This window comes from Genypterus blacodes, unplaced genomic scaffold (assembly GCF_046128005.1).
Source record: "Genypterus blacodes isolate CSIRO-AG114 ecotype Tasmania unplaced genomic scaffold, CSIRO-AGI_Gbla_v1 ptg000112l_1, whole genome shotgun sequence".
Lineage (NCBI taxonomy): Eukaryota > Metazoa > Chordata > Actinopteri > Ophidiiformes > Ophidiidae > Genypterus > Genypterus blacodes.
Genome location: NW_027466916.1, coordinates 2,243,193 through 2,304,140, shown reverse-complemented (window position 1 = coordinate 2,304,140; position 60,948 = coordinate 2,243,193). Strand labels below are relative to the sequence as shown.

Genomic DNA, 60,948 nt, shown 5'->3' with positions numbered 1-60,948 from the left:
GCCGACCTCTTCTCCTTACACTTTGAGCAAACAGCAGGCGCTCTGGTTCCCACCGCACAGCCAAAACAATAATCGGCCTTAAAAAGCCCAAACTCCCTTTTCGGATGCAAAATCAACACAGCTGGACATCCTAAGGTTTGTGTTTATGTCTGTACGCTACCTTCCCGACTTGGGACTAAAAATAGTGGGACAGCATCCTGCTGTGATGCTAAAGGTGCAGTCATCTTTCCCTCTGAAGGACATAACACTGTCTGAAGTTTGGTAGCAAGGAGGGGGAGGAGGAGGAGGAGGAGGGAGGGAGGAAGCTGTGACTACCGTGTGACAAGCGGCCTGTTCCTTCCTCCCGGGCCTGAGAAACAGGAAGTGCTGCTCATAAGGCATTATTGTGACGGACAGGAAATGCAAGGTCCTCTAAAATAAGAGCCGCGATCTGGTTGTCAATGACAGGAGCCTGTCCTCCATGGCCCCACAGAGACCTGCGTCCCCTTCCCACACAGACACACACACACACACACACACACTCCGCCTATACATCTTTATATTGGAGTGACGCAGATCTAAAACCCTGGAGAGGCACTAAAGCTGTATTTCAGCACTCATTCATGCTTACATAACTGAATCCTATAATAACGTACATAAAAGCTAAAATAAATAAATCAAGTACCGCCACAGAAAGTCACAGCATCAGACTGAATCCCAGCACACACAGTTTGAGCTGGAGGTGTTTCAAAGGGTTAACAGAGGCATATGGGTGGGATCCACCCCGCTTGTCTTCAGCAGAAGCTGAGGAGGAGCCGGTTGCTAAGAGAGATGCTAAGGCTTTGTGCCGCGCTGCCTCCCAGTTAATTAAAATCCTACTTTATCTGTTTCATGCTTTCAATTAGAAAGCTTTGGAAAGGGCCCAAGCCTCTGCATGTAGATAACCATGGCAATGAGATGTGATTAATGCCGGGGGCCCAATTGCGGCGCGGGCTGCGGCGACGGCCTGCTGTCGCGTCCATGTCTTGTTTTGATCCCAGGCACCAGCACGCAGACGATCCGGGCGGAATCAAGATCAGCACGGACGGCACCTCAACCAGCAAATGAGACGGATCAGATCTGCTTTATGCACGCGTGTAGAAGGCGGAAGGTGTCGGCCACCTGCGATCACGCCGGTCTGAGCCGCAGCAGTGACTGGAGCTGCAGCCAGTCAATATCAGGGTGCAGCCCGTGCCAAGAGTAATGGAGGCTCTAGTCATCAGTAATCAAGAGAAGTGTCAGCTAACAGTGTTTTTGCTCAATTAACAGCAGATCCATCAATGTCTGCCTCGGCTTTTCACAATCAATTAACTGCCAACGCAGGAGCCAAGAGGCACAGGCAATCAATCATGCTAAAGCAAATTCTGGCTCAGAGGGCACGAGGCGCCGGTTCTGACTGCAGCTTGTGTTCCAACAGCTTTGAGGCGCACAAGGCCAAGCAGAGAACAGAATACAATTTCTGTTATAGAAGAAGAATCATGACAATTATTCTTTATTGTCCATGAACAGAAACTCAGTGACAACTTTACACTGTAGAGAGAAGAATGAAATGTCACTCAGAATAAGAGTGAGTGGGATTCAGTAGAGAAGGATTTGTGTACTTGTGAGACAATAACGCAACAACGGCCTTCCTGTCGTCACGACAACAACACAAATGTATTCACGTAAGCTTTCCATCAAAAGAGAAACAGAAACAGTAACTTCAAATCATTTCCCTGCAAACACCTGGCCTCAAACACAACCTCTGCACAAAACAGAATATTTACTGCCATCTGCTGGGCATGAAGGGAAGTACAAGACTCTGAAGAAGAAACTTGTAGAGGCCACAACACAACAGGCTCTACATGACTGAAGGAGCTGAAAGTGACATGAATGAAGATGAAAAGAGCAGACAGGGCGTCAACATGAGGCTCAGGCAGGAGATTTTGTTTCTTAGGACCCAGACCTCTTCGTCCTCTCAGGAGCGTTCACGTCTCCAGGGGCCCGAGCTGGAGGCATCTGGAGTAAGAAGCCTCTTCCTATAGAGGGGAAAGCCGGGAAGGATGACTGTCGGTCTTTCCCGAGGCCTCTCCCCCGACCCATTGTGTCCGCCGCTATCCGAGCGAGTCCTCGTCCTGCGGCTGCAGACTGGAGACCGCTGAGAGACGCTTGCTTCCTGAAGCCTGACGCGGCGGCCGTCAATGGTGCTTGAGCCGCCGGGACAAGGGGGGGAGGCAGATCCAGGGGGAGGGAAGAGGAAACGCTGGAGACAAGTGGGGGCCCTGTGGGTGGTCGGGGAGGGAGAAGGTCCACTTTTGCTGATGGAGGAGATTGCTGGCCTGCAGGTTGAAGGGAGTGTCTGGTGGTGGTCTGGGTGGAGGGCTGAGCTCGGGGTTTGGAGCGATCCAGCAGGCCTCCCTCTGTCACCGGGTACTGCTTCAGGGCCAACACCCGGCGCTCCTGAACCGTGCGCTCCAGCTCCCTCAGCTCCTGGGGCAGGTCCAGCACCGAGCCCTGACAAGCAACATTAGAACATCTGCACTACTGTGTGTGATCACAGGAAAGAGGGGTCGGATGTGGATGGATCTGACATTTTTGGGCACTTACACAAAATCCACAACCAGTGAACAGATGTTGATTACGGATGTAGATAACTGACCAAAATCTTCTAACATCATGATAGGCGATAAAGCTTTAAGCAGAAAAGCAAAGCCTCCTCCCTCGTGCCTTACCCACCATGTTTACATGCTGCAGCTCATCAGGTTTGTAGTGGCTGCTGCTGAGGTAGGAGTCCACCAAAGCCATGTAGTCGCTCATGAGTGCGTCCATCAGCAGCAGTCTGAGAGGCTGCAGGTGGATGACGGACAGGGCCATCACCTTCAGCAGCGGCACAGGACACGGACGCTTGGACCACATCTTCCTTTCCTCCTGAAACACAGCACGGATACGATTACAGCCTCGTGCAGAATGTGTGCAAACGTGAGCTCTGTGATGAGGAGAAGAGAAGAGGCCCTGCACCTCGCTGAGCTGTGACTTCATCTGAAGAGAGAGGAGTCGGGAGGGGGGCACCTTCAGATGGAGGCTCAGCACCTCCTGCAGAGAACACACTCTGTCAGGGAGGAAACCACCCGACTCTGAGTGGAAGCACATGACATCTGCCACCTTAATGAAGAAGACAGAGGAAGAATGAGCACCCAGGGAAACACCAGAGCCATTTGTGGTTAATTACTGAAAGTGTTTGATCGCAGATTGGGGTGTGTTTGTTACCTGTGTGTCAAAGACGTTGGCAAGCTTTACTCCAAATTGAGCAATCAAACATCCTGAGACGGCTCTGCAGTCATGAATCACCTGTGTGTGTGTGTGTATGTGTGTGTGGGGGGAACAAGGCCACATTATTAATGGATGTTCGAATGGTAACAATGATCGCTCTGACTGAAGTGACTTTCTCCTCTCATTGTTGACGTCGCTCACCTTCAGAATGTGTTGATCTTCCAGGATCATAGAGAGGCCGTTCTTAAAGGCCCGGGATCCAAGTGCCAGGATGTCAAATAGATACACTTTGATTTTAGTGGCAATCTGCGAGAATGAAGATCAGTTAGGTTCACATTCTAGGAGGTGAAGTGACTCGGATCCATGTCACAGCCCAGAGAGAACAAACAAGAGCTGATACACTTGCATATAAGCTCCTCCATCTCACCTGCAGCCAGCAGAGTCTCCCGTGCTGGAAAACCTCGACTCCATCAGCTCCTATGGAAATCACGCGGTGCTTCTTGATGTGTATCACCTAAAGGACAGTTTCAGTGTTTTTACAGTTTAGAAACAGCTCTCTAAAGAAACAACAATCTGTGAAGAAGAAGGAGCTAAAGATCGACTCACTGCTGGTGTGAAGGTCGTCAGATAATCATCGATGACCACGTAGCTGATGTGCTCCTTATCTTCATCATCTACAAAGAAAGACTGATGAGTGACTGGTAGAATATGTGTGTTAGGTGAACTTTAGGGAAGAAAACTCTGGAAACATCGTTTTTATGAAACTTACCCGATGTGATTACATTTCTGTTTGGCCAAAACTCTTCCTCGGTTAAGTGGTCTTCAGGTTTGTCCTCGTGAATCTGTCTGTGGAACAGATTGAATCCTGTAGTTTATGAGCAAATAAGATCCAATACTCGCACGCTGATTGTTAATTACTTACCCGCTGTCAGCCGTTGCTTCACCAATAAATTCCACTGTAATTTAAGTTGGACAAGCGATTACTTACCATACCAAAACTTTTACGAGGAGGATTTATTGATAACTTCATAGAGCGTCGCTACAACGTGAGGATGACTCACCGTTCAAGATCTCTCGACCAAAGAAGAGCTTGGACCCGGGGATTCTACTGCCATCACTGCCATTGACCACTGCAACACAACAGGAAGTCAAATAAGCTGTAGGAATAAAGCTAAATACTTCATCGGCCCTAAACAAACCAAATTGAATAAATTAATACATAATTAATTGTGAATAATAATTGACAAAGCAACCGAAATTTCGAAAAAAAATCATGTTTTATCACTAAATATTATATACAACATGGATGCACTTCCGGTACCACCAGTGGTGCACGTGCCACCGTTTGAGAACCACTGACAGATTTAACAAAGTAGTCAAAACTTTTATTCACCTACAACGACCAATTAAAGTAGTTTAGAATGAATGTTTCTCAAACCGTCTGCTAAAACCACAGTTTTGTTGGGGTTTACGTGCTGGAGGACGCCACAGAACGATGAAGACTTCAGGGTCAGTTTGACGCGTTTTCCCTTCAGGATATCCATGAATTCGAGGTTGCCCATTTTAACTTTTCACTCTGCAAGTAGTTGTTCAGTCAGTGTAACTAATTGGCCGCACACATGCGTTTAATAGCCGTAGAATTGACGAATTAACCACTGGCTAACCAGGCTACAACTAGTTATTTACAGCTAACTTATGCTAACGATATAGACAACGTGCCACTGAATTACATGCTGCCTTCAGGTGCTCCTCGTTAATTCCACTGCCACACACCTAAATCTTAAATCAGACTCGCATCCTGTAACAAACCAAACAAAGTGTTTTCTGCGTTGTGTACTTTGTATTAGTTGGCGATTTTTCTGAAGGAACAGATAGATTATGCAGATACAAAAATGGGGCCCCATTCTCGCACCATTCACCTAAACAGATACTAATACATGATAAGACAGAAAGATCAGCTCCATGGCGCCCTCTTGTATGGATTATTCTCTATAGAAGATAAAAAAAATAAAATAAAAAGGCTGCACCATCTCAGGATGTAAGTGCTGCCTTTTTGTTCTGATGTCATAACACAATATATCCACTAGGGGGACACAACAGCATGAATCGTTGTAATAGTCATTCACTTCATGGTCATTGATGTGTGTCCTTGTTTTACAGCTGATAACAAGACACTGCATCAAGATAAGACCTTTGATTGTCTGTCACCCATTTCTGTCGCAGATTGAAGAGTCAGTGACATATTGATCAAGCAATGTTTGGGCACACTCTGGAAAGCTGGTATCAGATGACTGTATGTGCTGTATTTTTTAGAGGAGTACATTTATAGTAAGGGTTTCTTCAGCACTTCTACATAGTCCATACTTTAGAAATACAGACACACACACACACACACACACACACACACACACACACACACACACACACACACACACACACACACATGTCCAAAAGTCTCTTTGTCTTATCAGTGTTGTGTTTGCAAATCAGGTTGGTCAAACTGGAATTGTTGGTTTAAGGTCTGGAGGCAGAGGAAAGCACCAGGCGTCATATAACACTGATTCACTCTGTGAAAATGTCAACATTATGTTGTCATTTTGACCTTATGTCAGCAGGATTGAGCTCAGCATAGACAAAAGATGAATTCATGGATCCTGTAGATGTGCCATCCTCTGTGTCGCCACATGGGGGCAGGCTTCTCCTCTGGAAGGCCTGATAACCACAACAACACAGACAAGTTGCAGGATATCTTATCAGTTATGGGCAGCTGCTAAAACACAAGCTCTCATGACTTCAATCTGGTGGTGGAAACCTTTGAAGTGATTTCCTTTTTGTCAACTTGGAGTCTGTTGTGTCGTGTGTGTCGCTTCAGTTGAGATTCACTTGATCATGAATGACTGATTGAACAACACTCCTTTATTAGCTAAAGTTTCTTGAACGTAACAAGAAGATGCTTTGGAGACAGTACAAATAATCTTTAAAATTATGTTAAGCTCTTTATACAAGACAGAAGAATGTGTTTAGAAGTTGACAACAGATTTGGATGGTATCAGAATTAAAAAAACCCAAAATAATTGATTTGAAACATTGAACTTCTTGGTCTTCAGGGTCTAACCCTCAAACCATATTCAATGTAAACAACATGCACATCTCACCAGAAACACTTTATAATGTCTGTGTTGTCTTAACAGTGGATGAATTACAGAAACATCCTCTCTGGACCCCCTGTGGTGCCGTAACTGTGTCTCCTGTAGAAGCTTTAATGGAAACTCCAACAACTGTGAGCTTCAGAGGAAGAACCACCCTTTTCCTGTCCCACACACACATAACACATACATGCTGCAGATTGAGAGAAGGGGGGGCGGGGGGGAATATTATCTCAGAGAGTTTCTGAAACCTCCACATGTCAAAGAAGTTTCCAAAACACCAAAATCTAAGAATACAGCATTTAGACTTTAAACGAGAGGAGGAATGACAGGAAAGCAACGCTGCTGCTTTTCACTGAATCACCCAGAGAGCCCCTGAGGCTCCCAGGGATCCACCAGCACGACCTCGCCATCAGAGCACAGAGGGCACACGTCCATCTGTCTCTTTCTGACATTCTGTCTCTCCATTCTTGCATATTTCTAACAACCCGTCCCTCCTTATTTAGCTCCTTATTTCTATTTTCTCTCCTTTACTTCATTTCATCTTTCTTAACCAGCCTATAAGCAAGAAACCCCCCTTAAACAATATCACAATGTTTTCACCAGACTGTTAAACATAACTCATCCTCTTGACTGAGTACTTTTGATGTTTAATATTACTGCAAATACTTCTAACTTCTGCTTTTCCTTTGAGTATATATGCAATCCTATATGTACCTTCCTCCAGCACTGAAGTACTTCCCTTTCCATATAATCGCACACAATCAATCCCTGCCACAGTGAGATCACTACTTATGAAACGCGTAACACACGCAGTCTGTGTGCGACAGCAGCGGCAGCGGCAGCAGCAGCAACGTTGCCGCCGCCCACTCGGATCCACGCTGCGTGAATCTCCAGTGTGTGTCATTCATCCCTACAGAGGAGTCACAGTCAGAATGCAGGAGGAGCGGCCACAAACATGAGATGCTCCCATCGAGGAGGACACAGATGGACAGCTTAGTGCAGCCGCTGGTGGCTCAGTACCTCGCCATGGGGTGCCAGGCGAAGGACAAGAACGTCCATAACGAGAGCGTAACGCCGGAGGAAAAGGGGAAAGACGACGCGTAAGTCACATTATCCAAACTTGTTCAACAACTTGGGTGTGAATGTCATGAAGGCTGATGATTAGTCGAGCTCGGCGGCGCTCGGTGTGTCTCGGCGGGCGGCGCGTAAAGCGGAGAGCGGCGGTGTTTACGCACAGACGGGTCTCCGGGAGAGCAAACTTTGGGGGCGAGACGCGCTTCGCGCTGCGTTTCCCCTCATGCGGATCACTCTGTTGTCACACTCTGGCTGCTGATACAGTCGCGCATTCTCGGAACAACCTCCATCTTGTTTACTGGTCACTCAGCGGCTCGGTCTGGCTCTGGATATCCGCAATCAACTGGTATTTCCCCGTTTAGAGGAAGGAAACGAGAACAATGAATAGCAAAGTGCCAGGTGGTTGTTTTCGCCTCCTTCATGCGTTCACACAATAGCTGTAATAAAAACAGACGAATTAGTAATAAAAATCTGCGGTGTGATGGGAATATTGTGTGTATTTTGTTAACACAGTCCTCCTCCTCCTCCTCTCCCTCTCTTGTCTAAAGGAAAGTGACTCCTGGATGCGGCCCCAGGTCCAGAGTCTCTCCTCCAGGCCGCCCTCCAAGGTTCCACAGACCCAGCCCGGCCCAAAGCGCCCCGGGTAAGGCCGTAATGTCCCTGGGACGCCTCAGCAAAGGGGCCAGCTGGGAGGAGCTGATCCAGGCCTGCCTGCAGTCCTTCGGTAAGTCAACGCTGACCCGCATTCGTGCTCCTGTAGAAGCTTGAACATGTTGAAACACAGGCACCTTGATCTGACGTGTGAGCTACAGAGTTATGACATCTTTGCACTTCTCTGGGTGTCACAGCAGGAGACAGACGGGTGCTCTTCTGCTTTATTTGTGCCGTACTTTGGAAGTTACGTCAAACTACTTTCTTGTCTGAGCTCACACACACATACACACACATACGCACACTTCTTTGGTAGTCCCTGATTTTAGTTGTGTTCTCATGGAATCTTCCAATCTCTGACTTGTCTGCACAGGCCTCTGTGATCACACGCAGGGAGCTGCAGGGCATTGGAAAGTAAACTGATTTGCACAACTGATGAGCACAGATTCAAATGTATTCGTTTGTCTGCTCTTACATTTCCAACTTAAAATACATTTTCCACTTCTCCATGTTTGCATTGTGTTAACTATGGGGTCAAAGTGATCTCTGATGCTGAGTTGCTGGTGTTTGTACAGACAGATATTCCATTTTGTCTCCTGATTCAGATTCAGTGACGTCTCTGTTCTATCTCACTGCCTGCAGCATGTTCTAATTTAGCCGTATTAAATAGAAAAAGGACCACACTGATTGGCCGGCTTCAGTTGGATCATAAAAGTGAAGATCATGGGCTTCATCAAGTTGTCTGGAGTGCTCTCAGAGTTATGGTGATTGTGCCTGTGAAGAGAGAAGCTTTCAAATTGCCGTTGCCTGGATACATAAATGGAGTGAGAGCAATGAAGAGGTGTTACAATGGGCTGAACATAAAACGGCATCCCATAACTACATGTATCTGTGCTGAGGTAGAGGGGGGATAATAATAACAGCCTGCTGCTGATTTGAGATTCACCAGTAATCATGATCACATCAGTATTACAGAAACAGGATGAGCCAACGTGTGTGTGTGTGAGGCGCAGAGGAACCCTGCATGTAGACTCTGCAGCTTTCCGTCACCATGCAAAGCCTGATGAGATACGTATGAACGCACTCCAGATGGTATCTCTCCTGCAGCAGCCGCAGCTCAGTACATTTCCACCGGGGTCTTCCTCCACGCAGCCCCGCTCCTCCCCGGCCCACATCACAGGCGAACCCCTGAGGTTTGCGAGTCCTGCCACCTTTTCAAATGTGACGCCGCACGTAAGAGCTATTTGAAGGATCTCCGACTGGCAGCTTCAAGCCTGACAGAGCCGGAAAGGTCAAACCCCCCCCCAGAACAGCCGTCCTCAGATGCCGGCCTGCGTTTGAAATGTAGAGAGCCGTGAGGTGCGGATCAATAGCGGTTGACATCATCGCTCTCCCTCTCTCCAGACCGCACTGTAGAGCGCTCCATGGAAAATTCAGGACATTACTACGATGCCAAAGTGTCGGTAAACGCAGAGCCAGTCCTGATTATCGGTGGAGAATTGTGTTTAGACTACAGCGAGGTAATCACCGGCCTCCATCTGACTCGGAATCCTTTAAAACAAAGGCCTCATCCATTCTGATAGCATCTGTCAAAACAAGGAAAAGGAGGCGCGCAGGTTTGCAAGCGGCTGATAAACGCCTGCGATAACCTTAGCGGCAGCACCTTCGGCTATGTTTGTCGTTCCCGCCGAGCCTGCAGCAGCTTTCCTCATTTTCCAGCCCTGCGACAGACAGCGGTCCAGAGGGGATTTCCTCTGTAATTAACCCGACACGGGGAGGGTTAGCGGTTGGAAAGTTGTGAAAACGGATGGAGCAATATTTCACCTGATGGAGAGTGGAGGCTTCCTGTTGTGCGTCAGTCAAAGGAGTCGTTGGCTGGATTCACTCCTGATGTTTCCCTGACATGTGGAGTAAAATGTGAGCGTAGATGAATAATAGAGGAGCTGAACGAGACCATCAGTGTGTTTCCTTCACCCGTCCATTGTTATTCTTCTTCTTCTTCCCTACTTAAAACGCGAATGAGTCAACTCTGTATTTTCTTTTGTTTCACATTGCGTCATGGAAGTAAAAACACTTGTCTTGACTGGTGAGGTCATTAGGCTGCGCGTGTGTGTGTGTGTGTGTGTGTGTGTGTGTGTGTGTGTGTGTGTGTGTGTGTGTGTGTGTGTGTGTGTGTGTGTGTGTGTGTGTGTGTGTGTGTGTGTGTGTGTGTGTGTGTGTGTGTGTGTGTGTGTATCACAAACAGAAACACACCCCGTTGCAGGATATGAGGGCTGGATTAGTGAGCTGCCCGAGTGGCCCGTCGCCTTATAGATAACAGAAGATTAGAAAACACGTTGCCATGGCGTCGGAGGTATTTCCAAGGTGATTGGGTTTTAAAAACAGGGCCACACAGACGCCTTTAATGTCCTTGATGGTGTCGAGACTCAGAGCCAGATATGAGTCACTGATGTTGCTCTTAAAGGCTTCCAACACTGGGATCAGTGCTGTGTCGGTGTTGTAACCAGCATAGAGTCAGAATGGCCCAAGCCTCAACCTAATGCACTTCCTCTTTCAGCCAGCCACCGATTGACTACATGTAGGGAAGTGATCCAGCGTTCCATTGCAGCCTTTTCCACCACAGTGGGTCAAATTTTGGGTTTGCAATTTCTCGCACACGGCCGTTTTTACCACGTAAAGACTCTCAGGCCTCAGGCTCAGCTGACAGGAACTTCTCTCAGCCCGGCAGGCCGGGGGGAACCCATGATGTCAGACGTTAGCGTAGAGACAGACGACCGAGACAGGAAAGGTGGTCTGGTCACAAAGAGGAAGTGAGATATGTGAAACATGCAACCCACTGACACACACACACACACACACACACACTCACACACCCCTCACCCTCAGGAAAAGGCAGACACCTTCACAAAGAGGTCTGTGTGTGATATGAGGGAGTGTATTGTATACACAGACACACAGCAAACTCAGCCTGTTATCTTTCTTCACCGCTCTCACCTCACTTATTTTATCCTCCTATTGTCAGACATTCAGACAATAATTAAACACAAACTAGTTTCTAATTAAGGCCAAATATCAGCAGAAAGTATTCATTCTAAATCAAGGTGACTCTTGTGATGACTCATCTCGTCATCCTTTCACAGGCTGAAGCCGCCTCACAGACAGCAGAGGTACAGTGAGTGTGTGTGTGTTCTTCTCTTTCAGACTCCAGCGGCCGCTTGTGTGGGAGCAGCCACGTGTTGAACATCACCTTGACCATGCACCGTCTGCTCATGTCCTCCAGCGATCTCCTGGACAAACTCAGCGCTCTATATCCTCCAACACAGACACATACACACACACACACACACACACACACACACACACACACACACACACACACACACACACACACACACACACACACACACACACACACACAGAGTCCACGCAGCCAGCCGACACGGCAGCGCGGCCCGATGACTCACAGGGTTTGGCCCAAACAGAACGCGGGATCAGATCTATCTGCACCTCTGCTGTGTGCTGCTTCCCTTTGGTTGTCAAGAGCAACAGGCAATCAAGCTGGTACAGTACTGGCCGTACGCTGTAGCTGCCTGTATCCGTCTGTGTAAAGCCTAATAGGCGAGAGGCAGCGTGTGTTTACTGCCTGCTGTCAGTCACTCGGCTCCATTGTGACAATCAGCCTGCAGCCGTCCTGCATTAGGTCGTGCCTCTAAAACGTTTGATTGCGTCTCCTCCATCGTCGCTGCACTTCATCTGTAAGGAAAAGCGTGTTTTTGTGACCTCAGTAATCCAGGCTTCCATTCAGGAAGCAGCAGTGGCGTCATGAAGCCTCTCAGAGGAGCTCGCCGGCCTGGTAAGGAGCCTCTGGGCTCCAGGTGTTAATTACTTCTGCCGCTTTCACATACGAGTCCTCTTCAGCTATATATAACACACAGACCCCTCCACCGCCTAAAGAGGCCCCTGCTCGCACAAACCCACGTCAACGCCCCCCCCACCCCGGCTATTTTTAACGCCCTCGCTCTGAGCCGAAGACCCGAAAGGACGCATCAAACGCATTGAAAGGTGCGCGTGAGGATCAAGGGACAGAAGCCGGGGCCATTAGCAGCCCTCAGCACCGTCTGGCCTCAGGATTGCGTGGGTCGTTCTTCTGCTCCCATGACGCAATTAGCCTTTTTATGCGCCTCACTTCAAGCTGATTGAGGGCGATTGAGGGCCGGCGTGTCAGGCTATTGTTGAAAAGCTGCTTCACACAATACAGACGTGTTCTGTGTGCAGCGAGCTGTGGTCACCGTGGGGATAAGGGAGGCCGGACCGACCCAAACAAACGAGCTGGCGGGCCGACAGTAAGAGATTAAAACAGGTTTATCTGTCAGGCGCTCGTTCCTCTGTCACATGAAACGGTGATTGTGTCGTTTTTGTCCATTTTTATTCTTCCGTTACTTCTGAATGCCAGAGTGATTCATTCTGTGATGCTCATCAGAGTTTAGCTTCATGCGATCGCCTCCTCCCACATGGCCAAATGTCACTCCTGTTTGCCTTTTAGTTGATTTAGTTGTGTTTAATGACAAGTTGTTTACATGGAAGAAGCTGACGGCCAACCAACTGTTCAGGGCTTAAAGGGTTAAATACACGGATGATGTCAGACATCCGCAGGTGTGTTGTCTTTTATACCTGAGGACCTGTGACCACTTGTCTCCTTAACTGAAGCGCTCACATTCCAAACAGCTCTGGAAAATGAGGAGCCTGTAGAGTGTCAGAGGGTCTGCTACCTCATCAGGTCAGTGCCTCAGCTCACACACACACACACACACACACACACAGATTGTGATGTCAAAGGTTCTCCTCATTGACCCGCCTCTGTGTCTCCCTGCAGGTACTGGATCCAGGAGTTCTGGATGATGTTCCGTTTGCACCACAGCCTGTCGGACAGTCTGGAGCAGTTCAGGGATCTGATCCGAGAGCAGGGCCAGGAGCGTCTCTCCTCTCTCCTAGAGACCAAGTGGATGTAAGTGTTATTCTGTGGCCAGCTGGCGGCTGAGACACGAGGCTTACGCCACTCTCACATTTGTTTTGTTCGCTCATGGAAAGATTCCGAAATCAGTCACGACCGAGACGCTGCACCAGGGAACAATTAACCATTACAGTCCTGACTGACGAGGCTCTGTGGCTCTTAAAGTGAGATTGTTATTGATCGTTAGGCTTTATGGGTGTTTTGTTTCTTAGCTGCGAGCGTGACTGGTCGTGGAAGGCCAGCCAGAGGATCAAAGCTAACTGTAGCAAAAAGAGGAAAGTCTCTCTGCTGTTTGACCACCTGGAGCCCATCGAGTTGGCCGAACATCTCACCTACTTGGAGTTCAAGTCTTTCTGCAGGATATCAGTGAGTACACACACACACGTGCGCGCGCGCGCGCGCACACACACACACACACACACACACACACACACACACACACACACACACACACACACACACACACACACACACACACACACACACACACACACACACACACACACACACACACACACACACACACACACACACACACACACACACACACACACACACACGCGCGTCAGAATAATCAAGTTCCTTTGAAAATGAAGCTACTCCACCTTCACACTTTCCTTCATCTCCTGTTGACCTTCTCCTCCTCCTCTCACTGCCAGTTCGTGGACTACCAGAACTACATCCGCAGCTGCTGCATTAAGGACATCCCCGTGATGGAGCGCTCCATCGCCCTGTGCAACGGCGTCTCCCAGTGGGTGCAGCTGATGGTGCTGAGCAGGCCCACGGCTCAGCTGAGGGCCGAGGTGTTCACCAAGTTCATCCACGTGGCTCAGGTAGACGGACGCTCCGCCCAGACTCCTCACTACTGCTTTTAAAACGCTTTCACTTCCTGATCCCCCCGCCCCCCCTCGCTCCCTCCCTCGCTCGCTCGCTCAGACCGCCGTTCAAACACATTTGCTCGCTTCTGCCTTCTGTGTGCGCCATTGTTCCCACACCTTATCTAACTAATGACAGTCTATTGTCACACTGGGCTCTGTGAGATGAACAACACTATACTGTAGATGCTACATAATTGGCAGTTGCGTAATGCGTATTCACAGGGAGCTGGTAATGATTTTTTCGAGAGCCCCGTGACAGGCTTTTAGTGCATCAAAAGATCTCGCCAGTAGCAAAATATTAACTGAATGCAAGCTAATGGAGGCAGCAAGTGGAGGACACGAGGGGAGAATGGAGCGGGCAGGCAGGGGTGAGGGCTCGACGTGAGGCCGCCGTGTCGGGCTCAGGCACCGACGAGGCGGCCCTGAACTCTGCGGGACCTTTTGCACTCGTACACTAATGCACCGGCTGCTGCTGCTGCTGCTGCTGCTGCTGCTGCTGTTGCTGTTGCTGTTGCTGCTGCTGCTGCTGCTGTCAACCTCAAAGCCCGCGAAGTGTGCAAACAAAATTTGCGCAATGATGCACCACTGTGAATTAGAGAAGTGAAACAGAGGCGATAGTTCCTCCAAAAGAGAGAGAGAGCAAGAGAGAGAAGGAGAGAGAGAGAGAGAGAAGGAGGGAGAGAGAGAGAGAGATGTCAGGAAGGAGAAAGGGCCGACAATGAAAGTGTGTTATGTAACGGCGGCGTTGTGTTGTTACATAACACGCCGCTACCTGGGACACGTTTGATTGTCCCGTGTTTATCTGAGCGTGTGTGTTTTGTGTGTCCATCAGTGTCTCCATCATATCCACAACTACAACACACTAATGGCGGTGGTGGGAGGTCTTTGTCACAGCTCCATCTCCAGGATGAAGGACACCAGCTCGCATGTGCCCAACGAGGTCACCAAGGTAACGCACAAGACGCCAAGGAACACTTAGCAAAGAGCTTTCAAGAGCTCTCAGAGCAATAACGGCTCACTCACCCCCGGTTCCCCTCCCGGCCCTTTCACTCCCTCAGGTACTGAACGAGATGACGGACCTGCTGTCCTCCTGCAGGAACTACGACAACTATCGGCAGGCTTACAGCCGGTGCTCGGGCTTTAAGATCCCCATCCTGGGGGTCCACCTCAAAGACCTGATCACCGTCAACGAGGCCAAGTCGGACTTTGTGGAGGACAACAAGGTGAACGTGCAGAAGCTCCAGGTGCTCTACACACACATCAACGAGCTGATCCAGCTGCAGCAGATCCCGCCCAGGCTGGACGCCAACAAGGACCTGGTCCACCTGTTGACGGTACAAAGCCAACTGGAGCCTTAAAACTCGACAAATGTTTTCTGCTTGTACGTTTTTGTAGCTTTGCCTCCATATTTACAGTGAATCATTTCATTTCCTCAGCTGTCTTTGGATCTTTACTACACCGAGGACGAGATCTACGAACTGTCCTACACCAGGGAGCCCAAGAACTGCAAAGCACCTGTGAGTGATGATCCATGACAACACACACCTGCTGACACACACTCAAACACACACACGCACACACACTTGTCCACCTGATCCGCTGTGTTTTTAAAGACGTCTGGATTTCTCCTCAGCCAGCCACCCCCTCTAGACCTCCAGTGGTTGTGGACTGGGCGCCAGGCGTGGCTCCCAAACCTGATCCCCGCACCATCAGCAAGCACGTGCAGCGGATGGTGGATGTAAGCGCTCACACACTTAAACGCAACGCAGAAACCTTTCATTCCTCTCAGCTGCTGTCATTCCAACAATCGGCTCTGACAGTTATTGTTCCGTACGATTCTTTGGTCTCTTTGTCTCTCTGGCAGTCAGTGTTTAAGAACTACGATCATGACGAGAACGGCTTCATTTCTCAAGAGGACTTTGAGAAAATTGCTGCGAGTTTTCCCTTTTCCTTCTGTGTTATGGACAAAGAGAAGTGAGTGGCGGAGTCCCTGTGCGCTGTGGCTTGTCTGACAGGTCACACACACACACACACACACACACACACTCACACTCACACTCTGACAGTCGTGGAAAGGAAGTAAAAGTGGTATTTGTAGTGACGGGTGTAGCAACAGGAAACACAAAATAGCAGCAGAAGAAACCATATATCTGCCACCCAATATTTGCTCTTCATCTCTCATGCAAGCGGAGGATTTACACGCCTGTAGAGAGGCGGCGCCAATGTTTAAGTTTAGATGAAGAGCGGATGTGACCGAAGCCTACACGGCCTATTAGCAAATATGGAACAGCAGAGTTGATGTGAAGGACAGTGAGGGGGGGCGAGAGGGCGAGACTCACGATGAAGAGGGCCTCAGGGTGTGAGAGTTCATGACAACAAAGACACAAAATAGTTGGAAACGTTGAATCAAAGCGACAAAATCTAACAACAGATTACGAGTGAACCACAATAATTTTGCCGCCATCATCAGGTTGTTGTTTAGCACGCGCTGTGTTGCGTTTACTGCCCTGTTTCTCCTTCTAAACCTGTGTATTGTGTGTGTGTGTGTGTGTGTTTGTGTGTCATAGGGAAGGCCTGGTCAGCAGGGAGGAGATCACAGCCTACTTCATGCGGGCCAGTGTCATCTGCTCCAAGCTGGGTCTGGGATTTGTTCACAACTTTCAGGAGACCACCTACATGAAGCCCACCTTCTGCGACAACTGCTCGGGATTTGTACGTGACCGCACTTTAACTAATCGCTCTTTAATCAGAAAGGAGAGATTATTCAAAGTATTTTCTTGTCCTTTGCAGTTGTGGGGCGTCATCAAGCAGGGCTACAGATGCAGAGGTGAGTTCTTCTTCTTCTCTGGCTCCTTCTGTCTGTCTGTGTCTCATTGTTGTGTGCGAGGAGGCGCAGGTGAAGTGGAGCCATCACAAGAAGGTGCCTTGTGGTTTTTGTGTGTTGCAAGTCTCACGCTGAGCCTTGCAACAACATGAAGGGAAAGAGTGTGCAGAGCCAGCCGCGGCCTTCCCCCTCCCCCGGCACGCTGAAGGCTCCACACACTTATTTGTTTGCTTGGCAGTAAAGCATGCACAGGGGGGTTTGGAGATGTTGCATTTGCAGCAGCAGCGAGAGAGAGAGAAAGAGAGAGAGAGAGAGTTCAAAGACAGGAGAGGTTTGGTTCAGCTGGAGGTAGGAGATGTTTTCGCTCCTGTTCTTACGTGTTCTCTTGCTCTCTGCTCAGACTGCGGGATGAACTGCCACAAGCTGTGTAAGGACCAGGTGGCGTTTGAGTGCAAGAAGAATGCCAAAGTGACCAACGCCATGGACAGCCCCACGCCCAGCTCCACGCCTGTCACCACGCCTGTTACCACGGGCACCTCAGAGGGTGGGTGGGGGTGCTGGAGTTCATTACCAACACACACACACACATTTTTCATCTCAGTCTCAGTTCCACTCGTGCACTAAGGCCATCTGGTGGCAGAGATATTAAAGTGCATATGTGGATAGAGTATGCCATATGATTTAATTTACTCTGTCTGTCACCCTACACACACACACACACACACACTGCTCAGCGTGTGTATTACTGTTTGGGTGATTTCCCCGTGCAGGCACCAGCTGTTACTCTGAGCTGTTTCACTTACAGTAATACTGAAGTGCCCACCTCTTTCGAGAATAGAACTGATTTCAGAGGAGGAGAACTTTCGATTTTGCATAATATGAATATGAACGACCTAACAAGAGAACCTGCAGGAATAACTTTCTGACTCGCTCTTCTGTCCTGTGGTTCATCTGAGTTGCATTGTCTCAATACTGTGTTGTACTTTTTTGTGATTTCTTATATATTCGGCTGTAATTTGTCACTGCTTGCAGGTTCAGAGGAAGTTCCTTTCCCGTACACGTCTGATGAGAGCAAAGACTGGAGCCCAGACTCCCCGGTCCCGTACCTCTCCAGACCTCAAAGGGTCCACAGTGGCACCCAGACAGAGGGCCCCTACTCGCCTGAGTCTAGCCGCCATCCGCCTTCTCTCCTGGCCCCGGCGGCGCACAGCCTCCCCCCGTGTCCCAGCCCGGTGCCTCAGCGCAAGCAGCGGCACTGCGCCAAGTGGGAGAACAGAGCCTCTATGGCACAGAAGCCCAAAGAGCTGGGGGAAGAGGAGGAGGAGGAGGAGGAGAGCAAACCCACCTTCGAGACTCTGGAATCGGTGAGTTTCTGCACCCTCTGCTCAGTTTTGCACGACACTGGAACACACCGCAGCTAAATCTAAAATCTCATTTGTGTCGCTCAGGACAACCAGAAGCTGCAGAGGGCCAACGAGACACTACGCAGGAAGCTGAGGGAGACGGAGCGAGAGGTGGAGATACTGAAGACGCTGCTGAGGAGGCACGCCCTCCACCCCGTGGAGGATGACTCCTCCTCATAGCTGAGGAGCCGGGGAGACAGGTGCTGCCCCCACTACGGCAGCGTGTACAAATCTGAATTCAATACTGTACAGTTTGGTCATCAACCGTGCAAATTCATCAGTGTAGTCTAGAGCATAGAGCGGCGTATAGAGCACACAGCCTGAAGCATGTTTTAATGCTCATGGGACACAGACAATCAAGACAGCCAATCAATGCATCATCAATAAGGCGGCCATAACAGCAATCACAGTTTCTACAGCACAAACAGGCTGCAGGTCTGAAGATGTCTTTATAATGCAAAGTAGTTTCAAGCAGTTTGTAACGTTAAAGAGTCCAGCCGCCCTTTTATTGCTTTTTTTTATAGCTCAACAGAGTGAGATCATTAAAGATGAGCATAAATCATTTCCTGGGTTTAGTGGACCAATAAGAGCTGTTTGCCCACAGAATGGAAAGCAAACATGGACTTTTTATAGACACAGCAGGGAAACGTATGGAACTGCGTCGTCTGAACCACAGATGAGACTTGAATAACATTAAAATGTAAAGGTATTATTGCATTATTCTGTTATTAGATGAGGTAGTAACCTGCAGGTGTAGATCAGACGGTCCTCTGTGTATCCGTGTCTCATATCAGTGAGTGTGCTCGTCGTTTTTAGTGCCTATGTTCATATTTATTGCCTCAAACACTACAAATGTCATCATATTAAGACTCAGATAGTTGAACATTGTATATGCTGGTACTCACTGGAATATTTATGCTGGTGTGCGTTTGTTGTTTTTTTCTTTTTCTTATTAATTTTTTTTGACCGTTGAGCTTCACAGTGTGGCCGTGTGGTTGCTATGACTCCTCCTGTGGCTGTATCGTACTGTGAATGACACCAGATTGTGATGTGAACACGGCGTCGCCATCGTGCCTGTGTGGTAGTAGTGCCATGCTTTCTCTCAGTATTGTTCTCGTTCTCTCTCTCTCAGTGCTATAATAAAGAAACCCTGTACCTTCTACCAAACTGTGATACTCGCCTCGGCCACCAGGGGGCAGTAAAATCATTTTAACGTCCCTCTTGTTTTGTTTTTGCAGGAGAATAGTGATTTTCAGTCCTGTATTGTGACACCGAGACTCATGTTACAGTTTCTTACGTCTCTGTGCCTTTACTTTGAAGTCACACATCACAAATAGATGCCTTGATCATAATTTACAGTCATTTCCAAAAACGTTCTGTAAGAATTTGGATGATTGATATGCGAGAGCCTTTACAGTGCAGCTTCGTGTCACCTTGACATTTTTTTAAGATTGTGCCAATCCGTCCCTCGGGGCTGTGCCGCTGCTGGTAAATGAGTCCGGCTGCACACAGATAATGAGAGCGAACCTGTCTGCGGCTGGAGACTCGAACAAAGCACCAAACCATCGGGCCTCTTTCAGCAGCACTGTCACCAGCAGCTGATGAAGCGCTGCAGGATTCAGGTGCTGTGACTCGCTACATACGGCCGTAATCTGATCCAAATTAAATTGTAGATCTTCATTCCCCGGCTGCTGTAATGACTTGTTGCCTTGCATTTTCGCCTGGCCGGGCCGAGCGAGAAAACCCCCAATGAAAATCTCTCAGGCGCAGCAGCAGCAGCTCTCCCAAGCCGAGCGGCGGTGACAGCTAATTTACTTCTGCTTGAATGTGACGCCCAGCTGCAGGGAAGTGACACCCAAACTCCACCAGGTCTGCACGTACGCTTTTGCAGAATAATTTCCAATATCGCGGCGGCGAGAAAGTGACAGGAGGAACACGTGTTAGAACCGGAGGGCCTGTGTTTTGTTTTTTTTGAGCGAAAACCTGCTATTCTCACCGGGGCTTTCAGTGGAGAAATGTATTTATCCTGACGTGTTTCACAAGTAGACATCAGCGGGATAATAGATCCGTGTAAAATCTGTTTGCAAACCCAACAGAGAATCTTAATTAGTTTGGGGTTCATCTAAGCTTGAAGGAGATTTGTAGGCTAACACATCGACGCTCTGAGTGCTTTACATTGAGACAGCATGAGGCCTCAACAGTCCTAATCAGAGCAGACAGAGCAGATGATTTATTACCCAGACGCAGGAGAAATAGGTCGTTGTGAGTTTCCCCATACAGTTAAGAAAATGTACTAACGAGCACAGTCAGAAACTAATTAGAAGAAGCTTTGGAACGTCTCATTAGGTCCCTTACGTCAGAGCGAAGGACAGAGAAGACAAGGAGCAGCCAGGACGCCATGATGCCTGCAAGGGTGCGGCAACACCACTTCCACCGCCGCCACCGCCACCGCTGAACTCGGCTCATTCCGCTTTTTATTCCAGCGAGTTCATTAAGCTGTAACGATGGCCGAAGGAGGCGCAGAGACGGTTAGATACGCCGTAAAGGAGGCGACGAGCTGGGAAAAGGAGAGAAGGAAGCGAGTCTGGCTGAAATGTTCTCCAGGTGGGATTGAGAAATGTGTGAAGCCATGGTAAAATTTTTAATTAACCCCGATGATAGTGAGGGAGCGCAGCAGGAGAGAAGCTGTGTACAGGAGCCACATAATCACTCAGTTTGACCTCTCGCAGCCTTTTTCTCACTTTATCTAAATCCACACACACATCAGCTCCCACGGAACCAAGGCGACGGCTGAAGCTGATAATGAGGCGCCGTGGATTCTAACAGCAGAAACACGTGGGACATCACACATCCAGTAAAGTCCCTCAGTCCAATACTGCCAGATAAAGCTCATTAATGGTGAACACTTGCACTAATCTATATGCACTCTGCAGCGTCTCCAGCCTCTCCTGCAGTTACGGCTCCCCTGTAGGCTCTGGTGCAACACGTCAGCTGGAGAGGAGCAGAAATGTTCTAAAGGACCATAAACCAGATCAGAATCAAAGCCGGAATAACAACGTCTTTGTTTTGTTACGAGGTTAGTGGAAGAAAGGAAGCAGCGTTGTTAATTGTAATGTGAAGTTAATGTTAAAGGCACAGCTCAGCACCGCAGCTATCAGGCTGACCGGTGATTGATTCTGATTGTTCTCTATCACTCCCTTAAGGCTCACTTCAGTGGAGGAGTAATGAACAAACATGGTCACAAAGTTGCTGCTTTCTGGCTCAGATTCAGGCTGAAAGCAGAGCAGGGCCTCATTTATTTTTACTATAATTAAACTGCCAAAGTGTAACATGAGGCTCAGTGTGAGGAGCGGCTCAAATGAAGGATACATCAGAGAAATACTACAAAGAAAGACCGCAGAGAGACGACGATGACGGCAGAAGCTTCAGAAACAAAACAACATCCTGCCAAGATGAAGGCAGGAGGAGTGAGGAGCTGAAGAGAGAGAGAGGGCAGGAAGCAGGAAGTGGGAGGAAAAACACGGACGCTTTACTGAGAACACAAGCTAAGAAGTCCAGCATCACCTGAATGAGTTTCTCAACCCAAAGTCACACAGGAGCAGCATGGATCTCCTGGAAACGCAATGGCCCCATACCACCACCAAGGCAGAACAACCCCATGACATATTGAAGTAGCATAATGAAGGATTGTTGCAGTTTGCACATGAATGCAGAAGATTGCAAATGTTTGACATCATCGCTGCACTCTGGGATACCTGACACACACACACACACACACCCACACGTAGCCACAGGGCTGTACTGACAGACGGCAAGTGATTTAGACGGCTGCTGACCCCAGATAGGAGGACGTGCACCACACAGCGTACACAAACCCCCTGCAGGGGGCGCTGACATACTGAACGTGTACCTGGCACGTGACAATGACACAAAACTATTCATATCACTTACTGCTCAGCGCCAACACATGAACAAAAGGTCAGGCTGGCTGACGTACGTCTCTCTCTCTCTCTCTCTCTCTCTCTCTCCTCTCTCTCTCTCTCTCTCTCTCTCTCTCTCTCTCTCTCTCTCTCTCTCTCTCTCTCTCTCTCTCTCTCTCTCTCTCTCTCTCTCTCTCTCTCTCTCTCTCTCTCTCTCTCTCTCTCTCTCTCTCTCTCTCTCTCTCTCTCTCTCTCTCTCTCTCTCTCTCTCTCTCTCTCAAGGTCAAAACTCCAGGAGGAAAAGTAGACAACTATGTTGACCGTGATGATGTCATCGAGGTCGCTCAACTCTTCGCACGCTGAGCTGAGCGCGGTGATTGGCGCGGTGGCCCTTTAATTCGGGGCGATTTTGAGAAAAGTGAAGCACAACACACACACACACACACTCTCACACACACCTCTCCACCATCTGTGTGAGCTGTGACCCACAGGAGGCCGGACAGTCGTTCAGATTCATAGGACTTGATGGTTCTCTCCCTGCAGGGGGTCTCTGGGGAGCGACCATTAGCACCATTACAGTCCTTCACCACGACATCGTGCCAAGGAAGGGATTTGACCCATTTCTCTATTTAAATAGTCTAAATATGAGTTTGTGACAGAGAGAGAGAGAAAGAGAAAGAGACAAAGTAACTGCTCAGAGTATTTCTTCCCTCCATTACTGCAGTCTTGTAACCCGTGAGCATCCACGAACACCAGCGACCCCCTGACCTCCTCTGCACCCGCGAGGATAGAAGGCGGCGGTTGAGGGGAGCAGACGGCTCCTCTGCTCTTCATTTATGCACCACCTTCGCCGTCGGTGTGTCAGAATGCCTCACACTCTTCCCGGCGTCCCCCTGGAGCGTCAAACCCGTGTTGCATTTACTGCTGTGGGTGTCTGAGCGATAAATAAAGATCTCTGGATAAACACAGTGAGCGAGAGAGGCAGAGAGAGAGGCAGAGAGAGAGAGAGAGAGATAGAGAGAAAGAGAGGGAGAGATAGAGAGGAAGAGAGAGACAGAAAGAGAGAGCGAGAGAGGCAGAGAGAGGCAGAGAGAGGCAGAGCAGCAGCTTCGTCTCTGTTGTGGTTAAAATGCACCGGCAAACTATTTTTGGTTTCTATTCCTGACTCTTGGGGAGTGTGAGCCTGTGTGTCGCAATTACATGCAGGAATCTCTCACCTACATAATGCAAAAAAAAACAAAAACAGTGGGAAGTGGACGGACAGAATAACAGAATTAATGAGGCAAAGAAAGCGGAGCGAGGAGCGTCGTGTGATGAAATCTATAGGAAACACCCTGCAGTCGCTCTTTTAATATGACCTCATAACAGAAGCACCAACTGACCCAGACGTCAATAAATCAAAGAGAAACATCACAGCAGAAACCTTTATGCTTCGCCACGGCAACAGAATTCATATAGGGTTCATTCGAGGCTGAAATGCCATCTGGACGACCACTAGGGGGCGCACCCTGTCGCACAGGCTGAGAACCACTGACCTACTTAAAAATACATCAAAAAAGAAAACTAATTTATTGGAGATGTGTGTGTGTGTGTGTGTGTGATCAGCTGTTGTTTGTACCCTGTGGTGAGCGTGACAGCGTTCACTTCTAATTTGCAAAGCTTATCATTTGTTATTTTTGCAAACAAAATATCAAACATCCCATCCAGAAGACACAAAAAAAAAGCAAACACTCCTGATCATGATGATGATGATGATGATGCTGCTGCTAAATCCCCCTCACTACATGAGTGTGTGTGATTTCCTTTTTCTCACATTGCTTGCCAACACAAATTGGCAAAAGAAGCTTTGGCCGCTTTAATTTGAAGACGAGCACATTCAGATTTTGAGCACAGCAACACAATTGTGTGTGCGTGTGTGTGTGTAGAGAAACAGCACACACACACACAGAGTCTATGGTATGGATGTGTGACATATCTGGGGTAACCCTCACACTGGAGTTCATTCTGTATTTATCTCTCCCTCGCTCTCCCTTACGCGCTGTAACCATGGATACCTTATGTGTCACTCTGTCAGCCTATTTTAAGTAACTATCATCCCAGACCATCTCTCATATAGAGTATCACGCACACACACACACACACAGCTTGTAGGAGGATGCTTCCCTATCTGTCAGGCCGTTTCTGTGCTCACTTATGTAATGTATAACACAGCAGTAATCCCTTTATATAGCACATGTGGTGTAAACCCACTGTGCTGTGTTTTCATGCTGCTGCTGGATGACACACGCACACACACACACACACACACACACACACAGATGGAGAGGGTCACGCCATGCCTCTGGCCTTGCTATGACTCATTTCCCTGTGCAGAGCAGGTGACACTATACTCCAACATACCCAGAGCGACTCCTGAAGCCACAGTCCTCCATGCACACTGACTCCTAACTAGACTGGCCTCCATTTTGAATGAGTGCGCCTTCTCCTACAATGTTGGTCCCAAATGTCTGGAACCAAGCCAGAAAAAAGTCCTATCGTTGTTTTTCGATATCTTTTAGCCTTTTGCTGTGATTGGCTGGTTGAGATGAGATGAGTGGGCGTGACCTAACTTGGAGGACGTTTGCACTCATTAGACCTGATGGTGGCGCTGTAAAAACACTAGTTAGCTTTCGTCAGTACCTTTGGAACAAAAACAACAACAGTTACCAACTTAACTAACTGTGGAACAGGAAGTGGCAGATCCGTGTCGCCCGTTTCCACCAAACAGACTTATTGAATTTAGACGGAAACGTTCTGATCTCACAAACCGTCACAGCTACAGAGACCAAACTTAACATTCAGGCTTGAAATTCTCACTCCATCTGCTCTGGCAAAGCCCGCATCGCTCGGTTTGTTGGACGGTTTTAGACAATAACTAACTGGGCGGCCTTATCCGCTGTAACGAGTGCCTGTAGAGTGTGTGTGTAAGAGCAGTAAGACACACCTCACACTGCACCAAGCAAACTTTACCACAGATGGTTGGAAGAGGGGAGCGATCCATTATCCAACAAAGCCAAACTTGTTATTCTGACCCTCGGAATTCTTGCCTGTGTTCAGAATAACACAGAATTCCTCCCGGCGGTTCAAACCCAAAGCTGGACTGACAGACGCTGTCAAATGCCAAAATCTTCAACAAAACATATTCAGCTAAGCGCGCCGTCGTCCTCCTCTGAGCCAATGTCAAGTGAGAAATAGGTCATTATGCGGCGGATGAGAGATTAAAAGGGACCTGATTAAATCTCCATCTGAGCCATCACTCAACTTTAACGAACACTTCAATAAAATATAGATACGCTGATAAAATATGTATACTTCCAGCAGTCCCCCGAGTCAGAGGGACCCGACTTAACCTCGGCGTGTCCGGCATCTCTGCCATTCGGAGTTAATAAACCTCAGGAGAGCCGTGATGAGACAGTGACGCGTTAAGCATCGAGACGCTCAGAGTCTTCCTTTCCTCTCTGAGGATTACAGACAAACAGAAACAGCGACTGTGACGACTCTCGGATTGAACGCGAGGGGGAACATCCACAAATACCCACTTTGGATGAATTATGCATGGACGCACATCTATTATTCATATTAACACGAGAATTCAATGTCAATGGCGGAGCGGAGACGTTGTCAAGCATCAATCCGTGGTCAGGTTAGCTCCTTCAGTCATCATTATCAAGAAGCGCTCCCTTCCATCGGGACATGGCTGAGCTCATCTCCTGAAACCTCAGAGCATCACGTGTGCGACATCCTCACGCCATCACGCCATCACCTGCCGCCTGCACTGCTTTCCAGAGGTTTGGTTTCTATCACGGTGGTGAAGGAATAGATGACGGCGCTGATGTGTGTGAGTGTGTGGAGGCCATTCGCGGCGCCTCGGATCAGAGCCTCCCCGACGGATGAGCGCTTACAGAAACTCATCTGACTTCATCTGCGAGATAACGGCGATTGCTCCTCTCCCTGGGGTGACACACACGCGGCGGCGCATCGATTCTCTTGAAAGCCTTCTCACGTCAACACAACACGCCGAGCAACGAAAACAGCTCAGTGGCAGCTTGTAATTATGGAGCAAGGATTGCTTCTTCACGCTGGCCATATCTGACCTTTTGACACCCACGGGAATCCTGGAGCCTCTGATTTGTTTATTAGTCACTAAATGAAGCTCTATGACAACATGTGCTGTAAATAGCAGTGTGGATAAAGGGCAGAGCGGCCGCCTCCTGAGATCACAGCACAGACAACATAAGCAACGCAACAGAGGAGGCATTAGCATTTATTCAAATTAGTAGGTTTTTAAAGCCCATACATAATGCAAACTACCTGGGGTGGGGGAAAAAAAAATCAGCTTTAGTGTTTTAATTTCAGCCGTTGCCGCCCTATCCAATGTTTCACATCGGCGTTTTATTGTTATTGCAGTTCGCACAATAGATTCTGCGATGTACGGACGGAGAAACTAGGATTCGCTTTTATTATCCCAGCTGCAGAAACGCACAAAGCCACCCTGGACTACTGTGTGTGTGTGTGTGTGTGTGTGTGTGTGTGTGTGTGTGTGTGTGTGTGTGTGTGTGTGTGTGTGTGTGTGTGTGTGTGTGTGTGTGTGTGTGTGTGTGTGTGTGTGTGTGTGTTGTTCTCATGTTTTCAGGTCAGATTACACAAACAACACAGAATCTACCCTGCATCACAAAACTACAACTCTTCATCCAATGTAGTGAGGCAAGATGCACATATGTGTATTAATGTGCTGATCCACTCGGCCCCTAAGCTCCGCCTCCACAACCCTGCTGCTCCTGATTACACTGATTGATACTTAAGAGAGGAAAAGAACAGGTGAACCCATCAACAGGTGTGTGTGTGTGTGTGTGTGTGTGTGTGTGTGTGTGTGTGTGTGTGTGTGTGTGTGTGTGTGTGTGTGTGTGTGTGTGTGTGTGTGTGTGAGAGAGAGGCGGGTGCAGTGACAGGTGCAGAGCGCAGGTAAGTGACATAATGCAAAGAGACGGCCAGTGAGTCATCGCGGCACTCCAGCGAGCTTCATTTCCAAAACCTTCAGCGACTCATAAACGATTGCCTATTTATAACCCACGACACACACACACACACACACACACACACACACACACACACACACACACACACACACACACACACACACACACACACACACACACACACACACACACACACACACACGGCGGCCATCTCTGATTTGCACTCTGATTTCAGCGTTCACTCGGAATAAAGCACAGCTGCTTTCTGGGTAATGCCTCCAATATAATAATCCTCCTCAGCGTGAGCTCTGATATATGCAGGCCGAGGCTCATCAGGGAGGGTCGGGTGCGTTCAATATCGGGCCAATGGAGAGGATCCGCACAGAGCAGGCCGCCGCGCTCTGCTCACTCGTCACCTGATATACCTGCACGCACACACACACACACACCACCACATGGTTGGTCCAATTACTGGATTAGCGGCGTGCCTGCATTTGCACTAACACACTGTTTCCACATGTGAATCCTCCGCAGTGTCATTATTAAGGGAAACCTCTGAATCCCCCACAGAGCAGCGCCGCGCCCGTGTGGAATCACGGCAATGCAAACACGCTACGGTGATATTACATTTCTGTTTCTTCCATGCGATCTACAGTGGCACAGCAGCTCCACATTACCATGATGGAGTCTCATCACATTAATGATCCTTAGGCCGCTTCATTATCCGCAGAGAAGAAACTGGGCTGTCCAAATAAATCACCATTGCCGTTCCATTAGTGGGAGTTTTCAAATCTGGCCAAGGGAGGATGCCATTAGTCTGCACCCGGCCTCACTGTAACCCCGGCCAGCGTGTGGGAAGACCTGAAGCTCCTCACGCAGAGGTGCAGATATGATTGACACCGACGGCCACAGCTGCACGCCGGATTTCCACACAAATTGCACACTTTGCATGTTCTTGAACAGACGGAAGAACGGAAGCAAAGTGAAACTCTGGAGCGTGTAAACTCTGACCTCGCCGCCTCCCGATGACGCCGAGGCTTTCACCCCACTTCACCCCATTTGCATGTTAGATAATTACAAATCCTAAACTCTGCCAGTCCCTCGAGACCCCAGCCCCCCCCAGCCCCCTCCACACACACACACACACACACACACACACACACACACACACACACACACACACACACACACACACACACACACACACACACACACACACACACACACACACACACACCGTTATTATTCTGATTGAACATTGGTAGAGGGGCCTTGAAAAGTGACATCATGCGCAACTTCGTATCACTTTAATGAAATTGCCTCTCATAACGCCGGCGTTCACCGACTATTATGTTTTTCATTATAACAACGGAGGAGTCAAACTCATTTCCATTTGCTTTGAATTCTAGAGGGCCATAAATCCATTTCTTTAAACGTGCTACAGAGCGTCTGACTTTACTGTCAGACCTTTGCAAACTCAAATGCAAATGTAGGAAAATTAATTCAGATGCAGCCTGATAGCTTTACTCCTGGTAAACAAACACATCTTTATAGAGGTCATTTGTTTTGGTTGTTGGCTCTCGAGCTCCGCGGGAAGAAATAGCCTGAGCCTGAAGGAGAGCGGCTGAATGTGTTGTGCGTTTCCTTCATAATGACTCCCATCGTATTCTGCACCATCTCCGGTTTGCGTTTTATCTGTCTGCCGGCTCATCTCGACACACACCAGGACATGACACCCTGAACAATTTCCTTTCCTCCTTTTTGTCAGGTGGTGAATATGAGACAGACTGTGACTTTCCATAACAAGCGAGGGTTTTCAGTTTGAGGCTTGCAGGCTGCCTCCAGGTCTGGGAAAGGAGCTCCAGACAGACTCCCTGTTACGGCCAACACCTCCTCCTCCTCCTCCTCCTCTTCCTCCTCCTCCTGCTGTTGCTGCTGCTGCTCCTTCTGCAGCTCAACCCGAACCTGCAGGGAGCCTCACTGTTTTCGAAAAACCGACCTCTTCAGCCAAATGGATTCATTATTCACACAACACATCGTGCCTGCGATGCACTCCAGCAGAACACTAGATTAGAATGTGAACATGGTGGTCTGGGCAACTGCAGCAATTAGATGCACACGTCCAAGCTGCAAACAAACTGTGGGCTCTCAGCGGTCAGAGGTCGGAAACTCTTTGCTAATGTGTTAGATCAAAGGCAATAATGCATAAACAGGTCCTATGGGAAAAGCTGCTTAGCACACACCCACACACACCCACCCTTTTTTTTCTTAACAATAGCAGATCAAATTAAATGGTCTGATACTTTCTCTGGAAATCGGATTAGGCTAATTCCCAAAAGTCTTTAAGTGATTACAGCTGCTTAATGGGCCTTAGGAAAGTTCCTGGTGGCAAAGTGAGTCTGTCCTGATATCAAACAGAGGTTGAGGTGAGTCGACACACAGAGGCTGTAAACGGGCAGCATGCAGCCGGTACACATGCAGCTCTGCCTCTAATCATCTTATTGTTCACGAAATTACAAAAAAATAAATAAAAAAGATGCTTGATGAATGGAGCGTCTGCTAAGTAGAGACACGGCGCCTAAATATAGAAGGAAAATGGAGCAGAAGAAAGGAGCATGGAGAGGAGCATGAATATTCACCGACCGTCCAGGGAAAGCTGGAAAAAGCTCGGCCCAGAGAGAAAGAGAGAGAGACAGAGATCCGGCTTCCTCTTAACCTCCGCGCCATCTTTGATCTGGAGGGAGTTTGGCTGCAGAGAGCCACCCTGGTAGCCGGCACTCCAAATTCTGCAATGAAGGCTGAAGTGAGAGAGACAGTAAGAAAGACAGACGGTGACATGGCGGAAGAGAATAAATTGTTACTTTTCCTCTCCCGGTGCCCTCTCCTAATACACTCCTCTCCTGAGGGAGCGGTATCCATCACGGCGACGACACGCGGGGCCGTTACGCCACATTGCCCCGCACATGCCGACGCAAGGTGACTGCGTGTTCGGGGGAAGAGATGCAGCTCATGTGGGTCACGCCTTATAAATGCAAGCCCATGTTTCTCCCATAAAGTGTCCATCAGCACCTTAATGCATCTCCCAGTGAAAGTGACAGAGCCCGGGCCTGCACATTATTAACTCCAGACACTTTTATGAGCCAGAGGAGCAGAGAGCTTCTCCCCGAATAAGATCTGTGTGCACAGTCGCACGTAGATCACAATCGGATGACGGATGTGCGTTGTTGCCGTGTGTTTGCTTTTGTCACATATGTGGATGGGATTTCGGCTGCCAATAGAGGTTTTGTTTGTTTGTCAGTCGTGTCTGTCACCGAGCAGGATATTGCAAAAAGCTAATCGACGGATTTGGTCACGATCCAGGGAGGAGGCCGTTACATTTAGGCACCACTCAGCCTGACGGGGGCGCTGTTGTCACCACGTCTTCTCCACTCTTCCTACCATTTTTGGGTCAATTGTCACAACATTCTATAGGTAGAATGTTTAGACCGAGCCGGACAATTGCTGCATCTTTGCTTTTCAATATTTCTTGCCGTTTTGCTACAATTGGCTTCCAAAGTTGAGAGGGGGCGTGGCTTATTCCTCATAAACAACTGTAACTGATGAATGAATCAGTCTATTGTTACCAAACATGGCATGCACACCTGAATAAATGAAATGATAATTGGAAGATGTACTTCTCGGTCTTGGCAGAGGTATGCTCTATGAATCGACTGAATTTTAAACTGAATTAAAACTCAGTAATGTGTTCACCCCTCGGCCTGCATAGGGAACACATCTGTATTAATGTTATGCGTTGTTTACAATGATAAACTGTGGCATGAAATCATAAGCAGCTCAGAGGGTGGGAGGTTAAAAGCACAAACTAATTGGCAGGCTCATGATAAATGCATGGGGTTCGTTTGAAATATTCATCAAATATAAATGCAATGAATTCCATATTGGCTTATTCATGAGCTATTTGTAGGGAGAAGTTGTCACCTTGGTCGGAAATAAACAGTTAAGCTGTGATTATCTGCAGCAAACACAGGAGTTAAACGCAAACGGAGCTGTGAAGTTGTGTGGGCGGAACAACACAATTAGAAGCAGACAACAAACACGCAAGTGGCGCAATAACAGTTCAGGAGAGAAACTTGTTGGCGGAGGGAGAAGAAGAGGAATGCTGGCTCATGCTGGAGCTCCGAACGACCCACCTCCTTCTCCTCTGAGGACTTTGCGCTTATGCAACTAGGCAACATTACGCACGACAGGGGGGCGGTGAAGCCCAGTCAGCGCGTTTAGACTCTCTGGGACGGAGGAAGACGCCCAGCAAGAGAAAGATAAAGAAGAAGAGGAGGAAGGAGAAGGAGGAGGAGGCAGCGGGAGTTGGGACATGACAGATCGGCTCGCATCCCGCACCGCAGCCCAATCCAGCCGGAGCTCGGGGTGAGATCTGCGCGTAAAGCTTTACCTGTCAGACGCAGCGGGGCCATGGCGGGCAGAGCTGCGGCTCCGCTCACACACACGGAATAAAACTACTTCATACCCGCGGAGGGTCCGTTTGCTTCACCGGCACTTCAGCCAAACTGATGATGATGTGAAGTGGAGTGAAGGTGCGGCGCGACTGACTCCATCGAACGATGCTGAAACCTGCGGGGGGATTCGATACCACAGGTAAGATGCAAGATGCAGACGATGTGTTTGTGTGCGTGCGTGTGTGTGTGTTTGGCGCTATCATATCCCGTCAAGTTATGGAATATTATAAGGATGTAAGGTATATTTATGCGTATATTATTAGTATTTCAATAGATAGATAAATATGAGATTCGTGCGTCAGGGGAAAGTGGAACGCGATGAAGACGTTTGGAATGAATTATGAATAAATGAAGGTGAGATATATTCCAGATGTATTCGATGTGATGTGTGTGTGTGTGTGAGAGAGAGAGAGAGAGAGAGAGAGAGAGAGAGAGAGAGAGAGAGAGAGAGAGAGAGAGAGAGAGAGAGAGAGAGAGAGAGAGAGAGAAAGAGGGACAGAGAGAGAGAGAGAGCGTGAGGGAGTAAACAGAAGAGAAGAGGAGATGGAGATGGAACCAAGAGTTGGTTCGTAGTCATGAATAATTGTTGAGTCCATCCACTCACGTATGTGCGAAGTGGCTCCTTCACGTGTCAAATTAATTATTAGTGGCTGCGCGGATGCTGGTTTTTGTTGTCTAATGTAGTGTGTAATGGAATTCTCTGTTATCTGCGCTGTGAGAATAGAAGAAGAGATAGAGGCGGGGCACAGTGGATGATTGTGTGATTGTGTGTGTGTGTGTGTGTGTGTGTGTGTGTGTGTGTGTGTGTGTCAGATTCATGAAGGCACTGGGCTCATGGTCATCATCATTCTTCAATTCAATCTTTGAACACCGATGCATGTTGTGATGCTGCAGGAGCTTTTATTCTGAAGGGTCAAAGAGGCCAGAAACAATTGTACAATGGCGCTGGGGGAGAAAAACAAAACAGTTTTAGCTCAGATTTGTGAGGCTTCAAGTTTATGGTGAAATCGTGCCAGAGTGAAGCTGTGTTGTGTTGTGTTGTGTTGTGTTGTTGTGTGATTTACAGGCTGGTGGAGCTCCTGTCTACCCCCTCCTCCCCTCCCTCTCTGTATGAATGTGTCTAATTCTTTATATCTCAATAAATCCAGTGCCACCTTCTCTTTTTGTTTTATTTTTTTGGAATCTGTATAAAAACAGTAAATTGTTCTGTGTGTTTCTCCCCGGTGGCTCTTTTCCTCACTAAGGCTCGTTCAGCCAAAAAGCATGAAAATGACTGAATTGATACTTTCCAAAACACAATGCAGCCTCACTGGATCTTATTTCATCAATATGATGGCGACCAAAGACTCATTAGATGGAGCATATCTGCCTGTTAGATGATAAAGATCGACCGCGTACAGACATAAGGATCTGTTGTTTTCTCTCTCTCTCTCTCTCTCTATTTATTTATTATTTTGAAATCCGACCCTCATTTCCTTCTGATGCTCTTCAGTAACACGGCCGGGACTCAATCTGAGCATAATCAGTGCATCGGAAAACAAATCACACAAACATCTGCCGGCGGTTCTGAATTTGGGCCTGGACATGTTGAAGATTTGTTGCGTCGACGTGGACGCTGAGCTGCGACACGCAACTGTTGAACATACAGCAGATGGAGGTTTATGGCTCAGGCTGGTGAGAGGATTGTGAGCGGAATGCTGATCGGCAAACAAGATGAGATATTCCCCCACGCCGGATCCTTCTTACTCATAGACGCACATAATTACCTTATGCTGAGTCAGACTGCAAGATTTACTTTTCCCAAAAGTCTACTTTGATTTAATTGAAATACTCGTTACTACTCAGTCTACATTTCATTAATCTACTCCGACTGTGTTCCTTCAGCTGCTGTTTCTTTGTTGGACTCAGACGTTTGAACCTTCCCCCCTCATCATGGAGAGCCTGAGTGAACTCCAGAACCCGCTGCTCGACAAGACCAGCAGACACGCCGTCCACAACGACTACCAGGGCTACCAGTGCGACTACCCGGCCCAGCCGTACCACGACAGCCTCATCGGCTACTACTACACTGGGAATAACGGCAAGCATAAGACTCAGCAGTTCCTGGACGCCACCTCCCTGCATCTGGCAGTGGAGGCCTTCTACAGGCCGAACTTCATCCTGTACAAGGACGACGTCAGCCTTCACAGCAAGGACTCCAAGAGCGAGAGCTTTGAGACCACCTTCACCGAGGGCAAGGACGCTGCAGCGGACGGCGTGTCCGCAGATAACGGCGGAGACAACGGCACGCAGGCGGAGAAGGACGCAAAGATCCAGACGGTGTCGTACGAGGTGGAAGAGGAGCAGGAGCCGGGTCCAGAGTATGAGGTCAGAGGTCGCAGCGTGCACACGACACATAGACCCTGAACTGCCTTATTTAACATAGGATGTGATGTCGTAGTGATTCTTTACTTTACTGAAGGTTTGGTTGAACACCTTATTTCACAACACTAAAGGAACCTTTCACTAAATGTAATGGGCTCTTCTGTGGATGATGCCAGATCTACAGTAGTCACAGAGTTTCATGAAAATGGGACTGAACCTTTTTCAGTATTCTTGCCAACAACCAAATCAAACAAACGGAACCGACTCAGAAGAAAATATAACCTTCATCAATCAGTCAGGCTTTATTTGAACGGCACTTCCCATACAAACCAAACGTAACACAAAGTGCTTCACACAACCAATCAATAACCCTCTTGGCAGGCGTATATGGAGCCGGAGCCGAAATTGTTGTACTTCATATTTGTCATCCCTGCCTGAGGCTATACAGGCCGATCTAATCTAACCTAACCATACCAGAGTACATCCATGCAAATATGAACTATTTGTCAGTATTGGCAGAGTAATTAGGAAATTGAGGCTATCTGAAGTGAAAAGGCGTTCCACCACATTCCCAACTGTCACGACCATCTTTCAGCAGGATGTGAGTCACGTCGCACACTGATTCTTATTATTTCATCTTCCATCCTAATAGACTGCCAGCGTGATTCATGCTCATTTGTCACTCCGCTCTCTAAAGGGTCAATTTACCCGCAGTCTCTCCAATCCGGTGCGGGGGGGGGGGGGGGGGGGGGGTAATTGTACTCTTTTGTTTTATAATTGCATTTGAAACAAAAAAATGACACGTCTGATGTTATCTTATCCAGGCCATTATTCCACTTGCACTACGCAAAAAAGACGCATGACAGCAAATTGCTAATCTTGTCTGGAGTTGGTAAGAAATCTAATGTGACGGTGGGAAGCTTGGGAGAGATCCGGAGCTCTGAGGGAAAGATGGCTGCCCCGGCTGTGCGGCTGATCGGGCTCCCTCTTGTCACTCGGAGGTCCAGCAGACGGATAGAGACGTGGCAGCGCCGGCTATTAGTGCCATAAGTAATTCCCTCCTTTGAGCGTATTAAGCGGAGGCTCTGCTGGAGCGCGGCCCCAGGGAGCAGGTGAGCCAAGACCTCCGGTTATTCCACTTTAATCCAAAGAGCAAATGAATCTGATGAGCACTGCAGTGATTACACCGGCTTTCCCTGTTGCAATATAAGAGGCGTTTTCTTGCTCGGCATCTGCTTTTCTCCAGTTTTCCTCCTCTTCAGCGTTCAGAGGAGAAACACACAGAAATATGCAGGTTTGTGTGTGTGTGTAGGTGTATATTCCACTTGGCTGGTGTTTGTGCCAGATGTTTGCTGGTGCATAGAAGCTGTTTGCTGCAGGGAGCCAAAGATTTAGAGGACTTTTAATCTAAACATGAGAGGGAGAGAGAGATTGTCTGGAACCTGCAAAGCTGGAGTCTCTCTCCGCCTGTGGAGGATTTTGGCTCGTCTACACATTCTCAGATCACAGTGTTACCACTTCCACTATCGCTCCTTGTCAGCAGACATTTGACATGTGACAGAGAATACCAATGCTTTCTCGCCGCTCTTCATTTGGCTGCGGGACTGCGCTGTGATGCCATTGGCTCCTGCTGACAGGGTCTCGGGGTCTTTGTGTGCACACTGTCCCTTCCAGACTCTAACAAGCCCTCTGAGAGCTGTGACAGGGTAGTTAAGGGCACGGTGCCTTTTTGGACTCCCATCCGTCATAGTGGCCACCAAACAGACCGGGAACCTGTCCAGATCCGGCCAGACTACGCGTCAGACGGGCTGTCGGTTAAATTGAATGCAGCAGCCACTCAGATTTGTTATCAGCCTTTGCTACAAAGATAAAAAGACATTACTGCTGTATGTGTCCGATGGTTTATTCATGTGATGTCAGATTATGCAGTTATGACCAGCTGCTGTTGTGATGGATCACACTCGGCTGTCCAGGTGGACAGTGTTCATAAAGCAGATAACAGAGGCCTGTATAATCTCTGCTTGGCACGGGAACCTGTTGAGGAACAGTTGGGGTAGTACAGCACTGCACTGCCCCTCCCCACCCCCCCCTGACTCAGAGCCTCTCCCAAAATAGCACAGGGGATGATTTCATTAAATGCGATGCAATGTGGTTTGGTAAATGCAGATCAGATTGGAAGCTGTGAGACACTGCACACAATATGCCTGACAGTTTGGCTTGTGTGCGGCCATAAAGCTATTTTTACAACCCCTTTGTCTTTGGGCCACCTCCCTGACTGATCTTTAATTACCCATATAATGGCTGATTCTGTTCCTGCCTTACATATCGATTTCTATTTTGCGCCTCCCTCTCCCCCTCGCTTTGATTGATCCCCGTGGGCAACAAGCCTAACAAATGAATCCTGCCGGGTTGCCGGGCTCTTTATTTAGACAAACAGTCTGCGGGACAGCTGACAGAGGCGCGGCCGTGTCCTCGGATAAAGGTCGCGCATGATGCGGCGTCTTCGCTGTCAGGTCGGCCCGAGCGGCATTGGACTGTATCGTTCAGTACATCATTAAGTGGACCGCTCAGCCGGGATCGACTATCAAGGCTCAGTTCGGGGGGAAAACAAGCCTGTTGAACACTTGGAAATCCCGGGTGTGCCGGGGGCGAGTGGTGTGAGGGATGTTGGAGGTCTCTCATGGCGTGGAAGCAATTTACCACATAAATGACACTGTCTTCTCGCCGTTTCCCCTGTCACCTCCCCAATGATGGAACAATCCGTTAATCCTGTGTTATCTGTCAGGCCGTTCATGACTGTTGACAGAGGTACCAAATCCTCTCTGGCTGGCTAAGCACATCCTGTCCTGGGTGCTGGTGGAACAAGGGCAGATTGGCAGCCTTGAGTGTGTGTGTGTGGGGTGGGGGGGTGATGCGAGCTGTCACACTGAACAGCCCTGAAAATAAAGTACGCCCCACTAAGTAAACATATTTGTCCTCCAGGTCATCTTCCCGGATCATTCTGTCTCAATAAGTGCATGCAACAGCTCAGCTTCCACCAAAACGCTTCTACGCGGCGACACAGACGCCTTCTCTAACATGACATTTCTCTTCATCAACCCATCGTCTTCCAGAGTGACAGCTCTAGTGACAGCGAGAGCGAGGACAACTTCATCGTGCTGCCCCCTCGGGACTACCTGGGCTTAGCCATCTTCTCCATGCTCTGCTGCTTCTGGCCCTTGGGTATCGTTGCCTTCTACTACTCTCACAAGGTAAAAAGGCCCGGAGACCACCCAGCCTGTCGTTTACTCATTATGCAGCTTTCTATCTAAGGTCAGTGAGCGCAACACATTAGCAGCTACCACAGCCCTATTTTCCACCCTGTGACCCTCTTGAAATTGTTTCAGGTGACTGACTGCTTAAGTGCAGCAGGTTTGGCCCCTGGTTCATTATATTCCATTCATGATTCGGTACAAACGCTGCGCTACATTTACATCAGTCCTCTAATGCATGACAGCCGTTGGTTGTTGTGTGCTTGAAACCTCATGACTTTGTTTCTGAGTCCCAGCAGCAATTAAATTTCCATTCAGCAAGTTCTTTATTTATTTCTGTGCAGCTCTGGCGGCCCAAACCTTTTCCTTTGCCCTGAACAGAGCAGCTAAAGCAGCTAAAGCTTAAGCTAACTTCCCAGTGGTCAGAGTTCGACACTAACGTCTTCTTTATCCTCCTCTTGGGTTTTGCTAGATTACAGATTTAGCTCTCAAGACTAAAATCGCTCTGCAGAGTCCCTTTAACTTTAGATAGCAAAGGAGAAACAGGAAAGTATCCAGTTTCTTTGGAGCTTGGTCTCATATCACAGAGTACATTTACAAGCCCACTGAAACTTTGATTCTAATTGGATCAGCATAAATGGACGTCGGCAAACTCAGAGAAACAGACCGAGATTATTCAATTGTAACATCCATTTACTCAGAGCGAGTACCAGGCAGTACTCTGTATCCTGTGCATGCATGTCTTTACTTCCTGTACTTCTCTTCAGAGTACATTCAGCACCATAACACGGCTGCACCTGTGTGTGTGTGTACTGTGTGTGTTCCTGGAGGCTCCATGTGAGGCTCAGGCCCGTCCCTGCTATCATCATGTGGGGTCTTCATCTTTATATCTTCCAAAATCATTCTGCAGACAATTACACTGCATTACAGCCGGTATAATTTGTCAGAAGAATAAATAGATTAAAGCCTCGCATCATTTTTTTTGAGAGGAAACCAACAACAGCCAAACAACACATTTGTCACTGTCAGAGGGATAATGACCTAATTGCCATGGTAACTAATGGCTCCCTGAGAGCATTTCTTGTTTTCTCTCTTTTTTACCGTGGCTTAACACCTACTCATACACTCGCCGCTGATGAGTAACACCGGCTCATTGCTCTCTCTCTGCTTTGTTTTGTCAGACTGGCAAGGCCGTCGCTAAGGGGGACTTCTCCAGAGCCGGAATGAGCTCCAGAAGAGCCCTTTTCCTGGCTGCTCTGTCCATTACTGTGGGAACAGGGATGTACGTGGGGGTGGTTGTGGCCCTCATAGCCTACCTGTCCAAGCCGGGACACGTATAGCAACGGGACCTGAGAGAAAAAGGAGCGCTAGACAGGAGAGAGACGTGGGAGGATATTTGGACAAATCCCCTCCACAAAGTCATCCTGGAGGTGAGCCTGTGAGCCGAGAGGAGACCGGATCAGAGGAGTGAGCGAGATGAGAAAGACAAGACTTGTTTATGGATGGAGTCCTGACAGGGATGGCATATTGATCTGGACTGAATCTGTGTTTCTATACTCCCACCAAGGACGCTGCTGCAAAACACTGACTGCTCTTCCACAATGTTTCGTGTTAGATTTAAAAACAGAAAAAGAAGAAAAAGCTCATAGCAGAACAGAACTACCTACGTCACCCGTCACTTCCGTTGCACATCTATGTTACGTTTGTCATAACTGTTGAAAATAGTGTGATGTCCTCACTGTAAATGACTTTAAACTGCCTGAACTTGGGCTTTTATGTGATTGTTAATACTGGAAATTCAAGAGGAGTCGATCCTAAATTGATACTCAAAAGGTTTATTTGTATTAATGTACAGTAAACTTAGTCAATAAATACATCTGGCATGAATATTGAACCACCCATCCCTATGTAGCACATGCTGTTATTTCTTGTGTGAGCTCCAGAAGCCTGTCACTGCACATTGTTGTCCACAGCGCCTTGTATTGACTTTGCTCTGGCAGACATGAGGCTGCAGTGTAACCGCCGTGGCGTTCACTGTCTTTGGCATCACTCAGTGTCTCGCCTGGAGGTGACTTTAGCTGCCAGAGTGCTGAGCGCATCAGGAACAATGCGCCCGCACTCGAGCCAGGATGTCAGAACAAAAATAGAAGCAGCACTTTATTCTGTTTGAGGAATTGGCCAGGACGATCAGGTGTGTCGTGTTCCTCAAACGCCTCACGAGTGACTAATGAGCACGAGGGGGAACTGAAAGATTTTACACTGATCACATATCGATCCCGAGGAGCAACAAGTGGAAACACACACACACACACAGCCCTGACCTCTGCCGTTTCTCCTCCGAGGAGCATCGCGGTCCGTAATGCATGAAAAGGCTGAGCGGGGAGGAGATGGGGGCGAGAGTGAGAGTGGCGCTCTCATCAATGGGAGCTGTGCGGGCCGCTGAAGTGGCTCACTCGGAGAGAGAGTGCGGCGCCTGCATGTGTTTTCTCTCCCCCTGCAGATAGGAAGCTTCACCCACGCCTGTGCTAACTCTCACACACACACTCACTCACTCACACACACTCACTCACTCACAGCATCCATAGCTCAGACCACCAGAAGCAAACTGATTATATTAGTCATTCACACCCACATGAGGAATCAGCTACCAGCAGACTGCAGGTTGGATCTGGATTTGTGCAAATACTTTGTTTCATGTTACTAATACGGGAAAATGAGTGCAGAGTACATTTACTCAAGTACTTAACTATGAATATCTTTGCTTAACTAAATACATTGCTCTCTTTACTCCTGATGCATTCATCTAATCTATTAACCTGGATGAGCTTTAAAGTGAAAGGACAACAGCTACGTTTACAACCACAGCAGGTCAACATCAGGCTAAGAGCATTAATCAGACGTATATGATGATGTATGGATGCAATAGAGCTTAATCAGGCTAAGCTTAGTCCAGATAAAGAGGTGGACCATGTTGCTCTTTTTCTTATCATTTCTGGCACTTTCTTACTCCACATGGGTGGGGATGATGTCCAGCATACACATGAAGAAACACTGCAGATATCATGGATTATCAGGATGCAAACATGAGAAAATAACCTGAGGGGTACGAACACTTCAGTGGGGAATTAGAGTGTGGGGGAGGGGAGAGGCTTAGCCGTCTGCATGTCAACAAGACTATAACTGGACATGTTAGGAACACATCTCACGTAAACATCTTGGTTCGGTGTGTGAGCTCAGTGTGCACGTAAGCGCCGCCAATGAAAGAGCAGCAGATATCAGAAATCTGGTGGTGGATAAGGATGAGATACATTGAAGCAGGGGGACAATTAGTGGGAAAGCTCATCAAGGACTGAGAACTATCAACTGTGTGTGTGGGTGTGTGTGTGTCTGGCGTGTGTTCACTGTGACAAAACACCCAAAAAGCCCCCAAAGGTTCTGGTGCATAACAAAGACCTCAGCTGACCTGGTAAAGCTGGGGACTCTGAAGGGTGAAACAGCAGTCAGCGTCGCCGGCCAAAAGGAACTCTGGGTAAGGACGGCGCCGCTTCCTTTCTGTCCGCTCAGCGGTAAAAACCTGACGCGTAGCGAGTCTCCACGTATTCAGGCAGAACAGCAGAGTCTGGACAAACTAACACACAGCTTGGCCTACTTCTGCAGGGGGGAGAGGGCAGCACGGCACACCTGGGGCCTATTTATACCTAATCAAGCTTTAAGGTGGACCCATATTTAAGGTGGACCAGCTCACCTTTCTCTCTCTCTCTCCCTTCCCCAGTGCACATCAGGTTTTCCTTCTTCAAAATCCAACCAGAACAGGATGTTTTCTCACAAATCAATAACATCTTTCACTTTTGATTTACAAGTGCAGGTTACTACTTGAACCTTAAGTACGTCTGGCACGGTTGCTATGGTGTTACTAGGTGGATTCTTTCACATCCTCTGTGGTCGTGATGGTGGGGACTGATTTAATGGTTCTGTAAGTATTATGGGTCGTTCCTTGTGTATCACATCAACTACATTGTTGTCTGGGAAGAAATACAACATTTATGTGTCAGGTGAATCCAGTCGGCCAATCAGAATACAAGGTTCAATCATCGGACTTGTATTATTCAAACAAGACTCATATCAGGCCTGTGGTGGATTTCGTAATCTGCTGTAGATATCAAAGATTGATTATCTGCCTGCACTGTGATTCTAAATTAAAGCTTTTCTTTTCTAAAATATCACCAAAAGTCTGACAAAGTTGCTGGCCGACCCGTCAGCACAATAACTGAGCAATATAAATGGATCGGGAACAAATCTAGATGGAAACAATGATAAACGAGTGGAAACAAAATGGAATAAGCAGCCGAGAGGGAGTGGAAACACAGAAAGACATTAGAGCTGAGAGCTCCATTAATAAGGGGCCATGATGCTCTGCACTGTTCATACCACTGAGAGGCGTTTTCAGATTCCTATCGCCGCCCTGATGAAGCACCTGTCACCACCGGCTGCCCACGACAACGGCCGCATAAACAACATCTTCACATTGCGCCGTTACCTTCACACACAGAGATCCGATTTGTGCGCTTTACAATATTTAAAAAGAGTGAGCGAGCGCAGAATCCTTCAGACGCCTGTGAGCCACTCGTCACATCTATGAGGGAGTTTCCAAGGACATTTCTCTTCTTGGTTCTCTCAGCCTTTAAACTGTAAAGCGACACAGTTCATCTGTGAGAGTAGAGACCCTTAGATGTCTGACGCTCATCTAGAAGCCATTTTCATCGCTGGCATGAAATTTAATCTATATTTCATTATTCCAGGGACACTTTCTGGGTCAAAGGAAGGATCCGGATCGACATCTCTGCCTCTTATACTTCTAACAGTTTGAATTAAAGCCGAGAAAGTGTGACAAAGAGCGCTAACATTCCACAGGGAGAACAAATGATGTGTGTGTTTGGATTAATGTTGCCTTCTGGAAACTTTCTGAAGATTTTTTTCTTATTACGTTTTCAAAGAACTGGGTTTATAAAAGGGATTAAAAAAATCTTTGATGAATGTTCACAGGGAGAAATTGTTTCTACCACAGCAAAACCAAGAAGTTCAGGGTTTGTTTGTTTACTGCCTGCAGAGCCATTTTCCACTTTGGAGACATTTTTGCTCTATTTACTGTAAACATAGTGGTGGTGTATAGGTGGAAGCAGAGATTATGAGTCTGCATATCACACACACACACACACACACACACACACACACACACACACAGAAAAACACATTATGACTCCTCATCTGCTGTACGAATGAGAACCTCTATTAACAGCCGCACAGTATTTACACTTTTATCTCCACCAACACCAAACACACCCAGGTGACAGCGTCCATCTTCTGAAGACCCGCCTCCATTTCTGTGTCTCTGTCCCTCCCAATTTCCCATGAGACCGCCTTGGAGGCATTTCAAACATACGTACACGCTTATCTGCCCTCACAGCTTTTGTCACACAACAACATGTCTCTCTCTCTCTCTCTCTCTCTCTTTCTCTCTCTCTCTCTCTCTCTCTCTCTCTCTCTCTCTCTCTGTCTCCATCTCTCATACTAGTGGAGGCATTTGCCAGGATGCACTCTGGGCTGATAAGAACCTCACAGCCTCATCTTTTGGCTCGACTTATCACTCTTGAGCAACAAGGGAGCGCCGTCGAGCTTTTCATGTTTGTCCCCTTGTGATAAGCACAGACTGGACGTGTTTCTCTCTCACTCTCTCTCTCTCTCTCTCTCTCTCTCTCTCTCTCTCTCTCTCTCTCTCTCACTCTCTCTCTCTCTCTCTCTCTCTCTCTCCCTCTCTTGAAACTGTTGTCTCGTGCCAGCAGAAACATCCAGTGCAGCTCTGAGATAAGACACGGGGAGATGCGTTGGGGTTTTAATTGCAACCCGAGTAGCTGGCAGGATGGAGGCGTGGGGGGATGGTGGCATTTATTTTAAAAATAAGAAATATCAAGAGGGAGGTAGAGATGAAGAACTGCAAGGTATCATTACAGTAAACAGAGACAGTTTGTGTCCGCCCAGATGAGTGGAGTTGGCATGGGCCTGCCTCCACAGATGGCCTGATGAGAGTGTGGAGCTGTGAAGGCTGGAGCGAGGCGGCTGTGGACGCTGGTGTTGTGCCACATGTCATCAATCTTTCTGGGATGGAGCGGTCAAGTCCAACTTCGGGAGATAAAACTGTGTGTCTTATTGGAAGTGTCAGAGAGGATTCTAGGTGGGCAGAGAGGCGGCGTGACAGTGAAGGTTACTCAGGGACGTACAGGTCAGGAACTTGGGTTTTTATAGGAAAGGGAAAGGAAATATAATAAGTAATAAATGAGCAATATAATAAGCAATAAAGACAGAATTTGATCTCATTCGTTTCACACTTTGATCGATTGCTGGGTCATAACAAGGTTTTACTGAAGTAAACAAGTTCACAGTTTAAGTGCTCACTATACTCAAAGTAAGGAATGCTATGAAAAAATCAAAATCCCCCAAAATAAAAGATAGCATCATCAGATTCCCTGTAACAAAAATATTTTAGACATACTAGACTTTAACCTGTCAACAAACAACAGTTACATCATGTTGACTGCAAAATCTGAATCTGCAAAGTCACTACAGCCAACAGAACACAAGTAGGAGAGCTAAACAAATACAAGACCTCACTTTAAGATGTATTAAAGTGAATGTTTTGAGCAGAATATCCTTAATTACCATCTCCATTTACATGTTGTAGTCAGATTGTAATCAGATTGATAACAGTAAGAATAGTCTGCTGCAGGGCCCAGATGTGGATTATACCAATACAAAGTCTAATCTCTAAACCTTTTGAGGCTATATTCACATTATTGCTGTGTTATTTGAATGAATTCTGGTCAGAGATGGAAGCACTGCAGTGAGGATGGGGACGAGTGTAATAGAAATCCGCTTGGTGTGCGACTGTGATCGACCCTGGATTGGAAAATGAACCTTGGAGATGAAATCAGCCGCGAGCCAAGACAGATCATTTAGCCGCAGTATCAATCCCGTCTCCATTAAACCTCAGCAGACAGCCTCATCACTGTGAGCGCCACAGGAGTGACAAGAAATGACAAATATTGATCAAGACATCAGCTGGAGTCCCTTCAGCCGCTTGTCACGCTGCCTTTTCTCCCCCTGCTACATATGAACCGATCCCCTCATGAACATGATGTGAGGTATTAAGCATGTTCATGTACTGACAGCATCATGTGTCAAACACGTGAAATTATACCTTTGTATCCGTTACAGAGCATTTGGAATAAGGCTAAACACTGCCATCGTGTGGTCATAATGATGCACTGACTGAGGCACACAAAGCCAGGTATTAAGTGTTTCAATTTCAGACTAACTGAAATTTCTGGCGAGTTTAGATGAGAGAAAACAAAGACAGAAGAAACCACGGGAAGTCGTTTCATGCATGTATGGAATCCTTATGTTCAACTATTGACTCTACAGGCCTGTAATGATGTTTGTCTGTATTGATGTTTGCCTGTATTGATGCCTGGATAAGTAAAAGCACTGACAAGCACTCAATGGATGAACAACTTTCAGACACACGAGCCTCTAGAGACATTAGAGCTGCTGCTGCTGCTGCTGCACATGATGGATCAGCTGCCAACTCCCTGTACAATATAAATAGAGCTGGGACAATGTTAATGCACGGACATGTTATTAATCTCATCTGTAGCTTTCCTGCATTCCTCATGCATATTACGGATAATTTACAATGTATACATACAAACATACATACATGCATACACACACACACACACACACACACACACACACACATACATACATACATACATACATACACACACATATACATACATATATGCGTACATACATACATTCATACACACAAAGCCACCTACAGACAGTACATACTTACACAACAAAAGAATCAAGCCTGTCTCACACACACACAGACACACACACACACACACACACACACACACACACACACACACACACACACACACACAGGTAGGTTATACAATTTACCCATTTTAATGTCTCCATTGAGATTCGCCTCTTGTCTGATGTGACTCTGGCTCTCTCTGTATGATGAGGCTGAACGCTTGATGGATCATTCAGACGCTGGCGGTTCATCTTTTCTCATTTGCTGAGCCATATGTCGACACGGCGGATAGAAACAATCAGAACCAGAGGAGGAATCTCACAGTTGGTGCATATGTTCCTAAATGTCCACAGATGTTTGGACATTTCTGTCTCAGATACTCTGGATCCAATAAACAACACGATCAAGAAGCTTCATTAAAGACACAACATATATGATAATTACTCCCTGCAGGTTCTCAGCCACAGTTGATGCACCAGAAAACATGAATAATATTCACATGTTTGTGTTTTTAATGTTCTAAATGCATTCAGACTGGAGTAGCAGGCTTGTGAAGGCTTTAGCTGCACTAACAATCCTGTGCAGCAGAGGGCAGCGTAACACCACATTTAAGGTCTCTGCAGTCCAACTCCTGCTCACTTTGCATTTCAGCAGCAGGAGTCAGAATCCCCCCCCCCAACACACACACACACACACACACACACACACACACACACACACACACACACAAATGATCTGTATGCACTTAATCTCGCGGGGGGAACCATACTGCTCATAACTGCCTCAAAAAGAAATCGAATGTTAATATTGTATTAGTCTAAATCTTCCCCCTAAACCTCCCTCATCTCAGTTTGCAGGGATTGGGATGATCTTGTGATGGTCTTCTGCCCCCATCACAAGGCGAGCGGTGAATTACCTCCTTACATAGAAAACGTACGCAGCTTGATCTTCAACAAATCTGCTCCATCACAGCCTCTTCTGCCACTCCGGGAGGATTAAATAGCTTTGCACTTAGAGGAGTAATCCTCGCTCTGTAAGTCTTGAACTCAATAAGTGAATCAGGGTCCGCAGGTCTTCGGAGGTGAGAGCTCGTCAAATCGTTTCCAGTCGAGGAGGATGAGGTAATTTATGCTTGATGTGTGTAATGTATGCGAGAGCCCGACTCTCCTCACATCTGAGAGCAAGAACAACATTTTCAAACTAACTTCTAACTGCAAGTCAACGGGGGCAACTTCCTCCAGCTGTGTGTTCTAACCTCAGAGTACATTCACCAGAAGTATTCCCAGAAAGTGTCACATTCATTCTCTATGTAGTCTGGATGAACCACAGCATCACCAGTCTTTGCTCACATCAAGCATCCACCCATCAATCCCCCCTCCAGGTTCACCGCATCAACGTTTCCATTATCCTGACACACTCAAGTCCATTTCCTCGCCGTCTTTTAATTATTATCTGCGTGTGTGTACCTCTGCCAACAATGTAATTAGCAACCTTTTTCCCCATCCGGTGACATTAGGGTTCCAATCTGAGAGCCATTCAGCGGCGAGGCGCAGAGCAGCATACTGATAATCCTGCTCCCCTGCCCTTTGGAATCGCTCTCCACTTAATTGGAGAAGAACTCGATTGTTCAACTCATTAGTAGGAACCAGCAGCTATGTGAGGATGCACAGTGTGATGCCAAGTTTTACACCAGTTAAAGAAGACAGCAGATAGACTTTAGCTGAGAGTTGAGATAAGAGGAAGGAACAGTTTGATGGCTCTGATGTGAGCTGAGGTCATCCTGCCTGTGTCTTCCTCTCCTTTACCAGCAAACACTGCTCCTCTACACGACCTAATCTGAAATTGAAGCCCCCAGACCGGGACGGATTAGAGGGACTACAGGTGAAGCATGCGGCTGAGTCCTAACCAGCCTCAGCCAGCAGAGCATCAGGTCACAACAAGAGTCTGTAATCCAGCGAGCAACGTTCTCACCGTGTTCCTGTGCCAGTCGTGGACAGATTTACACACTCTGAGACCATTTCCTTACAGATTGAAAGCAAAAAGGACACCAGGAGGCCACATGTAAGAAAAAGATGGTTTCTATTTCAAGCTTTGTTTTGTCATTGTTTCATTTTTATAATATGAAATGAAATCACAACAGTTTATGTAGAACATGAAAACAGCTTTAAAATCATCCCGTCTTTACTGACACAGATTATAGATCAGATTATATACAGCGCCATGGGACAACAGGTACTTTCCTCTACAAAGAGCTTCACTCGTCTGTGGGATGGTTCGTCTTTAAAATATTGTCATTGTGCCCGAAAAAACTCCAAAGAAATCACAATTTAATAACTGTACAAGCAAATTAAAGAGGGAAAACACTCAAATCAAAGCAAAGGGTTAAATACAGACTTTCTGGCTGGCTGCTCATTGGTGGTTTGTAGCCCTAGTTAGTGAATATATGACACATTAATGGCTGTGAGCTCTATTTACACACCAATGTTAATATTTCACTTCCAAATCAAAGTTCTCCTCTACAATAAGCCACGACAACGACAACCGTAAGTAAGTAAGTAAGTTTGGAAGTAAATCAGAGGGGAAAGTGCACTGGTGATTTTCTGCAGAGTGGCGAGTTGAGATCCTCCACCAGGAGTCCAGACGCAGGCCGTTCACTGAGTTACGGCCCTGCGCTCGCTCAGCAGAATAAGAGTTCCTATTCTCTCCGCAGCTCTCTTCAGGAGCCTCTAAGGAGTTTTGGCCTCCTCTGGCGGACTCGAGGCCTCGCCGCCTTTCTCCTTCTCCTTCTCCTCCACCTCCTCCTCCCGCTGCTCCTTCTCCTCCTCTGCCGCCGCCTCTCTCCTCTCCTGTGTGTCGTCGGGCAGTCTGTCGTGAGAAACCGTCCCCAGCACTTTGGCGCTGTGCTCCTGCGCTTTGGCCCTGAGCGCGGCGATGCTGTTCTCCCTCAGCTCCTCTTTAGAAATGGAGGACCTGCCCTCCGACCTCTTCTCCTCCGCCTCGGCCTCTTCTGCCCTCTGAGAGCTCGGCTGCTGGGACACCTCGTCCGGCTGCCCGCTCTGCAGCGGCGGCGGCGGCGGCGGTCCTCCCTCCATGGATTTTTTGTGCATCCCTGCAAAGAGTTGCGGGTATTCAGATTTAGAATAGCGTCTGTTGATTGGTAAGCCATCTTGGACTGAAAACAGCAAGCAAAAATAGTTCTGGTTTAGAATATAATGCTTATATGGACAATGGTAATGCACGATTAGAGAATTTGATGTGTGATGTAAAGAACACACTTGAATGTCGCAGCTATGATGACACAGTCACACAGATAATGAAGAGGCAGCGTTAGCCTATAAGAGCGGTGGAGAGGCTTCAAATCAAGAATGAGAAAACAAAACTGTACATGTGTGAGGAATCTTGGGTGGGGGGGAGGGGGGAGGGGACAGAGAGGCAGTGGACTCACCGAGCAGCCAGGGGGCGCAGGACTCCATGATGCCGTCCTTGGCAGACTTGAGGATGGACTCTGGCAGGGGGATGGAGTGGCGGACCATGGCGCCGTACAGCCCGTACTCTGCCATCACCGTGCTGCGGCCCCAGCACTTCTCCCTCTTCCTCCACTTGGCCCGCCGGTTCTGAAACCAAACCTGCAACCCGGAGCCACACACACACACACACACACACACACACACACACACACACACACACACACACACACACACACACACACACACACACACACACACACACACACACACACACACACACACACACACACACACACATAACGAGCAAGCTGTCAGATACACGAGGCAAAGGGTGGATTCAGCCGCATCAGCATCTTTGTGTTTATTCTCCAGCAGCACTCGTCTTCTGTCAAACTCAAACATTGAGTCTGGCTTCAAAATGCATATTAATGGCGGAGAGTAACGTCAGCTCAAGTGAACTTTAGTCGTATTTGAAGTGACTGATATGAGCTCAGTGCACTTTCTGATGCAGGTTAAGACTTCAACATAATGCTGCTGTATAGTTTAGTCTCCCGGTGTCACATGACCTTGAGAAGGAGAGGTCAGACGATCAATCTGTACAATGGGGACTCTGATTTTGAGTACCTGGATACATTTCTCTGCTGTTAGGTTCAGACCTTGTTCTCCCTGACTGGGTACTTTCCCCTCCTGGTGTTCATTAGTGCTGTGGGGTTTGACTCCTTCCACTATTTGCTTACGCTGCATGAGAGGAAATTTAATGGGGATTTCATTAAGGCGGTTTTATTTTGGGGGTTGTGGAAAAGGCTGAGACGGAGCTAAGGGAGAGCCGTCTGCATATTAACCTCAGATTAGTTTGGGCTATGATGACAGACAGCAGATAATGAGGGAAATCTCATTTTAGGGTAAATTGCTCCTTTTTTTGGGTGCAAACACGCCAAACTGCAGAGTTTGTGATTTCTATATTCCCCTTTAGGTTTCTCTAAGGTGATTTGTGTACATTTAGACTCCCGTCGCCCTCTGCTACAGGTGTGGAGGACCTCTGGGGGCTGTCAGAGGACATCTGCAGCATCCCGGTGGCTTATTTAGACGCTTTGACACATCAGGACACTCGGTTTGGCCACAGCCAGCAGCCGCTTAAGGCCCCGCAGGCGCTCTGTCAGCTCAGCCAGGAACCAAATTGATTGTATAGCACAACACAGGATTGTTAAACACTCTACTTAGCACCTCTGTGAGGAGAGCTGAGAAGAGGGAGGAGGGAGGGAGGGAGGGAGGCAGGGGGGGGGGGGGGGGGGGGGGGCTGGAGAGGAGGAAGAGGACAGGGAGGAGGAGGAGAAGGAGGGGGACAGCTATTAAATTGAAAATGATCAAAACCATTTCAAGCTCTTTTTTCCCAGTAATTCTGATGATAACCCTTATTTCATACAAGATACTTTTTTTTCTTCTTCTTCTATGAGAAATTGCTTCTGTGGCCCTCAAAGGAAGCCCAGTGTGGAGCTGCAGAGGGGCGACCCAGGGGCGCGCCGAGGCTGATTGAAAAATAAGTTAATTTCAGGCCCAATCGATGGTGGGCAGGCGGGCAAATATCACGGGAAATTAAACTACCGGGACTCGGGGGAGCGGCGCTATTGACCCGTGCTAATAAATTCAATGTAGTTATTTCATTTGAACTCCCTGCGCCTCTGCAGCAGCAGCAGCGCGTCTGATTTAACTAATTACACTCAATGAGAAAATTGGGTGTTAATTTTGTTTAGGATGGGAGCAGAGCGAGGTTATTTATTTATTTCCCCCTTTATTATTTATTCGCGGCTGTCGCGTCGCAGGGCCGTAATGAGAACGAGATTAAAAGGCAGCGGCCGGCAGATGGATGAGCGCGGTCACAGCGCAATCTGCAGCCCGCCTTGATAGCTTGATTAGGTCGTTAGCGAGGCTCCGTCAGCGAGAACAAATCGTTTCACATCCAACTGAGCCCCGCAGAGAGATGAGACGATGCAGCCGGAGGAGAGGCGCCTCTGCTCGGGTGGGGAGGAGGAGCCGAGCGGATCGATGGAGGCGGCGGAGTGGAGGCAACAGGCGGCGGGACGCGTGGAGACACAGCGACGGTCTGACTCGTTACCGATGAGCAAAGTGTTTGTGTCCTCCCACCGCTGATGCATCGAAACAATCGAAACGTCCAAATCAATTTTTAGAGAATGAGACCATTAGTGAGAGTTAAAGGTTTTAGAATTTGGTGCTTGTATTTTTCTTCACAGGTTACATTTTCTTGCTTTTGTCTTCCCTTTCGTTTCACTCTATATTATATCTGTATTATACTATCATATATTATATTTATAATTTAATCAATATATATATTAATACTACAACACATCAAAATAAATAGATTTAGTTTGACTTAAATATTATTATTAGTAGTACCAGTTGTGTTATTAGTATGATTATATTTTGCAGAGATTATTTTAAATTATTTATTGAGGTTAAATTTTCATAATTAGTCAAAAATAACATTGAATTGCTTTTGAATATTATTGTAATTTATTTTGGCAGCTTGTGTCTGATTGCAAAACCAGCAATTAATTTTGACTTATTAAATAATAATAATAATAATAATCTAGTTTAGCCTCAAACGAATCATTATTTTTCCAATGTTCCAAAAAAAATAATACACAGTGGAATAAAGTCTATATCATGGTTTTTAAGGTAAATATAAATCAATAATCTCCCCCTATGACCTCATGTTACCTTGTATTACATTGATGAGCTTTAACATATTTACATTGACAAAAGCCACATAGACTTGATGTGACTGAGCGAATAAAGTGCCCGGATGCTGTCACCTGTATTCTGTCCTCAGGCAGCTCTGTCTTCATGGCCAGCATCTCTCGGGCATAAACATCCGGGTAATGCGCTTCATTGAAGGCCTTTTCCAGCTCCTCCAGCTGATAGGAGGTGAAGATGGTCCTGAGATCAAAGTTACACACAAACACAGATGTTACACACATGTACAAATATGAAAATGCTGCAAATGTTACATTAGTTCTATTCAATTATTTAATAGTCCCATTAGTTCTCCATTTCACATGCAGGTTAAACTGTATGTTGGTGAAAAGACTGAAGAATAAAATCTAATTAGATCAGAACACATCAGGCTGAATGTGACTATGTAAATCAGTATTTTTTAAATAAGTAGCCTATATCTTCAAATATTCTTGTACAGGCTAATTAATGGTAGGGTTAGATTAAAGATCTCTCCATTACACATTTCACAATAAAATAAATCCATTGCCTAGCAGTATTACAGTGTATAGAAATAAAGACTATTTATACATCAATACAAAAATATAATCTGACATTATTGAGCAGTTGTAAATGTAATAACATTAAAAGCTAATAAGCAGATATAAACACTAACCGGTGACGTCTTTTCTTGCGTTTCTTGCTCTGACTTAACGACTTGGACAGTTTTCGTTCATTAGAAGACAAATCCTCCGAGTCTGAATCAAAAAAGAGGGAAATATGAACGTTTGTGGAATTTAGGACAACATTTTCATTCTCCAAATAATAAGAAACCAATGACAACAACCACAACAACAACAACAATACTGCGATTTAAATGAGGTCAATATCACATTGGAATTAAATGTATTATATTTAAAGCATTAACCCCAGATAATAATAATAATAATAATAATAATAATAATAATAAAATAAAGTCTCTTTAGCAGGAATAATGAGTGTGTAAATATAAAGCAGTGTGTTCGTGGAGCACCTGAGCTGGCGGACTGTCCGGCGTCCAGCGGCCCATGATGAGCGGCTCCTCTGTGGGGCTGCAGGTGAACGTCGTGTGCGTCCGACAGCACCGTCTCCAAAAACGCAGGCTGGCTGTAAAACGACGGAATCCCTCCCGGGCCCAGTAATCCCATCCCGACCCCCATGCCCACGCCCACGCCCATGCCAGCGGGGCCCAGCATGGACCTGGCGGCGATCAGGTGCGCCCCGGGCGGCAGCGAGTGCAGGGGGTTCCTCGGGGCCGCGGACGGCTCCTTGTTGAGCCCCAGGATTTCCTGGATGCCGAACCCGGTGCACCTGGTGGGCGGATGGGTCGCGGTGCTCTTCGGCTGGTGGCTGATACTCCCTCCATTCGCGCGCAGTGAGCTTTTCTCCGAAATATTTAAACTTTCCGACAGCACTGCTCCCTGTTTCCCCGTCATGTTGTCTCCGATTAGGCCTGTTTCTTATTTCACCGTTTTACCGGAGGGTCCCCGGTGCATGATCGACTGTGTAACACGCAAGAGTCCTTTAGAAAATGGTCCTTTTATCCAACAGGTCCATCCCAACAAGAGGCAGGAGCCAGCAGCCAATCAGCTGCAAGGATGGAGGATTCCTGTGGATCATGGACGCATTCTACGCCCTCTCACATCCATATATGCATTTTCCAGAGGACTACGAGGATCAACGTGAACGGGATTTAGACTCCAGACAGAGAGGAAGGAACAAAATGACGACAGGAGAGAGGAAATGTAGGGAATATAAAGGGATAAGAGGATGGGATCGGGAATCCTGACACATTCAGAAAACGCATTAAAGGTTAGAAGCACAAAGGGAGGCAGTTAATTTGTTTTTTGGAGGAACAAAATGCCATAAAGCTCAAGCAGATGCAGTATATCCCTGTTTAGGGAGGCGGAAGTCATTAACCAGTCTATTTCACACCTCTAAAAGAAAATTACCTCAATCTCAGAGAATAAACCCGCATATTACCTTTGGCCGGATGCTTTTTTTTATTCCCAGCCAGCTATGATCTCTCTGCCCAAAGCACTCACACACACACGGGTGGATAATTGATCTCCAGATGCTGCGAGCAGAATCATCACACGCGAATCAAAGGCGGCCTCCCAAAAACGACATCTGGACGGACACGGAGCCGCCTGGTGCTGCCGGGCTCTAATCCCACAGCACCGCAGATTACACACACACACACACACACACACACAGCAGCACAATCACACACTATATGGGACACAAATACACAAGTAATATCTGCTTATTTAGGTTCAAGATTCATAATAATAATAGTGATAAACCAATTGTGCAAAGGCCTAAAATATAATATATATATAAAAGCAATTTAGTGTGTAAATCTTGATACTATTTAATTTTTAAAAGTGCATTTTCAATCCTTTGCATAATATAAAAAAGTTAAAATAATAATAATGATTGGAGATAATTTTAAGAGCTGCTTAAATCTTATTAAAGGTGTAAAAAATAATAAAGAATAGGCTTCAGAGAGGAGTGGAGTTACTATCACACACTTCTGTCCAAAAAGCATGAATAATTTCAATATATTGTATTTTCTGCCCAATATTGTTTACATTATCCTTGCTGCAGTCACTGACACTCTAGGAACTCTCAACAAAATGAGGATGAAGATGATGAGGAGCTAATTTATGATTTACAGCCACCAACAGGCGACATCAAAGTGATGCTGATAATGCAACACAAGGCCTTCAGCTTCAGCCATAATCAGCTAATCACCATGGAGACGCCATGTGTGTAGATCTTACAGTCCAATGAGGCGCACGCACGCACACACGCGCACACACACACACACACACACACACACACACACACACACACACACACACACACACACACACACACACACACACACACACACACACACACACACACACACACACACACACACACACACAGGTGGATGGCGGTGCAGGGCCGGGCAGCCGCTCATCATATTTCATGTGGAATAGAAACGGAGCTGCTGATTAAGAAAGGAGAAAAATATCGCCGCTGCAATTAGAGGCTGACCGGTTGAAAGTAATTAGGGCCTATTTAGCGGAAATTCTATTAATGATGGAATCAATGTTATTAGGATATGCTAATGACACATCAGCCTGCTGGGATCAAGTCATTTATTAACATGGAAGGGTGCGAGTGAGGATGACCTCATGTCAATTACAGGCAAGTTACTGCCCCCTCTCACTCCATCATCACTCCTGCTGCACATCTATAGGGGGCCTGTATCCCTGTCTCTCTCTCTCTCTCTCCCTCTCTCTCTCTCTGTGTGGTGATGGTGAAAGCTCCACTCCTCTCACTGTGGCTTTTAATAATCCATCTCCAATATGAAAATGGCTGAATGCTGATTTACATGCAGGGGGGGAGCCGCTGCCTAATAAGGCTCTAGATTAAGGGAAGATTTAGTTCAGTCATTCGTGTAGATTGGGTTGCCCATCAAAGACTGCAGGATCTGACGGCTGCAGATTAAAAAGCAAACAGCTGTTGGGAAAAATTTTGTTTTTCTGCCCCACATCCACCATCCTTCCTGCCCCTCCTCCTCCCCCCCTCCCTCCCCCCTCCTCCTCCTCCTTCTCCCATCTCTGCTGTGACGTTTCCAGGCTTAATGCATTATGACCCAGCTGTCCTCAAAGCAGACTTTTTCAAATTAGGCTCCACGTGTTTACAGCACAGATATCAATCAGTGGCGTTTGGTATGCAGAGGTGAACTTTTACGGCCCAGTGAGCCTATAACCTTCAAACTACAGCGCCGCGCCTGCAGCAGGTCATAAACTGATGAACAGCTGTAAACAAAAACCACCCGCTGCAATGAATATCATATCCTCTGGATGTGATTGCTATAAGGCTGGAGATGTATTTGTGATAATGAATACATCAGATAACTTGTTCTTTACTGGAAGGTCACAGGAGAAGAAGAAACATAACTATGCATCAGCCCGGCCCCGGCTGATTGCCACAGAATGAGGGATCGTTCACGTTCAGCTATGGTGATGTCACCCTCTTTGGGCTTACATTACCTCCGTCACGTCAGCTTTGTCTATATGCAAAAAGGGGATGAAAGTTTAGGAAAGATTCAAAGAGAGATTCCTCCAACGGCCCAGGGGGCAATAAGACTCACAGGTGGGGAAGAAAAGTGATCAAGGAGACAAAAGTCCAGGAAGAGGATCTCCAGTTAAGATGTGGTCAATATGAATCACAGTCAGAGAGAGAGAGAGAGAGAGAGAGAGAGAGAGAGAGAGAGAGAGAGAGAGAGAGAGAGAGAGAGAGAGAGAGAGAGAGAGAGAGAGAGAGAATCTGTGTGAGAGTGAATCTGAAATCATCAATTCAGTGATAAGGTCCACCAGTGGAGCCCAGATGGAGACCAAAGCGCCCAGAGAGGCGTTAAACTCTTCACCTTTCCACGTTTCGCAGCAGAACATGGAGCAGCTTTGGCTCCAGACTTCTGTATGGTGGGGATCTGAACCTCTGCAGAGCCGGAGCAGAGAATTGGAAATAACTTGATGACAGCACACACGTCGAGCCGAGTCAGGGGGAAAACTCAAGCACAGAGGAGGCAGCTACACACACACACACACACACACACACACACACACACACACACACACACACACACACACACACACACACACACACACACACACACACACACACACACACACACAGAGGCATGTTTAGTAGCTGCCTGTGGTCATTGCTTAATTAGGCGAGCAGTTGATTAATCTGCACTAATTGACAGCTAATTTAAAGACCCGGCTCTTCATCGGATTGACGTTTGTCAGGGCACCGAGGCTATGTGAGGTCGCCGTGGGCGCTCAGCGGGTTCGCGGCTCTGTCCCCGTCTCCATATGGATGAGCGGCTCCGACCCGTTCTCCCCCTGCCCGCTGCTCCGTATTGAACATGTCAGGTCTGTCGCAGCGGCGCAGCTCAGCAGAGCGATCGGTGTTCATCGGTCAGCGTCAACAAGTGGCCACGCACGTCCCGGCCCGGTGAGGCGGTGAGCGATGACAGCCGGGGTCACAGCAGCCAACACCAGAGCGGAATGTAGAGCGGTTCACACAGAGCACAGCTGAAGAGGAATGTGAGCTTTTTCATGATTAGCAGCATATTGATTAAGTTTTGTAAGATATGAGACATTACTTTATCTGTCTAAGCCCTACATCTGAACAGAACACACACATAATTGATTTAGACTAAGGAGAAACCCCAGATTGTTGATTTGTGAGATTCAGACCTTTTATCTAAACACATGAAGCCTTTAGAACAGCAGCTGCTTCATAGTGAGTTTGACCTTTTGTTTACATCACGATCACAGATTTAAACAATTCTGGCACTGGGATTTGACCTCTGATTTGACCCCTGCGCCCTTAAAAGTTATATAAAACTAATCCATATTGTTGCTAAAGGGGTGAGCAGGGTCCATGCAAGGGAGGTGAGGGCAGCCTGGCCTCTGTCCGTGTGAATCATGGCTGAGGGGCTTATTATGGCTCCTGTGGATGAGGGGAACTTGTTGAGAGCGATCGGTCAGAGCCTCAGCGACATCTCCAGCAGAGAACAGTCCCGGCCTTTGTCTCACCTAATTACGTGGGACGGACTTTCTTTTTGTTTCCCGCTCGGCACGCCTGTCTGATTCCCTTTCTGCCCCGGCCCGCTCGCTCCGACGTCGGCCCGAGTGTGCTAATTAGAGAAGAAACGGTCCTAGTAATGATGTCGGCTCTCATCAACGCCGCTGACAATGAGCAATATTATTTTTACGCAATGTTTTGTGTAGGGGGAGCTTTTTTTCTTCGTCCCCTCCTTCCTCCCCGAACGCTCATTAAATGGAAAACGTGGCCCGGTAGCCGGGGGAACGCTGCTCTCATGTCAGGGCTCCTTAGACGTCCGGGAGGTGGCGAGGTGCTGCACTTTGTGAAGAGGCCAAGGCATGAAGTTATTGCCCTAATTTAAAAACACGCACATTTAGAAGCAATTTAGCCGACGGGAGCTTTCAAAAGTCCTTTACCTTTTTTGTTTCAAAACTTTATTATACAACTTTAAAACTTTAAATTCATGTTTAAAATAGCAATAAGAATAAATAGGGGACATTGGATGAAGGCAGATCTACATGCTGAGGGTGGAGCCCAAGAGATTCGTCGCTTTGTGTGAAGGAAACCGCAGAGGAGACATCAGGCGCAGTGAAGAAGAAGAAGGAGAAGGAGAAGAAGAAGAGGAAGAGGGAGTTTGCAACAGTTTGAGTCTGGAGCTGTGAGTGAGCGCCGAGGCTTGAGACGTGTGGGTGAAGGTCTGAACGCCTTCGTCACGTCAAAGCGGATAGATTTAAGATTTTTTTCAGATTCACCTTGCAAAGTCCACATTAGCACACGGGCAAACAAACAAAGTCACTTCTTGGGCCTCTCCAGGATGTTCAGGAACTTTCCCCGGGTCATTTCTCTGGCTGCAAGACAAAGACAGAGAGAGAGAGAGAGAGAGGGAGAGAAAGAAAAAAGGATTAAGCTTGTTTAGTGATGCACAGCGTGTATTTAATATCTAGTGTCACAGAAAAGTAATTTATACAAACATCTGTTCACTGTGGACACGGAAAACAACAGGGATGAAGACGAGACGCCACAGAGTCTTGATTGCTTGTGTTTTCAGGTAGAAATACTTGGATAAAAAAGTTTGTGTGTGCAACTATGAAGACAAGGACATCTCTCATGTGTGTAAGGCACAGTAAAGGTGTGTGTGTCCACTCCACTCTACAGGCTGAAGGCTCTTAATGAAACCAGAGACCAGACTGCAGCATCCAGGTCATTAGTGAAGAGAAGAGGATCAACCTCTGTGCTCACCAGTGACTGAACGTCTTCCTGCTCTAACAAACCAAGGATCTCTGTCTGCGGTGATCTGGTGAGCCGAGCCTCCGTGCCGGCTAATGACAGGGCCGGGGGCAGCTGGTAATCTAACCCAGGCGGGGGGGCCGCGTCACCTTGAGGTGCCTGTCAGCGGGTTAAAGATGACGGCGATCGGAATGGGAGGGATTCATTCTGTCACCTTAAACAAAGTCATCAGGGGACCGGGGGAATTAGATGCGGGACGTTAAATTGAAATGAAGCCGTTCGAAAATTAGGCCCGGCAAAGCAATTAGACCGAGACGACCCCGAGCGTCACTGAGGGACACAAGAAGCGGCGGCGGCGGCAGAGGGTTAGCAGTTCATGTCTCGTATTTTGGATATCTAAGCCGCCATGTTTCAGTCTGGCTATCTGCTCCTGCGTCTCCTGATGAGGCTGAAGTGTGTGTGAGGTGTGTGTGTGAGCTCCTCCAGAGAGCCTTCGCCCCACTGAGCCTCTCATTAATTACACTTCAGCTCTGCCTCCCTGCTCACACACACACACACTCATATCAGTGATATCAGCGCATTGAAGAGCCCATTAAGCGTAAATCATTATAGCTCCTTTGACAAAACCGATAGAGAGGCACAGGCGCTGATTGGCAGGACGGAGACGGGCACTGCTGCTGAGAACCAGAGCTCTGTATGGAGGAGACCAGGGCGAGCCGGAGCACAGGTGAGGGATCAGGTGAAGGTGTGACCCATGATCCTGCTTAATATACAGCAACTCACCAAAGACATAAAGAGGCTCACACACTTTATTATTACATTTAAATGAAGTTACTCCTAATGACAAGCTTCTGCTGAGACACGAGGCCTCGTCTGTGTACTGTGTGATCGCTTAGCAACCGGGTTACTACGCAAACAATGGCACTTTGAAGTGAACCTGCAGCAAACACTCTCGTCACCAAGGCAACCGCTGTGTTATCAAGTGGCCTTTAGAATAAAATTGACTGTAAAATGCAAACACTTTCCAAACGGAACCATGCAGAACACAGAAAAGTTTGATCAGAGGAAGAGACGAGGTTAGATAACACACACACACACACACACACACACACACACACACACACACACACACACACACACACACACACACACACACACACACACACACACACACACACACACACACACACACACACACACACACACACACACACACACACGGCAGGCTTTGTCATAGAACAGGCGGATCAATACTGATTAGGGGGACTTAGAGATTTGTTTAGTTGATTAGAAAGGTCAATTACTAATTTTGCACTAAGTTAATCAGCATCTTGTTACGGCTGCCATCCATACTAAATGACACCTTATGGATTCTGTAGGTCGTCTTCTTGCCCCGTTGATTTGTTACCGTCTAATTATCGCTTAGAACTCAGCCGGCTCAGATTCCATCAGGGGCCGACGCAGACGCAGACTTTAGCTTCAGTCACACACACACAGCAGACTGGACCAGGACCTGTTCATGTTGGCTCACTGGCACGGTTGCTGGTTCCATTCCTCTTTGGCCCAAACTGCTCATACTGCTGCTCTGCTGCTGCTCTGTCCCTCAGCTCAGTAATCTGTGTAGCTCTGGGCCTGATTACTGCTGCTCAGGTACACAGCCACAATAGAGATTAACCTATATAAACCAACCTGCTGCCTTCTGATCGGAATCAACCAACAGGAGAGCAAAGCTGCAGCCTGACCCAAAACCTCCCTGCATGCCTAAATATAAATATATAAATATATATATATGAGCTCTGCAGGGTGTGTGTGTGTGTGTGTGTGTGTGGGGGGGGGGGGGGGGGGCTGGTTTACATCTGGTAAATCCCACCAGGGCAGAATGTAAATGCAAAGGAAACGTCTCGGTGTAACGTCTTACTCTCCTCTCGCTTTATGGCGAGCGATCTGGGTGTCATTGTCACAGCCCACTCCCACTCCCAGCCCCCCCACCTGCCGCCGCCGCCACCACCGCTCGCTCCCCTGTGTATAAAATGAGAGTAATCATCGCTTCGCCCCCCCCTCCTCCCCCCCTCCCTCTCTCTCTCATTGGCGCTCCCAGTGAGCTGCTGGACCCCCGTTAGCTCAAAAAGACAGATGACCACCCGGGTTAACTGGAGTCCTGCACCCCTGCACCCCTGCCTCCCAGCCCCCCCCAGCCCCCCCCCCCCCCCCCGACTGCCCCAATTCAGTTTCATTAAGAGTTTAAGAGGACTCCTCTGACCCTCGCTGCCCGTCACAGAGTAGCACTCAGCTATTACGGCCTGTAAGCTTTATTTAATGGATTTAACATCCACTTTCACCGCCCTCCTCCCCGGGGACCAGGAGGGGGGGGGGACACAGAGGAGATGACACACACACCAGCGCCCTGCGGAAACACATTCAGCCCACACCCCCCGACCCCCAACTCCTCCTCTCCCCCCCACCCCCTGCCTCGCAACACATACACCTGACGCTCATGTTTGTGTTCAAAATTCAATTACCCACTTATTGATACTTCACAGGGATATTTAAGATGCAGACACGAGCTGTGATTTCCCAGGGGAGCCACTGGTTCCTCTTTATGTCCCAACCGAGAGGCCCCCCCCCCCCTCTCCCTCCTCCGATGCATTTTCGCCTGGCTGACACAC

The 60,948-nt window shown here is 47.6% G+C and overlaps 5 protein-coding genes across 5 annotated transcripts in view; 2 read left to right on the top strand and 3 right to left on the bottom strand.

Annotated features, from left to right (window-relative positions):
* Window positions 1-1,595: 1,595 nt before the first annotated feature.
* exd1 (exonuclease 3'-5' domain containing 1) lies at window positions 1,596-4,811 on the bottom strand. The gene is made up of 11 exons (XM_076161539.1): window positions 4,706-4,811; window positions 4,329-4,397; window positions 4,190-4,223; window positions 4,037-4,113; window positions 3,874-3,941; window positions 3,695-3,781; window positions 3,469-3,573; window positions 3,265-3,345; window positions 3,016-3,159; window positions 2,734-2,925; window positions 1,596-2,511 (listed from the first exon to the last, which is right to left on the bottom strand). The coding sequence occupies exons 1-11, from the start codon at window positions 4,809-4,811 to the stop codon at window positions 1,951-1,953; spliced, it is 1,524 nt and encodes a 507-aa protein (XP_076017654.1). The 3' UTR covers window positions 1,596-1,950.
* A 1,834-nt stretch (window positions 4,812-6,645) lies between these two features.
* LOC143009621 (RAS guanyl-releasing protein 1-like) lies at window positions 6,646-18,767 on the top strand. The gene is made up of 17 exons (XM_076161670.1): window positions 6,646-7,516; window positions 8,039-8,214; window positions 11,343-11,450; window positions 12,858-12,918; window positions 13,015-13,146; window positions 13,365-13,518; window positions 13,812-13,985; window positions 14,863-14,979; window positions 15,089-15,364; window positions 15,467-15,547; window positions 15,664-15,768; window positions 15,895-16,004; window positions 16,598-16,742; window positions 16,821-16,857; window positions 17,255-17,398; window positions 17,887-18,218; window positions 18,303-18,767. Exons 1-17 carry the CDS (start codon window positions 7,377-7,379, stop codon window positions 18,435-18,437), a joined length of 2,427 nt encoding a protein of 808 aa, XP_076017785.1. The 5' UTR covers window positions 6,646-7,376; the 3' UTR covers window positions 18,438-18,767.
* A 12,575-nt stretch (window positions 18,768-31,342) lies between these two features.
* LOC143009643 (synapse differentiation-inducing gene protein 1-like) lies at window positions 31,343-39,211 on the top strand. The gene is made up of 4 exons (XM_076161697.1): window positions 31,343-31,842; window positions 33,588-34,070; window positions 37,181-37,318; window positions 38,500-39,211. Exons 2-4 carry the CDS (start codon window positions 33,636-33,638, stop codon window positions 38,656-38,658), a joined length of 732 nt encoding a protein of 243 aa, XP_076017812.1. The 5' UTR covers window positions 31,343-31,842; window positions 33,588-33,635; the 3' UTR covers window positions 38,659-39,211.
* Window positions 39,212-47,312: 8,101 nt separating this feature from the next.
* vsx2 (visual system homeobox 2) lies at window positions 47,313-54,963 on the bottom strand. The gene is made up of 5 exons (XM_076161523.1): window positions 52,431-54,963; window positions 52,074-52,155; window positions 51,499-51,622; window positions 48,646-48,826; window positions 47,313-48,309 (listed from the first exon to the last, which is right to left on the bottom strand). Exons 1-5 carry the CDS (start codon window positions 52,870-52,872, stop codon window positions 47,927-47,929), a joined length of 1,212 nt encoding a protein of 403 aa, XP_076017638.1. The 5' UTR covers window positions 52,873-54,963; the 3' UTR covers window positions 47,313-47,926.
* Window positions 54,964-55,525: 562 nt separating this feature from the next.
* lin52 (lin-52 DREAM MuvB core complex component) overlaps window positions 55,526-60,948 on the bottom strand; it is a 9,927-nt gene continuing 4,504 nt past the window's right edge. The window contains exon 6 of the mRNA XM_076161667.1: window positions 55,526-57,903. Coding sequence (XP_076017782.1) covers window positions 57,848-57,903 — 56 coding nt within the window. The 3' untranslated portion in view covers window positions 55,526-57,847. The remainder of the gene's footprint in view (window positions 57,904-60,948) is intronic.

Bases quoted from the DNA above. Each gene is read 5' to 3' on its own strand.
- exd1 (XM_076161539.1), bottom strand. From the start codon at position 4,811: ATGGATATCCTGAAGGGAAAACGCGTCAAACTGACCCTGAAGTCTTCA. The intron at 3,574-3,694 runs GTGAGATGGAGG...TCATTCTCGCAG, and splicing joins GGAGACTCTGCTGGCTGCAG to ATTGCCACTAAAATCAAAGT. The intron at 2,926-3,015 runs GTGCAGGGCCTC...GCTGTGTTTCAG, and splicing joins TGAAGTCACAGCTCAGCGAG to GAGGAAAGGAAGATGTGGTC.
- LOC143009621 (XM_076161670.1), top strand. From the start codon at position 7,377: ATGCTCCCATCGAGGAGGACACAGATGGACAGCTTAGTGCAGCCGCTG. The intron at 15,365-15,466 runs GTACAAAGCCAA...TCATTTCCTCAG, and splicing joins ACCTGGTCCACCTGTTGACG to CTGTCTTTGGATCTTTACTA. The intron at 15,769-15,894 runs GTAAGCGCTCAC...TCTCTCTGGCAG, and splicing joins ACGTGCAGCGGATGGTGGAT to TCAGTGTTTAAGAACTACGA.
- LOC143009643 (XM_076161697.1), top strand. From the start codon at position 33,636: ATGGAGAGCCTGAGTGAACTCCAGAACCCGCTGCTCGACAAGACCAGC. The intron at 34,071-37,180 runs GTCAGAGGTCGC...ATCGTCTTCCAG, and splicing joins AGCCGGGTCCAGAGTATGAG to AGTGACAGCTCTAGTGACAG. The intron at 37,319-38,499 runs GTAAAAAGGCCC...TTGTTTTGTCAG, and splicing joins CCTTCTACTACTCTCACAAG to ACTGGCAAGGCCGTCGCTAA.
- vsx2 (XM_076161523.1), bottom strand. From the start codon at position 52,872: ATGACGGGGAAACAGGGAGCAGTGCTGTCGGAAAGTTTAAATATTTCG. The intron at 52,156-52,430 runs GTGCTCCACGAA...TTTTTGATTCAG, and splicing joins CGGACAGTCCGCCAGCTCAG to ACTCGGAGGATTTGTCTTCT. The intron at 51,623-52,073 runs GTTAGTGTTTAT...CTTTGATCTCAG, and splicing joins CGCAAGAAAAGACGTCACCG to GACCATCTTCACCTCCTATC.